This window comes from Ursus maritimus, unplaced genomic scaffold (genome assembly GCF_017311325.1).
Source record: "Ursus maritimus isolate PB19 unplaced genomic scaffold, ASM1731132v1 scaffold_2, whole genome shotgun sequence".
Taxonomy (NCBI): Eukaryota; Metazoa; Chordata; class Mammalia; order Carnivora; family Ursidae; genus Ursus; species Ursus maritimus.
Genome location: NW_024424452.1, coordinates 31610525 through 31681653, shown reverse-complemented (window position 1 = coordinate 31681653; position 71129 = coordinate 31610525). Strand labels below are relative to the sequence as shown.

General features: G+C 49.4%; 1 protein-coding gene and 1 long non-coding RNA gene across 2 annotated transcripts in view; both read left to right on the top strand.

Annotated features, from left to right (window-relative positions):
• CUNH16orf72 (chromosome unknown C16orf72 homolog) overlaps positions 1-3598 on the top strand; it is a 25722-nt gene extending 22124 nt beyond the window's left edge. Inside the window, exon 4 of the mRNA XM_040635339.1 lies at positions 1148-3598. Coding sequence (XP_040491273.1) covers positions 1148-1392 — 245 coding nt within the window. The 3' untranslated portion in view covers positions 1393-3598. The remainder of the gene's footprint in view (positions 1-1147) is intronic.
• A 25534-nt stretch (positions 3599-29132) lies between these two features.
• On the top strand, positions 29133-65991 carry LOC103668588. Its single transcript, XR_570096.2, has 4 exons — positions 29133-29230; positions 64994-65563; positions 65775-65821; positions 65966-65991. It is a non-coding gene; the product is annotated as an uncharacterized LOC103668588 (long non-coding RNA).
• Positions 65992-71129: the final 5138 nt, after the last annotated feature.

Here is a 71129-nt window from a genome sequence, read left to right as displayed (position 1 = left end):
AGTAGAGAATTTTTTCTCGACTTAATGTTCAAATTTAAATCACATTTACAGAGCATAAAAATAGAGCGGGCCCCTACCCAAACAAACCTGTAAGCTTATTTTAAAATCTAAGGTACAAGTTCTGTTCTTTGGGAACATGGGTTATACTAGATCCGATTCTGTAAATTTAGTCCAGCAATAACAAGACCCCTTGTGTGAGGCTAGAGTAACGTAAGGGGGTTGGAGTTCATAAGGCAAATCCACTGTCCGTGGTTTTCAAATTCAGCACTATGGTTAATGATTCCTGGCCTCGCTTCTGCCTGTCACAGGTTTATCCTGTACATTTCAGAGTGGAACATATGTTTGCCTCCTTAGCTATTCCAGAGTCTGAGGGTTGAGTGTCCAACGATAAGGGCTGGGTCTGTTCTGGATTTAATTCAGCCTTGAAAGCAGTAGGATTTTTTTTATACCATCCTTGTGTTCCCTCCTCTGAGGGATTATATACGGTAATAAGTTAGGCTGTCCAAAGGGGTATCTACCAAATACAGTCCAGACCTTGGGTGATCATACAGCTTGATCTGCCCAAGGGCAAAGTATGATGTCCCAGCATACTTTTTAATAGTGATCCCTTTTTTGGGCTTGAGAGTGCACTGTTGTGGATGATAAATGACGAAGTCAACTTACCTGGAGGGGTAGTTGGAACAAGCCCACTCAGGCCTGGAAATGATTGCTTGGTCTCCCCTGTGTGCACATAACACACACTGGAAGGATCTGTGGGGGGTAACTGGATAACCCAATTGTCCTGTTGGAAAGCAAGCACCTGCTGTCCTCAGCCATCAACTACAAGTAATACATAAACCGACTAGAGTAGAGGGGAGGGTTCTGTGATAGGTGTGTATGCCTAGCATGGTGCTTGCGACCTAAGATGCTTCCAGGATTTGGTAACGATCAATATTGCAAATACTGGTAGTATTACCAATAAAACATCTCCTACGTCCGAAGCCCAGCAATTGGTTTTTTCCGGAAGAAAACGTAACTGCTCCCTGGTGACCCCTTAAGAAAACAGGAAAGACGTCCTTTGACCCTATGAAACGTTGAACGTAAAGTGGGTTGCTTTCAAGAGGGTTACATAATCGAGCAACTCTAAAACCTCTTTTCTTCTTCCTAGGTCTTAGTGGTGCAATGGCTAGTATAAGCGTGCGTTCGAGTACCCCAGGCTCTCCTACACATGTAAGCAGTGGATCGAATGCTAGTCGAAGGAGAAATGGACTCCATGATGTCGATTTGAACACTTTCATATCAGAAGAAATGGCACTCCACTTGGACAATGGTGGAACTAGAAAGCGTACCTCAGCCCAGTGTGGCGATGTCATTACAGACTCACCAACCCATAAACGCAACAGAATGATCTAAACTGCAGACATTTTCACACCCACCATGCTGCTTGAAAGCCACTTGATCCTCAACATATACTATTATTGCAAAGGAAACATGAGGCCATCTTCCCTTGTTCACTGTTTCAGACAAGTGAATTCTATAGTGGTTGCCATAAAAGGAAGTTCTAGGTATTTACAGTAGATGCCTCTTGTAACTATGGCTTTCTTAAAACTATAATCCTAGCAGAGGACATCAGATATCGTGTAGTCATTAGCAAGATCATCATAGGCAAACATATATCCGTTCCAAGGCTAAAAGTGACCTTAACTGTATTTATTCTCAAAGGGAAAGGAAATATCAGATGTTTATTTGGTTATAGAATGCTTTTTTTTCCCCCCTCCCCCGCCCTTGGTCCATTTCTGCTGTGTTGAGTATTTTGCTTCAACAGTATTGCCAGGTTCCTAAAATGATCTCAAACCCACGATTTGGCTTCCTCGTCAGATCTGCAGGCTTCCATTTTTTGCAGCAGCACTCTATCACGCACCTGGGCTCTCCGGAGTCACGGTGTGCGACGTCTGATGATTGGACTGTGCCCCGTTTTTTAGTTTTCCAAGCAGTTTCTAATTCTGGTGATTGTGTGATGTAAAGAGGTGCTATGATGGTCATGCAATTAATACTTAATATTGAATCAATACACAGAACTTTATCGGATTCACTTTGTGTGTGTTAGCGCTCTAAAAGTAGCAATACTATTAAATTGCCCCCAGACTGACCCTGTAGGCTTAAAATACTCCCGTTTTAAGACAAGTACTACTTCCCACGCAGGGTACTGTTCCTTATGGTAAATGTAAACACGTAGACTGCATTCAAGGGGGACCTAAAGTAGAGAGGTCATGAACTTTGAGGATGGGCTTCCTTTTCGGTTCAGTATTAGCGAGAGGGAGATGGATGGTGGGGGAGGGTTGGTATTCCAGTCTTTCTTGTCCCGTAGTACATTTTTCATGAATGCCCTACTTTGTGTGCAGTTTCCACTGGAATGGCGGAAGGTAAAGGTCTTTTATCTGCTATAATAATGTGGTCACAACTTAAGTAGCAACACCCCGTTCTCCGGTCCCTCTCCCCCTAACAAGTGCAGTTTGGAATCTCATTCTGGAAGAGATGGAATCGCATGGAGGCTCTCTAGATGTTAGGTAGACCTAAGTAAAGGTTCCGAGTAGATCCTCTGTTGAGTCCCTATAAGACCTCTTGTAGCCACAATGTTTTAGAGCATGTTTGATTGTTTCCTCTTCATTTTTAATATCTTGAACTGAATGATAGTCTTTTTTAGATGAAGAACTGATGTCAGCCTGCCAGGTACTGTAACTTATTCTATCATATTATTATATTATATATCAAGTAGGACAGTGAAAATGTTTCCTTGCAAACTCGTAGTCCAGTATCAGTTAACTTCCTGTTTTTATCCTGAAAAGACCATTGCAAATCAGTGTAAGGGTTTTTCCAGTTAATTACTTACAGCACTTTGTTAAAAGTTTGCAGTTCCTTCAGCCATTTAATAATAATCTTTCTGTGAAGAAACTTTGCCGAGTTAACCATAATATTCATTGACTGGGTGGGAGGTGAATGGAATGTGTGAGCTGAAGTTCTGTACTCACAGATCTAGCCCTTATTTAAAAAAAAAAAAAAAAGTCAATTCCGTACTAAAACTAGGAACGAGAAGTGAGGTATTTCTAAATTTTTGCGAAAGTGGATCAGTTTTTGTTTGAATATAATAGCAGGAAGAATTACAGCAATCCGTCATTTTACCTGAAACAGACAAGCCTGTGTATTATGAATACTTCTAAGCTTCCCTTTGGAATATGCCCAGAAATGCATTTGGAGTTACCTTGTTTTTCTATCGTCCATTTAGATTCTGGAATGGGCGTTTGGTGGTGTGAAGCGTTGCCCACAAGTGGCCAGAACTCCTCTTCCTAAAGGAATTTGAGATTGAGGAACAGCTGTATAACCTCCCCCTTAAGCCTTGGTTCTAGTTCGTCCCTCTGAGTTGAATATAACATTTTTTTATTTTTGGTTGTTTTTGTTTTAGTTGGTGCTCTGACGCTTATTCTCAGTACCCTCTACTCTTGATTGTCAAATTTTGATAAAACATGTGCCATTTTCTTTGGTAAGAGAAAGCAGGTCTTAATGTCTGCCAGAACACGATTTATATGCCTTATTGGCTCCATTAAACTTTTTAAAAACTTTAGCACTCGTTACTTTTTTCCACTGCATTTAATCTCAAATGCTGTTTGTCAACTCCTCGTAACTCCTCCGCCTGTTCTGTCTCATGGCTCTCTTCCGCGCCCCCTGAGCACAAAATAACCCTAAGATCTAGGAGTAGAAAGGGACATGATTTCTTCTCATAGGAAGACTTAGTTCTGACTGCTAGATTTTTGAAGACTTTGATTGTGCCATTTTAGATGCAAACAAATCATGGAAGATTGCATATTGTGTGGTACTTTTTAAAATAACATTGATTTTCCCCCCCTCCCAGTCTCTTGAGAACAGTGTAGGCTGAATTTTAAAACTTAACAGTTTACTTTGGGGGAACAGAACCTCCCTTTATCTTTTAAGCTAGATTCTCGGATTCGTTTAGACATCATGACTCATTAGATCTGTTCCCGTCACCCTAACTTGGCATGAGTGGGTTGAGTTCATCCTTACACTGCAGTGTTCTGAGCATGGCTGAAGCATTAAAAACTTAATTATAATGTTTAGTATTTTATAGAGCAGAATTAATGGAAAGCATTTGGCTGAATCTAAAGACCCACAGTCAAATTCTTCAATGTGGTTTACCCAAATGGAGTAGTGGTGCACACCTTAAATCATGCAATGAATAAATAATTTAAAAAACCGAAAAACTATGGGGCTTGTCTGCAGTTTTGTTTTGGTCATCACATCTGAATTAACTTTTTTGATGTAATCAAGTTCAGGCTTTTAGAAGAGAACCAGCCTTCTTAATCCACCCCCACCCCCACCCCCACCCCCACCCCAGGGACTGTTGGAACACACTGAACTTTCCTAACTGTGTCTTTGGGCCGTAGGGGTTCCCTCCAGCCATGAAAGCGGGGCTGGCTTCTTCCTGTGAAGGTGCAAGACGCCAAGGGATGATTTGGAAGTGGAGGGAGCTGGGGACCTAGTTGGGAACACAGGCCGCAGAGTTAACTTTTAGAAGAGTATTGTGGACGAATCACAATTTTTGGCATGATTGTTTGAGGGGTATGGTGGCTGTGTTAGTATATTTACCTCCTTGCCTTTGATTCCATACTGTTGGTTAGAGCTGGCTGCTCCATGAGATGGATTACCCAGTGTCTGTGTACAGCGTGGGGGATCATCCAAGATATATTCCAGATTCTCGGGGTGTGTGTTGGGGGCGGGAGTGACTTGAAAGTTTCTGCCAGAGACGCCGTCGTTCCTTCTAACGTGACAAGAAACTGAAGGTTCATCCGTTTAATTTAGTTAAAGGCAGTTGTCGTGACCACATGTCCGTAGTATCTACTCCCCCTCCCTGAAAGCTGTTACCACTCTGTTCACATGACCTGACCTCACCACGGCCAGCTTGCAGACTCCTCGCCGCAGTGTTTCTGCGGGGTGTGACGTGGGACACCTGAGAGAGAGCAGCACGCCCACACCCCAGGCTGGCCGTCCCATCGCTGTGTTGCACTGATGGCGTGTGACGTGCCGAGATCCAGGGTTTAACTTCCTGCTACACACCTGTGCGTTCTCTGTGGAGGTCAGCAGACGGCAGCCTAGGTAGGACACGCAACAGGTTTGGAGGGTCCACCATGGATTGGGGGGTCCTTGGGAAAACGGGGAAGTCTCACTGATGCTGTTCTGCATTTCGGAGGACCTCTCTGTTGGCATTTGTATGGCATTAATGCTGTGAGGAAACACTTGAAACTCCCCAAAGTCCAGCCACACAGCTGCTTACAGTGTGTACGCACAGATCTTTTCTGCATCAGAATATATATGCTGATGATTTTATGACCGAATGGTACGCCCTTGTATGAATGGGCCTTTAGCTTCTCATAATTAGCGGTAGTGCAGTAGTGACCATTGTAGTTTCTTTAAGTTTCTGTAGGATCAGTATCTGCAGGTAAAAATAGTTCAAAGGAATTCATATTTAAAACATTAATGGGTCCTAGCAAGGGACCTTCTGCAAAGTACCGGATAATGAAAGCATCCACATGGTTCTCCCTACCTCTGAGCCAGTGTCGGGTTTCTGTACCATTTGCAGGCAGGGGTGATCTTACCATTTTCATTTGCTTTTTTACCCCCTTGTATGAAGGAAGAATCTTTGCTTGAAATCCTGTGGATTTGAATGCTGACTTCACCATTTAACTGGGTATGAGAACCTGGGTAAGTTTGCCTCCTTGGGCTGGTTTCATCATCTGTGAAATAGGCATAATGGAAGAAAAAAAATGATGTGAAGCTCAATGACCCCTATTCCCTGGGTGCATTTACGTCTCTGCACCTATAACCTGCCTCCCCGTCAGGGGAGCCCTTGAGCGCCCTGGGATGTGGCTGGTAATTTTTGCAACGGCACATTAAGCAAAACTGACACATGCATATTTGTAAAGAGAATTAAAATGGTAGACATTAACATAAGGCCCCTTATAATTTGTCCCTCCCAAGGGTAAAAACTGAATAGTTTTGGAGAGTAACCTTCCTGATATTTGTCTTTGATGTATGCAGCCATTAAAAACTAGGCAGGTTGATTGGTGGGTATTTAGGATTAGCGTTGGGTAATACACTTGGGGGGACGTTAAGTCACTACAGGAGATGAACGTAGAATCTTCAGTCTCGGAGGTGGACTGATTTCACCGTGTTCCGGTGCAGTTTAAAACCGGAGGGATAGGTATTAAACAACACGGTGAAGCTTTTGTGCTGTTAGGTGGTTAGTTTTCAGGGCAGAAGTTGTCCACATGTGAGTGTGACCCTATCTTCAGACAGACAGACTGCCTTCCCTGGGAGCTGCCACAGACCAGCGAGTACAGGAAGGCCTCGCTTTACTGGTTCTTCATCCTCAGGTGGGGGGGGGCCACACACCTTTTGAACCCAGGTTGAGGGGGTTGCTGTGTGTTACAAAGGCTTTTGGTGCAGACTTCTGTCACAGCACAAGTGTACCCGTCAGTGAGGGCTGTGGCTTTCCTTCGTTTTAGGTTGGGGTTATGCCGCTCTGAGCTGCAGAAGTGTTTAGGGCTCCCGATGGCTTACAGACCTGCCTCTGGGAGCTCAGGAGACTTAGGCTGGATTCAGCAATGGGCAGGCTCAGCAGGCTGAGAACAGTCTTGCAGCCTGATGAGAAAGAAGGCTCGGGTACTCGGGGCAGCCTGCCACCACCAGTTCTCCGGGCTGCTTTCGGCCACCTGGGCCAGTGGACTCCTCATCCGATGTCCTCCAGAAACCCACCAAGGTATGTGCCACGGTAACTTTGAGATTTGAGGGAAGAGTCTCAGACCGTTGATATTCCTTAGGGGTGGTGCTGCCAGGGCTGAGATACCTCGGCGGGGGGGGGGCAACACCAACCAGTGGCCCCTGAGTGCCATGGGAGGAGGCTGATGGCTTCCCTCATCTTTTCCGCCAAAGCCAGTCTTGTAACCACGGTGGCAGGGATGGTTTCAAGGTGTATCTAGGAATTGCTAACTACCAGGAAGTTCTGATTTGCTCTTCGAGGCTTGGGTTAACCTAAGCACATGGCACTGTTTGCTTGCACTTGTATTTGTTATATTGAGGCTTGTCTCTTGCCCATCGCAGTGTTTGTCAGACGTGCTGGACTGCGATCCACAGTAAGAAACACAGAGACAGACGCGTACGCACCGTATTGAGAGAGCTGAGCAGATCCTCTCTCTCTCTGTCTGTGCACGCCCCTCCACAGCTTCTTGCTGTCTCACTAGACAGATTGCTGCTTGTGGTCCTACTACAGCGATTTCACCACCAGATCGGAAACTCAGGCTCTCTGGGCATCTGTGGCTGGGCACCTTTCTGACCCGGACAGTTCTTGAACGAGCGAGTAGGTAAAAGGCAGCCTGAAATTTTCTGGGTTTTCATGAAAAGTCCCTAATTTTTCCTCTTGGGCTTTCATAGTGTGTCCAGAAGCAGGGTGTGTGGCAGTTAAGAGCTGGACCTCGGGGTCAGTGAGGTGGAGACGGCTCTGCCATGGGTCTTGCAGGGGAGGAAGGTGCCTGCCGTGGCAGCTGGTACATGGTGAGCACACACCTGTTAGCCACTAAGTGCGGTCACCGTCCTCTGTGTGCTTGGACAAAAATCCCTCATCAGGGTCTTAAGAGGGATCTCCCTGGGGTTCTACAGTAGCCTGCAGCCTCAGTATCCCCCATATCCTCTCTTCCTCAGATTGCATGGTTCGCAGGCTGCCTGCACATCCAGAGTCAGCCGTGCTCAGGCTGTACCCAAGGGAAACTAGATGGTTCTCTGTGGGGTGGGGTGCAGGCACCAGCAGTTTCCAGACTCCTCCAGCTGAGGAGCACTGTATGAGGGCCTAGGTGCATCCTGCAGGAAATGTATAAGGGAACATTGCTTTGGCCCTTTCCAGATTGTTTCCTGGGGAGGTGGCCAGTGGCATCGGACTCTACCGTCCCTGAGGCTGAGGGCAGCCGGTGCTGTCAGAGAACTCTGGCCCTCCCCTCGGGCTGCCTGCCCATCCACCTTCAGTCCCTCAGGCTTGGAGGAAATCTGGACTTGACCAGTGCGTTCCTCTAGGGCAGGGTGCTTTCCTGGGCTTGGCAGGAGGAAGTTGGCACCCACAAGCCTTCGGGGGTGGTGAATCACAGCTCACCAGGAGTGACCCAACAGGTGTGCCCCCAAGACGAGACTCCTGCATCTGCTTGGGAACATGTCACCTTGGTAGGGGTTTAACATCGATTCCTAGGCTCTCTACCCACATACACGGAACGCAAAGGTCTGGGGTGAGAACAGCGTATCTGTAAAAGAATAAAACAAAAATGGATCCTAAGTCTTGCCACCTGGTTACCTTTGTTTACATTTTATAGATGACATTGATAATAGGTGCATTTGGGGGGAGATCGGACAGGAAGGTCCCAAGTAAGGAGTCTTCCTCTCCTGAGCGGCCGCCTGGGTGCCCGCGTGTGCAGCTGGGCCTGGAGTCCTGTAGCCTGCAGCTGAGCAGGAGGCTGGGCTGTTGCACCATCTCCACCTGGAACCCTCTCCCAGGGACCTGTCACAAGGACCAGTCCCTGTCCCAGGATCGCAGGGTGGGGCACACCCACCACACCCCAGGTCCCCCTGCCTGGTCCGGAGGCACTCAGTACAAGGCTGTGTGTGTGCCCGCATATGTGTATATCTGAAGAATAGTACATGGAAGGGGTCCGATACTCTGCAGACCGCACTTGGGTTTCCCTTACCAGCTGGGCAAATGTGCACTTGTGCCCTGATTGTTGCTAGAACATCCACCCTTCTCTGCATTTACCAGGTGAGGAGCTGAGCCTTCAGTGGCTGGCTTTATGGCCCCTGCGCCATGCGGGGCCTGGAGCCTCGTGATTACGGTGTCACCCATCTTGGCAAGTCCTTGAGCCAACCTGCCTCGGTTTCCCCATCTGTAAAGAGGGTTGTGAGGATGAACCAAGGTAATGCCTAAAATGGGAGGGTCCCTGGCACCATGGCCATGAGATGGCGTGTTCTCTGTTTCTCCATCGGGGAGTTGAAGTGATCTCTCGAGGCTGGTAAGTGGTGGGTTGGAAGCTGCCTCCAGCGAGGGGAAAGCGCTCTGGGGGAGGAGTGGGGTGCGCTGAGGTCAGCGGACAGTTTAGGTGGGAGTGTCACCAGGAACGGTTTAGGTGACGCTCCTGGGTTCAGTCTGGACCCACCTCAAAGGGCAGGAACTGTCTGTTCCCCATGGTGCATGGCCTTGACCTCGACCTTAACACAGGAGCCGGTGGGCTCCCGCAGAGCTGCCTGGGACCTGACAGCCCAAAGAAATCTCATGTCAAGTCAGCTCCCTGGCGGGGCTGCCTCCCTCTGTCCACCGTGTGGGCGTCGCTCCAGCAGCGGAAGCCAGAGCGCCAACAGATGTCCCCAGCATGGATAACTGGCCAGTGGGGTCACCGGCCCAGTGATTGCAATCCTGCACGGCTCCCAGCCCAGCAGGCGGGGAGGCCCCATGAAGGCAGAAGCGGGGGGGGGGGGGGGGTCAGCTGTTTCCAGGCCCCCAGCACAGAGCTGACTGGCCCTTTCTGAGGCCGGGGAGGAAGGACTGAGCTGGGCCACAGGCGCTGGCAACCCCGCGGGCGTTCTCAGTGGGTGCCAGCAGCGAGGATTTCCCGTCCTAGGCGTGACCTGGCAGGGTCCAGTGTCCACCCCACTGGAACCTTCTCCCACAGAGGCCTAGGCCTCTTCCTCCTTTTAACATTTACTCGATTCAGGGGCTCTATCACACGCAGTTCTTGGATTTATGTCGGCCCCTGAGCTGCCCTTCTGCCCACTTTTTGAAAAGGCTGTCCCCTTATTTTTGGTTCATTTTCCACGTCCCCTTCTGGGAGAGCCTTTCTGACCCTCCACTCCTGTATTGTTCTCTCTGCTCATTGTTTCTCATTATGTCTTGGGGATTTTATTTACTGGTCTGCTTCTGTTTGGCGTCTGCCTTCCCTGGAGGCTGTGTGCTCATGGTAGTGGTTGGAAGGATGGGGCATCTCCACGGAAAGGGTCAGGGAGTGGCCAAGCCAGGATCCTAATCCAGATCTGTCTGGCTCTGTCCTGTAGAAGGCACCAGCGTGCTTGGGTTCAAATTCACAAGGACTGGGGAGTGTGGGATGGTAGGACTTGGGGCAGGTTCCCTTACGCGGAGCCTCAGTTCTCTCTTCTGTGAATTTGGAACGACAGATTGCCTTGCAGTGGTGTGAGCGTCTGTAAATCATTTAGCATGGTCTTGGTATGGGTTCCACAACCCTTGGTGTTGGGGGTCTGGCCAGTGACGGAAAGAGATGCCTGTGGGACCTGCCTGACCCTGGTCAACTCGGATGAACTTGGACTGAGTTTGAGACCTTCTGTCACACCAGAAGGCTTGCACACCAGCCAGCGATGCAAGCAGATGCTGAAATCTTGTCCCACTTCCTGCCCAGCAAAGCACCCCACAAAGGCCCGACCCCCACTGGGGGACCTGTGGTCGCCCTTGAGTGGCTCCCTAAGGCTGGGAGCCCTGCATTCTTCTGGGGTGACTCACTTCCTGTTTGGGCCTGGAATTTGGAAGACTGAGAAACAGCTCAGCAAGCTCCATGGAAACAGCTGGGCCCGCCTACCAGAGCCTTAAAGGGACAGTCATCCCAGGCCAGGGCTTGGGGGGGTGGGCCCTGGTGTTGGGTGGGGTGTTGATACAGTTAGGATTTGAACCCAGGGAGTCTGCTGCCAGATCCCACCGCCCTCCTCTCTTCCCCTAAGGAAACTCCCCACCGCACTAATGTGATTCCCAATCCAGTTGCTGGTCCAGTTTGGAAGGACCCGCACTGCCAACACCTCACTGTCTGATCTTGTCAAGCTCCCAGCCTGTCTTGTCCTTTGTTGCCAATGCAATCAAGCTGGGTAACCATATCCCAGGCTGATGGTGAAAACCCCACGAGATCCTGTTTGTTGAGGGGCGGCACACATACAGACGCTGATGGGGACAGATCAGTGAGTCTCTGGCAGTCCAGAGACAGTAGTGAGTTGCAGAGTGCACGTCTCCTTCAGGACACTCAAACTCATGTGTTCGGTCCAACTGAGCACCTGTGGATGAGGCTGATCTTGGCCTTCCTTGGGTCATGACCTCAGGAGAATGCCTGGGTAGTTGCTTTTCTAGGCTCCTTCAGAAACAGCTGTCTGGTTCTTTGGGCCTCACCTTGTCCACCTGTAAAATGGACCCACTCCCCAGTCCTGGCCTTGGCCCTGGGACAAGTTACAGTGGGCTGTAACTTGCAGATACTTGTTCTCAGGGTTTGGACCCTGCTCCCTCCTCCACCTCCCTCCTACTCCCAGGCTGTACCACATGGGGTGCTTGTGGTGTCCTTGGCCTGGCCGTCCTAGGTTTCCGTTGTGGCTGTAATTCTGCGGTTAGCCTGCGATAGGAGGTGTCCACAGACTCTGGCTTGTCAGTGTGCAGCTAGCCGGGAACAGGACAGACAGGAATGGACCCTGCCAATCCTGCAGGAATTTATATAATGGGCACAGGAGAGGGGCCAGGCATCCTCGCAGCCCCATTTCTCAACGGTCTCTTGTAAGGTTACGGCAACACCTGAGGCATGTGAGTTCCAGCTGCTTTTGCCAGTGGAGAAGCTACAGGTCAGAGAGGTTGAGTGACTTGTCTGGGAGATGCCCAGCCGTGACTCAGACATGGGATTGTGTTTCTCTAAAAAGTCTGGACTCTCTTCTCCTGTGTGGTTTTTCTTACCTGAAAAAGGCACAATCCTTATTTTCCCCGGAACTTGGGATCCAGTGGGCATCGTGACACTGGCATCATTTTTACATGTTTAACTTTGCTTTTTTATTGACTCCAGTTAAATGGTGATGTTTTGTGGTCTCAGCATAAAGAGAGAAAACCACTGCTTTTCCCACGCAGTCATGCTTTTTTTTCACTATACGAATGGAATTCTTGATCAGAGTGGCTGGTTTAAAATATTAGAAGCACACTATTTAAAGAAATAGACCACCGGACGACTAGACAAAGTAACACTGATACACATTCCCTGCTCGTAGACCTCCTGGATTTGAATTCTGGCTCCGCTGATGAGCTCTGTGACCTTGAGCAAACCTACTTAAGGCCCTCTGTGCCTCAGTTTCCTCATCTGTAAGATGTGGAGAATAATAGTTTCTATTTCAAGTTTTTAGGAGGCTTACATGAGTTTAATGAGTTAATATTTATAAACTCGTTAGGCTGGCGCTTGCTGTACAGTTAGACCTTGACACATGACAGAGCTAATAGCCTCCCTTGTCCCCCAAGCCCTGATCCTGGTTCTTTAGCAGAGACAACCTCTATTCTAATTTTGGTAGTCTTCTTTCTGGGCCGGGAGTCGAAAAACCTACAGCCCGAGGGCCAAATCCAGCCCACTGCCTGGTTTTGTAAAGTTTTCCTTAGACTCGTGTGTTCACATCATTGTCCCGGGCTGCCCTGGTGCTTCAACGGCAGAGCTGAAGCGTTGCGGCAGATGCCCTACAGTTCACAAAGCCATAAATATGGATTGTCTGCTCCTTTACAGGAAGCGTTGGCTGCCCTCTGCCCCTAGAGTACGTCCTGTGATTTAAAACAGTAGACGGGCTCATAGTGTAGGCATTTGTCTAGCCGTCCGCGTGTCTTCACGTTAAATCGAGAGCCTCCTTCCCCCTCTGTGCACGTGGCTGTGCCGTACCCTCCCACCCGTCTCTGAGCTTTCATTGTAGTCTGTTGCAAAAAGCACTGCAGTGCACATCTTTTGTGCCCATGTGGGAGATTTCTAGACATGAGCGGACATTCTGGGTCAAAAGCGTACATAACGTCTAAAAGTTTACAATCGCGGGCCGCCTGGCTGGTTCCTCGGAGGAATGTGCAACTCTTGGTTTCGGGGTTGTGAGTTTGAGCCGCACGTGGGGTGTAGCGATTACTTAAATAAATAAAAACTTAAAAATATATACATATAAGTTTATGATCGAGACTATATGGTTATCTTCCCAGAAGACCAGTTTTTACTACCTCCAGCTCTGTCTGCAAGTACCCATTTCCCCCTCTCCACCCCGGAGGGCCGATTCTTTCCAAATTATAGTTGGGATTCATAGTTGTAATAAAAAGCCCAAAGGGATTTTTGGAAACGGGTCGGAAGTATTTAAGTTCAGCCAAAAGAATTCACAGCTGTAAGAATAGCTACAGAAATTTTGAAATAAAAAATTAAAACAAAAAACAGTAATAAGTAAAAGCTAGGTTTTAGCACCAATGGTGAGACAGGATAGAACACTCCAGAAAATACCCTGGGTTATATAAGAACTTGGTTGTCCATCAGGAAATAGCACAAAGTGACAGGGAGGGGATGGATTGGTCAACAGGTAGCATCAGGAAAATTGACTATTTGGGGGGAAAAGTTTTGTTAGAGCATTACTTCATGCTCCCATATATGTTGACAGATTAGGAAAATACATGTGAATGTTTTGCTTTATAAGCGTAAAGGTACTGGGACAACATTTGTGTGTGTGTGTGTGTGTGTGACAATATTTTTAAAATAAAAGCTTGAGGGTGCCTGGGTAGCTCAGTCGGTTAAGCATCTGACTTCAGCTCAGGTCATGATCTATTGGTCTTGGGATCGAGCCCCACATAGGGCTCCCTGCTCAGCAGGGAGTCTGCTTGTCCCTCTGTGCCCCCCTCCCCTGCTCATGCTCTCTCTCAAATAAATAAAATCCTAAATAGTTTAAAATGTTGATTATAAGTATAAATATAAACATCACCAGTATAAACAAACTTGGAAAAGGGACCATGACAAGTATGACAAATTTAATATCTATATGTATATCTCTATATTTATCGACATACACGTGTGCACACGCATATACATGAGTAAGAAAGTAATATGCCTAAAAGGAAAAATGAACAAAAAATACCAACAGGGAGTTTTCAGAAGCAGAAATACAAATGACCAATCAACACATGAATCACAAATTCAACCTTTGTGAAATGCAGATTTGAAAAGGAGGTACTGTGTTGAATGCATTTTTGAGAAGATCGATGCTATTACCCAGCACCGGGAAGTCTGAGATGCTGTATCCTCAGCACACACTGCTCCTAACGGGACAGCCTTTCTGCCACGTGTTGAGAAATCAGTTGGCCACGTATATGAAGATCTTTTTTTTTTTTTTTTAAGATTTTATTTATTTATTTGACAGAGAGAGACAGCGAGAGGGAACACAAGCAGGGGGAGAGGGAGAAGCAGACCTCCTACTGAGCAGGGAGCCCGATGCAGGGCTCCATCCCAGGACCTGGGATCATGACCTGAGCCAAAGGCAGATGCTTAACAACTGAGCCACCCGGGTGTCCCTGTATATGAAGATATTTAAAGGCAGCCCTAGTTTCCTATCCTCTAATTCTGTTAAGTATTAATCCCAACGGGGGGATAATCGGAGTGTGGAAGGCCGTTCCTAACAATAGGAAGCGTAGTATTTGGAGTAACAAGACAACATGAACCTGATGATAGGGGACTGATCACACATCTCAGTTTCACTAGGTGGTTAAACCTTTACAAAGCACGCTCTTGACGATGTCTTAAGAACCAGGAGAATGCTCTTCACATAAATACGTACAGCATGGTCCTAATTTGACTGGAAGAGTGCCAGGCAGCAAGTTTCCAATAAGTGTGAGCTACTATCATTATTGAGGATCACAGGCCCTCAAAGGATCGTTCATCATTCGTTCATGTATTCGTTGCTCTGCTGACGTGCATGTGGACGTCTCACTAGTATGTGAGCCAGTTGGGGAGGGTTGTGGGGGCGGCGTCCCTGGCTTCCCTCTTCCTCCCCATTCGCCAGCTCCCTGGGCCTTCAGCTGGCTCTGTTTCTGGCTGGGCACTGCCATCTAGAGGCTCCTGGCCCACAGGGCAGCTGTCCCTTGCAGCCCCTCACTCGGACACTGGGTCCAGGTGCCGAACACCCTCTCTCACTGCACAGGCGCTACCTGGGAGAGCTGCTTGTTTTCTGGAAGCCTCTGAGGACATCAACGCTAGAAAGACCCTTCTAGCTCCCTTACGCCAAGATCTTTATATGGAGCAAGGAAGCCTTTGGGGCAAGTGTTTCCTAAAATGTGGTCCTTGAACCTGCAATTAGTGTCAGTAGGTGGGGAACTTTAATCATGAAGATCCAGAGCCCTGGATGGTGGAGTCATCTGCTGCTTGCAAACCCCCTGGGATGTGAGTGGGGCTGACTCATTCACCCACGACCCCTGGAGAAGGAGGAAACCCTGTTTTTTGCTAGTCTGCACACTCTTCTCTGCCACAGAGATACTGCACTTTTAAAATTTCTATTTGATAACATAAGCAGTGATTTGAGTGTAAAAGACTAGAATTCTAAATGTACTGTTTTTGTATAATTTCTCTCTTCCAAGCAACATAGAGGAGTTAATTACTAATACCTCATCAGTACCAGGTGCATGAGAAAAAGTATCACGAAACAGAAGAATCTATCCAGAGAGTATCACAATCAAGAGAATTGACTGTGACCTTTGTTAAGTTAGCAACTTCTAAGTTTCCTTATCTGTACAAGAAAATGAACAACAGTATCTTACCTGTGGCAAAAACTGCTCATTATCTCCCAAGATCCCTTCTCCCTCGATTTTTAGCTGGGGGTGTATGGCTGCACTGAATAATGACTACATTTCCCAGCCTCCCTGGCAGCTACAGCCGTATAGCGGTGCAGCATGTGACCAAATTCTGGCCAACGGGCCATGGTAAAAGTGGAATGAAAAACTTCTGGGAGGTGTTGCCTTTTTCTTCTTTACTGCTTCCCCTGAACTGGATTATAGGTGAAATGACTGGAGCTGGAGCAGCCCTCTGGAACATGAGGTCCTCTTAGGAATGGAGAATGGAGGGCATGCATAGAAGACCCCTTGTCTTCATAGAAGACAAAAGAAAGTCATTTCCCTGACACCATGGGGCTGCCATACAGGCCTGGACTGCTTCATCTCAGATTTTTGTATCACAGAAGTAAACGTATCTTATTTAGGTCACAGTCATTTTAGGTCTCTGTCACTTGTAAACTGAACTTAGTCTTAATAAATGCATAGATTTCTTGGGGGAGATTCAATGAGACATTGTATACAACTCCCCTATCACAATACCCGGCAAAGTGTAAACACTCAGGAAATGTAAACTCTTTATGAATACCTTCTGCACCGTTCAGGTAAAATAACCGTCCCTCCTCTCCAGTGAGAGCTCTAGAGAGGAGTGCTTCTGCAAAGAAAAAAACGACCAAGATTGTGTCGTTAACTTCTTTTTCGTTCCAAACAATTGCAAAAAAGAAAACAGCATCATCAGAAACAACTGATTCCACTAGAAATGATTTCATTCGAGCTCCTCTGGTCTGTTTACTAGTTGTAGCCCTGCCTTACAAATTTGCATAGTATTTTAATTGGGAGATAAGTCACACATTCTTTTAAATAGCTGTGTTTACAAACACATAGCTCAATTGTTCCACATTTGAAACGCAGCCTTTCAAAACAATTTAGTTCCATTCTTCTTGGCTTTCTCTGTTTTAAAACACAAGTGTGAATGTTTTCCAGGAGTCAGTGGGCCCCGTTCAACTTTGTGCCCTGTCAGCTGTGGATGGTTCATTCATCAACTATTTAATTCTACTGTGTCTAATTAATGTCGTTCTAAGGTCCTGTTTAACTCTCAGGTTATCTGATTTGGCAAAATGCTGCCAGTCTTCAGAACACAAACCTTGATTCCTAAGGAATTCCAGGGGTAAAACAAGGACAGCCAAATTGGAGAAGGAAATTTGTCACAAGGCTTATTATCAATGGATGAAAGGAAAGAGAAGAGAAAGATGAAGATGATCACTCTTGGGGCACCTGGGTGGCTCGGTCTGTTACGTGTCTGCCTTCGGCTCAGGTCCTGTTCTTGGGGTCCTGGGATCGAGTCCTGCATCAAGCTCTCTGCTCAGTGAGGAGTCTGCCTTTCCCTCTCCTTCTACCTCCTGCCCTGCCTGCTTGTGCTTTCTCTCTCACTCTGTCAAATAAATAAAATCTTAAAAAAAAAAAAAAAAAAGATGGTTACTCTTTTTTTAAGTGTTTTTATTTATTTAAGTAATCTCTATAGCCAACGTGGGGCTTGAACTCACAACCCCAAGATCAAGAGTCACACCTTCCACCGACTGAGCCAGACCTGCGCCCCTAATCTTCCCTCTTCTTGTTCTCTCTTTTTTTTTTTTTTTAAATGGAAGTGTGATTGTCTTCCCATATCCTAGTCCTTTCCAGGATCCATTACACTGACTTGATTTTTATATGTTATGAAATATCCCCATGATAAGTGTGGTTACCATCTGTCGCCACACAAAGTTGCTACAATATTGTTGACTGTATCCCCTGTGTTATACCTTAGACCCCCAAGACTTACTTTGTAACTGGACTTTTGTACCTCTTAATCCCCTTCACCTATTTCGCCCCCCTCCTACCCTCTCCCCGCATCTGGTTACCAACAGTTTTCCTATAGCTATGGGTCTGTTTCTGTTTTGCCTTGTTTGTTCGTTTTACGTCTTAGGTTCTGCATGTAGATGAAATCATCAGGGTGTTTGTCTTTCTGACTTGTTTCACTTAGCATAATATCCTCTAAGTCCATCCCTGTTCTCCCAAATGGCAAGATTTTCCTCTTCGTCTTGGTTTACACCTGTTTGTTTTTCTTTAGGCTAATCCATATCAGGGTTTCAGCTGCATTTCCCTGAAAGCCAGGTACGGAATCCTTTCAATCTCCGTAAGACATCCATCCATATTCACGAAGTGTTTTTGGTTGTTATAAAAGCATGCTTAGTATTTGGGCAAAAAATAAAATCTAATACGTCACAGTCCGCAAGGTGTGTGTGATCAGACACCTTGCCCTGTGTCTTGAGGGGAGGCCATGAGGACTGGGGGAGACCAGTGAATCAAGGAATGAGTGCCAGGAGAATTTCTGAGACAGAGTGCAGGACACATGCCATCGGGATTCCAGACTAGAACTGAAGTTCCCCTAGACATAGGACCTCATGTCGAGGATCAAGCGTCGAGTTGGCAGTTGGCCTTGAAAGGACCTGAGTGTGTTTGCAGTGAATGCTCTTGGTGACCCTCTGTCTCCTAGCTTTCCAGAGAACCCCACCTTTATTTGGTTACGCACTGTAATGGTTTGCTGAGGCCACTGCTGCAAAACACCATGAACTTCCTGGCTGAGACAACAGACGTTGATTCTCATGGATCTGGAGGCTGGAAGGACAGAATCAAGGTGGTGGCAGGACTGAGGGATGTGAGACCTGTCCCAGGCCTCTCTCCTCGCTTCCACAGCTTCATGGATCCTTGGCTGGTAGGTGGGTCGTGTCTCCTCTCTGAGCTTTCACATCATCTTCTCTCTGTGCACAGCTTTATGTCCAAATATCTCCTTTTTATAAAGACGCCAGTCTTACCAGATTAGGGCCTCATCTTAACCTGGTTCCCTCTGTTGATCAGATGTCCCCATATATGGTCACATTGCAAAGTCCGGAGAGTTAGGGTCTCGACATCTTTTTTGGTCTCAACCAGTTCAGCCCATCACATCCACCCTCTTCAAGGGAGCTCCCACAGTTGTGTGGCAGGCTAGGGCTACCCCCAGCTCTCTCTGGCTTTCCCCGTTCCACACGGTATCTCTCTAAAAGTTTGAGCTCAGCATTTATCCATGCAGGAGGGGAGCAATTGCACGTGATGTGTAGTGCAGGAATCCCTGAGGGATCTCTGAATGGGTCCAGATGGCCCGCATTCTGGGTGAGCAGGTCCAGGACAGGGAACCTGCCAAGGGTCCCCTGGACCCAGGGACAGAACAGGATTTGGAAGAAAGGCTTTGCCTGGGAGGCTGCACAGCCATGTGGTAGAGAAGGAAGACCTTGGGGACACCTGCCTTGCTTGGAATCCGGCTCTGGAACTCGTAGCTAAGTGACCCTGTCTTTAAATGGGGTCAATGATATTACTATCACAGAGAGTCGTTGTGAGGCTTCAAGACCGTTCCTTCATTCAGCACATATCTATCGGGGTCCTTTACTAGATACCCTAGAGTCTGTGTAGAGGTAGGCATTGAACAAGTTCAGGAGGGAATTATTTAGCAAGTTGGGAGGATGTAAGTGCTATAGGCAAAAAAAAAAAAAAAAAAAAAAAAAAAAAAAAAAGAATCGGGAAGAGAGAAAGTGGCAATTTTGTAAATGGACCTTCCAACAAAGACCTGAAGGGGAGGGAGGGAGTTGTGATAACAGAGGAAGTGCAAAGGCCCTGGGGCAGGAATGTGCCTGGTGGATCTGAGGGACAGCACAGAACCCAGTGTGGCTGGAACAGGGCAGGGAGTGGAAAGGATAAGGTGAAGGCGGAGAGGGACAGAGGCTGCCGGAAGGACCTTGGCCCTACAAAGAGGTCAAGTTTAGCCATTGGAAACATCACACACATTTTTGGGCACTGCTTTGCCTTGGGGACTATGCTGGGTGTTGGGGCCTTGGAGAACTCAGCCTTGTACTTGGGGCTGTTGGGGGTTTGCAAAGAGGCTTTCTGGGAAGTCCTTGGGGCCGCATCTGGGTTTGCTTAGTTTGTGACCAGGAACGGGCGCTCTGAAAACCGTTGGAAACAGAATAAATACACCCTTTCAAAATCCAGTGGCTTATTTATTAGAAATGACTTAAATTTTTTCCCCCTAGGGATGGCGGGTTACTTTTTCTCCTGCCCCCAGTGGTGGCTGAGCTTGGGTCACTTGCTTCTCCGGCAGTACTCCAGGCAAACACTGCCAGCCTTTGGGATGGGCACAGATAATATATTCTCTTGAAGTGCGTTTTTAAAGAAAGATTTTATTTACTTATTTATTTGAGAGAGAGAGCATGAGAGACAGAGCATGTGCAGGGTGAGGGGCAGAGGGAGAAGCAGACTCCCTGCTGAGCAGGGAGCCTGATCTGGAGATTCTGGGATAATGACTCAAGCCAAAGGCAGACTCTTCACTGACTGAGCCACCCAGGCACCCCACTGAAGTGCGTTTTTGTTATTATTCAAATCTTTAAAATGTTAGGCTGTTAAATTTGGAACTTGGCTTGGATGGGGTCACTGGACTGAGCTCTTCCCTGTCAACCCCCATGCCCCCCAGTTCTTTGCTGGTTTCGTTCTCTCCAGATGACGACAGTCCCTGTGTCTCTGGGTCCCTCCCTGTTTCTGCACCGTCTCCTTATCTCTGTCCTGACTCCAGCGTATTGACATTGGGTCTGGATGCTTCTGTGTTTGTGGTGTCCCTGCCCCCCCCATTAGATGCCAGGAGCATCTCCTCCCTAGTTGTGACAATACTACACCCTTCTAGACACTGCTGGCTGTCCCCCCGGGGGGACACGGTTGCCTTGAAAACCCCTGGACCTGAAGCAGATCACTTCACCTCTCTGTTTCCTCTTCTATAAAATAGGGAAAATACTGCCCAGTGGCATATGTGGCTTATATGACACCCAGAGTGGATCATTTTTAACACCCTTCACTTACTTTTTTTTTTTTTTTGACAGCTTTATTCAGATCCAATTCACATGCCATATACTTCACCCACTTGAATGTATAATTTGATGGTTTTGGTCATATTACATTACTCATTTAAATATTTCTCATAAAATACATATTACATAAAATGCACCATCTTGACCATCTTTAAGTGTGCAAATCAGTGTAAATTAATTACGTTACTGACAAGATGATCTGTGATAGTCTGTAGCAATCCCAAACACTTGATTTGTCCTTTCTTTTTACCATTAAAAATCTTTTTAAAATTTAAATTTCTAATTGAAGTACCGTTGACATATTATATTACTTTCAGATGCAAAACATAGAGATTTGACATTTATGTATATTATGAAATGCTTAGCATGACAAGTGTATTTGCCATCTGTCACCATGTAGTGTTATTACAATATTATTGACTACATTCTCTCTGCTGCACTTTTCATCCCTGTGACTCATTCATTTTACAGCTGGAAACTTGTCCCTCATCATCTCCTTCACCTATTTTGCCCAGCCCTGCCATTCCCCATCCCTCCTTCCTTTCTTTTAAAAACAAAGGATTAACAGCTCAAAGAGAAGCATCCATTTCAATTTTCAAGATGTTACTCAATCCACTAAACTGTTTCCTGTGTGAATTGGAATTTGCATTTACTGAACAAAAATAGCTCACCGCACAGAGCCCATCCTTTCACGGTCCCAAGTTGTAAACACAAAAACCCCCAAGTTCTGGGGCGCCTGGGTGGCTCAGTCGTTAAGCTTCTGCCTTCGGCTCAGGGGCTCAGGGCGTGATCCTGGAGTTCTGGGATCGAGCCCCACGTTGGGCTCCTCCGCTGGGAGCCTGCTTCTTCCTCTCTCACTCCCCCTGCTTGTGTTCCCTCTCTTGCTGGCTGTCTCTCTCTCTGTCAAATGAATTAAAAAAGAAAATCTTAAAAAAACAAAAAACAAAAAAACCCCCCAAGTTCTTATGTGGCAACAGGATGACAGAATGGGAGTAGCCCCCGCTCTGTGTGTTAACTCTGCCATTTGCACGCAGGGACCCGTTGGAGATGTGCACTGCACCCAGACAGAGCCCCGAGAATGCCCAGCCACCCGAAATTTTCTCTCCAAACAGACGCAGGAGCCAGGTCTGTTTGGTTGTGTAGCTGGGTGTTCTCAGAATTAACTTCTGGAGAATGCAGTGTTTATGAGAGGGTAAGTAATAAGAATGTGCGGATTTGAAGTGTATGTATACGTTACTACTACGCAATGGAGCACTGAGCAATGTATAGAATTGTGGAATCACTATGTGATACACCTGAAACTAATACAACGTGTATCAGTTATACCTCAGTAATACATTCCACCTCGCCCCCCCATCCCCAACAAAAACCCAGTGCCAACTGCAACAGGTGTTCAGAACTTAGACCAATGAGAGGTGTTTTGGGGGAAGAGGATGTCAGGGCTCGCCTGGTGAGGGTAAAGAGCAGTCCAGCTTGGAGGTGGTTTTATTCTTGCTTTTAAGTTCTGTGTAGACGATGCGGCCCCTTATTGCCTGCCCCAGGGTGGGCCACCCTACCCCTCACTGGGCTGTGGATTGAGGGTCAGCATTCATGTGTGGGACGCACCCAGCATGCAGTGCGCTGACCATGTGTAGTGTGAATTTGATTCACAACTGATGCCTCCGTCGGCGTCAGTACTGGCCGATGGCCTCTCCATATACAGGCTTTCCACCACCTGGTTAGCAGTTAATGCATTTCCCATCTTGGGTGTGGCCCCCATTCAAGCATAGGTCATTGTGTCCCGTCTGAAACCCTTCTCCAAGAGGACAGGAATATGGAATGTTCAAGAATTGGACTTCACGCTGGTGTTCTGTGTAATTTGCTGGGGAAGAAAGAGTAACCCACGTTGCTCTGAGCCTTTCTACTTTGGGGATATCAGTTGGAGCTCACGGAAGATCCCCTTTTTATTAAAATCCTCAAAGTAAATTCCAATGATGAAGTGTGCACATGCCACAGAGGGTAACGAAACAGCCAGGCATTTCAGGATGGGCTGGGCTGGCAGCGTGGGGGCTCTGTCCTAGAGTAACACCGGATGAGATCCTGACACCGTCCTCCCAGGCCACCGCTGGCCCCCCTTCCCTCCCCTGTCCCAGAGCCCCTGCTCTGGGCTACACCTGGTGTCGTGGATGCTCACACCCCACTTCAGGGACAAGGACACTGAGGTTAAGTGAGTGAGCAGATGTCTGGCCCCACACCAGATCGGTGCCACTAGAACTGGAGTGGGCCATCCAGGGGGCTGCATTGTGCAGGGAAGCCTGGGCGGGAGGCCCAAGCCCTGCAAGGGTTGTAGAGGTGCTCCCCCTAGCTCTCCCCGGGTGCCCAGGGCAGCTGGCTCAGACAGACGACCTTGAAAAGCCTCTCAGATGGACCACTATCCCCCTCTGCAGGGCCCAGAGTGGGGGCTGGGGGTCCTGGGGTGATATCTCACAGAGCATGGGGGGGCTTGTGCAGGGGGAGTCGCTACTGAAATATCATCCTTGGGTCCTGCCCCTGACAGCTTGCTTCTCTCCAATTACCGTGGTGACTGCAGTGATAAATTCTGGCCACCAAAGTCTGGGTGCCTGGCAGGCTGGGAGGATCCAGGGTGGCCACACTGGGCCCTGCTCCAGCCCTTGTCAGCCCTCCCTCCCCTTGGAGTGAACTCTGGGCCGTCTTCCCTCCTTGCAGTCCCTCCTGTCCCTGACTCTGCAGGACAGACAGAGGAGCCAGGTGCCCTAACGCTGTGTGCTGGGCTACATGGTGTCCCCCCACCCCCGCCTCATTTATATGCAGAAGTCCTAGCTCCCAGCAGCTCCTAATGTGGCTGTATTTGGAGATGGGGTTTTTAGAGAGGTAATTAAGTAACAGGAGTTCACTGTGGTGGGCCTTCATCCAGCATGACTGGTGTCCTTATAAGAAGAGGAAATTTGGACGTAGACGTGCTTAGAAGGAGAATGCCAAGGAAACACACTGATGTCCATCTACACGCCACAGAGAGAGACTGCAGAAGAAACCAGCCTGCGGGGATCTTGCCCCTGGACTTCCAGCCTCCAGGGGATATATCTCTGCCATTCAAGCTGCTGGGTCAGTGGCGGCTGGAGCCCGTTCACTCAGCTCCGGGACCCTGGAGCCATCTCAGAATGACGTAGCCCTCATCCGAGTGGTGATCCGCAAGCTTTATTTCCTTAACCGCACAGCTGAATTTTCCAGGGGGAACCTCCTCTATATATGTTTCAGGAAAGCAGGGTTGTTCTGGGGGTTGGATGCTGTGGGAGGGGCTGCCTGGTTCCTCTGTCTGGCGTCCTTATTCTCACATGACCTCTGGCGGCCCCCGGGGCACTTTTCTTGGGGAACACTTTAAACACCACTGCATGGGAGGGTTATACCCATTTTGCAGAAGAACCATCAATCTGGGACTGGCAGGAGTGAGCCCTGCAGAAAAACGTGAAATCCGTAACTTCCTTCCCTCTCGGTGTGACTCCTGGGCGTCACAGCTGCAGAGAATCAGTCCCTTCCAGAGCCAGGAGTTGCAGTCTAGAATGGAGCACTGCGTTTGCAGGCAGATGCCAGGGTTCGAGTCCCTCCTCATCACTCACCGGCTGAGAGCCGTGCGAACAAGTCACCCGAGCTCGATGAGCCACGTTTTCTCCTCTGTCAAATGGGAGGAGATGCTGAGATTGTGAGCCTGGAGGCGACCTGGGGGAGTAGAATCAACGTGAGTTTTGGAGTCAGACAGATCTGCGTTCGAACCCAGCTCTGCTGCCTCTTAGCTGTGTGGCCTTAGGTAAGTTGAGTGACCTCTCTGAGCTTGTTTCACAGGCCACGAAATAGTCTTTTGATTTTTAAAATTAAGCTTAAAATTTTAATTCCAGTACCGTTAACATACAGTGTGCTTAGTTTCAGATGTACAATATGGTGATTCGACAATTCTATACATTACTCCGTGCTCTCAGCATGGTAAGTATACTCTTTTGATTTTTAAAATAATTAAAAAATGTAAAAGTCGGGGCGCCTGGGTAGCGCAGTCGTTAAAGCGTCTGCCTTCGGCTCAGGGCGTGATCCCGGCGTACCGGGATCGAGTCCCACATCGGGCTCCTCTGCTATGAGCCTGCTTCTTCTTCTCCCACTCCCCCTGCTGTGTTCCCTCTCTCGCTGGCTGTCTCTCTGTCACATAAATAAATAAAATCTTTAAAAAAAAAAATGTAAAAGTCATATCTCCTTGTGGGTTGCTCAGAAACCCAGTGGGCTCGATGTGGCCCCTGGGCCGTAGTTTGCCGACCTGTGGGTTAGACTGAGTTTCTCCAAAGTACAATGTCTTTTATGTTCTCCATGCCTCACACGAGGGCAGACGCCTTGTAGCCCCAGCCAACGTCTGGTGAATGACTGGGACCGTCTTTCTACCTCTTAGAGGATTGTGGCTATTGGTTGGGAATATGTATGCGAACGGCAGGCATGTTGCAGGTACCGAAGATAATTCTGGAAAGACAGAAGCCCCTTCCAGGGGAATTTGCATCGTACCAGAGGAGTCAGGGAGATCTTGAAGTTCCTCCAATTCTGAAAGTACTTGCTTCTCCGTCATTCCCAACTCAGCCAGCAGGGGGCGCTGGGGGACCGCTTTCCTCTGCGTGTCTGGGCAGCCGGGAAGCTTCGTTGGCGGCGCCCCGCCAGGGAGGTCGGACATGCTGGGGATGGCCCAGATGACCTCCGAGTGTCTTTCCTGCCCACTGAATCTGGGCTCTTTTTGCAGAGGGAGGTACAGGGATGAGCTGCCCGGAGCTAGCCGCAGGTGCAGCCCCCTGGCCCTGGAAATGCAGTAAAATGACAGCCCATGCTGCAAGGGGCTGTCATCCTGGGGTTTCAGTGTTTCAGAATTCCAGCAAGCGCTCCCTCTGGTGTGTACGGATGTGTTCATGGAGGGATTAGTGGGGAAAAAATAAGACAGGGCTTTCTTTAATTACAGGCCGGCCCAGGAAGCACACGGCAAACAGCAGGCAGAAAGAAAATGGTCAGATGGGCCGGTGTGGGCACTGAGGACTCACCGATGATGCTCTCTTAGCCTTGCAAACCCCAAAGAAAGCCGAGAGGCAAAAATGTCTGAAAACCCGCAGCAGCTTCCTGCACTGTCTGGGCTGGTGCTGAATATGGTCTGCTCTGTGATTCTTCATGACCCTGGTTGCAAACTAGGGAGGAAAGATCGCAGATGGGTCCATGGTGTAGGGCAGTGTTTCCAAAGCATGGATCCCGATCATCAGCATCAACACCACTAGGAGACCCCACCCCTGGGACCCCTGCATTAGACACTGCAGTTGGGGGCCAGCAGCCGACCCCTGACAAGCCCTCCAGGTGAGTCTGAACCACGGGGGACCTGTAGCTGTTTTCAGCCTCGCCGCACACTGGAACACCTTGACTTTCAAGCCTTGATGGGGTGGAGATGGGGGTGGGGGTGGGAACCATACCCTAGACTAAATGCATCAGGCCCTCTGGGGTTGGGACCAGCACCTGAGGTTGGTTCCAAGATAACAAAGGTCAATCCCAATGGAATAGTGAAAAGTGGTTTTGGGGTCAGCCAGACTCAGGTTCAAATCCCAGCTTTCTCACTTGCTGGCTGTTTGACTCTGGGCAAGGCACGCCCCTTTCCTGGCCCACAGGAAGCTCATATTCTGGAGGATTGAGATTATCTTTCCTGCCCTGCAAAATTGTTTGAAGATTGAACAAAACATCTGGTGCTTAGAAGCACCTAGAACAATACTGGGTGCCCCAAGGGAGTTCAGCACATGATGGCTCCCTTTCTCTGCTCCTGTCTGTTGCCCTATGGGATTTTTCCAGAGCAGAGGCCGTATCATATTCTTCTTTGCATCTCCAGGGAATAATTAATCCCACTGCTGGGGGAGAGCTGGGGAAATGGATGTGCGACACTAGTAGCTGAGCTACTAGACTTCTTCCCTCATAGCCTGGCTGCGATGGGCTCCGTGACCTTTCTCTGTGTCGTCCTAAGGTCAGCCCTGATGTCTGTTTAAAGTACACTCAGTCCCCTTGACCTTTAGGAACCTATCTGGTACAAACGAAATGGCCAGAATGTTAAAATATGTGTGCAAAGATATTGTATTGGTGTGTTGTGTGCCGTGGCGATAACTGAAAACAACTTTACCAATAGGTGAATAATCACGATTCACAATCGTGATTGTGCAACATCACGAACCAGTAAAAAGAATTAGGCAGATCTCTATGCAGTGACCTAAGAGATGTACTATATATTGTTAAGTGATAAAGCAAATTGCAGATTCATGTCCGCGACGGGATTCCTTTTTCTCTTTTTCTTTTGAGGAAACAGAGCCTCCATATTATGTGTGTGCTCATTTGTATGTGTGGTGTGGGGGGGGGGCATAAACAAAAGCAAAGCATGAAAGAGTATACTCCAGGCTGTCGGTTACCTTGTAGGATTGCAGACCGGGCAGACTCATTCATGCATTTGTTCGTTCCTGTTTTCCCTCAATTAACATTTATTTAACGTCAACTACGTGTCAGGCACTGGAGCTCTGGGGATACGGCCTTGAACAAAATAGACCGAGTCCCTGCTTTCATGCAGCTGGAGTGACCAAATGTCCGGTGTCCCAGGACACTCCTCGGTCCTGGGTAAACCAGGATGGGGTGCGGTCCCCCATGGAGCTTGTGTTCTAGCCCAGGAAAGACAGGAGAACACCTGTTAGAGTCTGGCAGGTAGTTTGGTGGGAAACCAGCTGGTTTGGAGCTCTTCTGATTTGCTTACAGCGAGAATATCCCTCCTTTAAGTTTGGATCGGCTGTCAGGGATGGAGGGGTGCTCTGAGCCGTCTGAACGCCCCAAGGGTCATTGGTTTGCTCTCAGTTTTGCTGAGTAGGCAGCAGGACCTAATTTGTTAATTGAGAGTAGATGGCCAGCTGTCCTCGTATTTTGATTAACCTAATGGCCTTCCCAGCACGACTCGGGTTCAGCTGCAGACATCACTGCAACGTTTAATGAAATAATCTGGAGAGCCATTAGGAAGGCTCATCTTCCCAGATCACGGCCTGCAGCTGAGCCGGCCGCCGCCGCGCCCCCGCCGCGCCCCCACGTGCACTTGGGTTTGGGTTTTAAGGCACGACACTTAATCTTGTAGTCATGCTTGACGGCTTGCAGGCCTTTTCGGCTTTCACCCAATTTGCTCTGCGTGGGAAGTGCAGCCAGGAGACGAGGTCTCGCGAGCTCAGAGGCTCTGGCGGAGCTGCTGGTGTCCTGCCCCGTGCCCCCTGGCCCCAGCGGCCGCCGTCTGTGAGTACCTGTGACAACGGAGACTTTGTGCAGGGTTTTCCTCGCTGGCCTGAGCGTGGCTGGAAGTGTTGGGGGTATGTTGTGAGTTGAATTGTGTCCCCCACGAAAGATGTGGAAGCCCTAAGCCCCCCGGGGAAATAGGCACTTTGCAGATATCGAGTTTAGATGAGGTCACTGGCGTGAGCCCTAATTCGCTATGACCGTGTCCTTATAAAAGCGGGAGATCTGGACACAGAGATGGGATCACACCCCCAGACGCCAGGAGAGAGGCTTGGAGCAGATTCTCCTGCCCCCCGCCCCACCTCAGAAGGCCCCAGCCCTGCCCATACTTGGATCTGGGACTTCCAGCCTCCAGGCTCAGAGATAGTAAATGCTTGCTGTTGAAGCCCCCGCTCGTGGGAATTCGTTACAGTGGTCACGGGAGACTCGAAGGGGGAGTTGCCACACGCTCCTACCCTCACAAGACATCCTTCTAGCAGGGGTGGATGGGAGTTGGCGGATAAATACCCTGGAGGGTGCTCCGTCTCCCAGAGGGTGGCGGAGAGGTGCAGCCCCCCCCCCCGCGGCATGACCTGTGGACGAGCACAGCCTGCACAGACTGCCCTTCCTTCTTTTCTCTCCTCCCTGTGTTTCCGGGGATCACGTCCCAGCTGAGCGGCTTGCACTTGCATTTCCCTAGCAGAGCCTGCTTCCGAGACCGGCCCTAGCAATGGGATGCACGTGTGTGTATGCGCGCGCATGTGTGTGCGTGCATGCACCGTGTAGTGGAAGGACCCCAGTTTGCAGCCTTCGGTATGCAGGAAAAGTAATTCTGTGTTGAGAGCACTCCATGCCTCAGACATGTGAGGAGACAGCTGGCACTGGGCTGGGGGGCGGCCAGGTCTCAGGTTGGGGTGTGCCTACACAAATCCTCCACTGTCCCTACCCCTGTTCCCAGTTCTGTCTCTCCCGTGACCCAGGCCAGGACTGACATCCCTGGGTGTGATCATGGCTGAGAGACCGGGAGGCAGGAAAGAAGGACCTGCTCCCCTGGACACATGATGGGGCTCAGGGTCATCTGAATTTTGAAGACGATGTCACTACTCTTCAAATATATGAAAAACAATAACACAGAAACATTTGGAGTCAGAAGTGGAAGGTGCCCCTTCACCTTGTCTGTTGGTAATATTTCCTTTCTTTTTTTGTTTTTAAGATTTTATTTACTTGAGAGAGTAAGGAAGCACGAGCAGGCCGGAGGGGCAGAGGGAGAGGGAGAGGAAGAAGCAGGCTCTGCACTGAGCAGGGAGCCTGACGTGGAACTCCATCCCGGGACGCCGAGATCATCACCGACAGCAGACGCTCAACCAACTGAGTCACCCAGGTGCCCAATAATACTTCCTTTCTTGACTGTTACATGAATCTGCATAGAGATACAGTCACAGACACAGATACAAATGTAGCTGGATAAGCAATGGACATAGATACATATATGTGTGTGTGGAGACAGGTTTGGATAAAGACATGGACATATCTGTAGGTATAAATAGATACAGGTCGTGTATTTTTGAATATACATGTCATTGTGCTGTGTGTGTGGTCCGGTGCTTCTCCCTTACGCTGCCCAGGTGTCTTGAAGGTTTCCCAAAATAAGAACATCTGTATCCACCTGACTCTTTTCATCCAGTCCCCTGTTAATTGACAATCAGGTTGCTGCCGTTCCTTCTGCAGCTTTTCCCTATAATGCTGCAACAAACATATTTTAACAACCAGGTAGATCTTTTCGTATTCGTGCAAGGATTTCTGTAGAACAGATTCCTGGAAGTCGAATCCCTGAGTTCAAAGGTAAGCGCTTCTAAAATTTGGGGAGGTATTATTATCCAGTTGTCCTCCAAAAAGGTTGAACCAGTTTCTGCCCCCGGAGTAATTTCATTTGAATATTAAAAAGACCGGTGACCTCGTTTTGTGCTTTAAGCTGGTGAAGTGGGGTAGATCAGTGACATGTAAATGGGTCATTATGGATCAAGCAGGGCCCTACCAGCTCCACTCGGCAATGCTTTGTTGTTTCCACTGTGCACACTTGAAAGAGAAAATACGCTGCATTTCCTTCATAGGTTTTATAATTTAAAATTCCTCTGACATCATGGCCATGAAAAGCATGCTCTGGGTACTTGTGGGGTCCCAAGGAGTGGGAGACCTGTGGAGCAGAGTCCGTGCAAGCCCTTGTAGCCCCGTGGCTTGAAGCAGAGCTGCCCCAGCTGAGCACGAAAACAATCACTTAGTACTGTGTGTCTCTGGGAATGTTTGATACACAGTAGTAGCTGACTGATACAGAGCTTTCCCTTGTGCTCCCATCGACCATCTCTGTGTACCCCATGATCACTCTTCCTAAGAAACATTATCATGACCTGTTTAATTCTCTAAAATCTTTATCAGACTGCTCAGAATATGCAGAAATCCTGTTCACCTAAAATTCTATCTGGCACCCAGTAGGACTGTGTAAAGTACACTAGTCCCCCCTTATTCGTGGTTTTGCTTTCTGTGGTTTGGTTACCCGTGGTCGAATGCGGTCTGGAAGCAGATGTTTCTCCTCCTGACACATCACCCAAAGGTCGGCGGTAGCCTAGTGCTACGTCCCAGTACCTACATCATTCTCACCTCACCACCTCTCGCGAGGCTTTGTATCATCTCACGTCATCACAGGAAGAAGGGAGAGTACAGGACAATCATATTTTGAAATAGGCCATATTCAGGTGGCTTTTAGTACACTACATTGTTGTAACTATTTTATTTTGCTAGTAGGTATTGTGGTTCATCTCTGACTGCCCAATTCATAAATTACACTTTCTTGTAGGTATGTGTGTATAGGAAAAAACATACTCTATGTAAGATTCAGTGCTGTTTGCGCTTTTGGGCATCCGCTAGGGGTCTTGGAACGTACCCCCTGAGGATAAGGGGGTCCCCTGTACTTACTGGATGGAGAGATGAATGAATGAATGAGACTAAGGATAAATGAGCTTAGGTTCCCCCAATTCCTTGGCTGTCCTTGGATCCTTCCAATTACATTTTCTTCTTTCTTTTTGAAAAATTACCCTAATTTTGGCCAGAGTCGGTTTTTTATTATCCACCAAAATCAAGCATGCACAGAAGCCAAACCTTAACTAATACATACACACTCAGCACTTAGTCTACTAAGCACTCCACCCTCTACTTTGCTTTATTTCCCTTTGACAACAGTCTTGTGTGGTGTTATTCCTTCCCCTTCCCTGGGAAGCCCCGAGGATCAGACAGGCTATGACTTGCTCTCGTCCCCCGGCTGGCAGGTGGCCTGATGGAACCTTGCACCTGCATCTGTCCCTCCTGCTCCAGGGTTCTCCCGCAGCTGTCTCCCTTCCCAGGGGGTCGTGCCCCTCACCGAAATGACCCAGGGGTCCTTCTCGGAGAACATATGTATAGTGTTTGAGTCTGGCCCTCTCTCCAAGAACGTGTCTGTGTCCCCTGGGGTGCAGGAGAATAGAGTGTTACTTTTTTATGGCCAGGGAAACATTAATGAAAAATGAACCATCAGTGAAATTAATTTCAAAGATTTATGCATTCTCCATGACTAACAAGCCTGCACCTGTTCATTTGACACCCTTTAACAGCTCCCCACTCACCCCCCTTCCCAGCTTCTTAAAATTCTCTTTCCCTGAAGGCACCTGGTTGGTGCGTTGAGCAGTGAAATAAACGTACAGTGGGATAGAGACACGACTTGTTAATTAAAAAGGCTGCTCTGCCACTTCACAGTGAGGAGGAGACGAGCCAGGTTGAGCAGCTAGAGTTCCTGACGAGGAGACACTGGCTGGGTTGTTACGTGCTGTGGAGAAGGCTCTAGTACGATGGGACGAGAACACACATCCATTAGCTTTCCCCCTGAGCTCCCTCTGCCTGCCCACGTGGGGACAGCTGCCCTCTGTCACGGTCACGACGGGCACCCCGTTGGAGAAACGCGTAGTGAGAGGGTCACCTGTCCCCGTCTCCTCCCCGCCCCGAGTCGTTGCACCAGCATTTTTCTCACCCTGTGTCTTGTCATATTTCCTTGTGCACTTTGATGGATGGATGTCTCCAAGAGATTGACTCCATGGGTCCTTTCTGGTTGGCAGCTCTCAGAGGTCAGAAGCTTGCCTTGTAGACTTTGTAAAAAGCGACACAGAAATCCAGAATTTCGACCTGTGGCAACCGGGCTTTCTTTGGACGTGGCACCATGTCTGCACACTTCACCCTCAGTCACCTTCTTTCAGCAATATGGAAATGTTTCTAGAAATTTTTCACCTTCTAGCCTTTGTATGATCTTTGGCCTGAGGATGATTACCCATCTCCCTCCTTTAAAAAACAAAAACAACTTAAATCAAGAGACACCGTGTGTAAAATGTACACGTCTTAGTATGTAGCTGAGTGAATGTTTACATATGTATACACCTGTGCCCCCACAGCCCAGAGCAGGACAGCATATGGAATATTTCTGCCTTCCCCAGAAAGTTCCCTCAAGCATGTAATTGAAGGTGATAGAAATCAGAAGAGTGGTTCTTTCTGGGGAAGAAGGTATTGATGAAAGTTTCTGACACTTTTTGAAGGGCTGGTTCAATACGTCCAAAAAATCCTCAGAGACTTTTGTCATGGTCAGTTAGAGGTCATTGTCAGGGGGTAGGGTTTCTCTGATGCACACGGGTTTCTTCTGTGCCCATAGACCGTTCCCGTGGCAGCTGCCATCTCTCATGTGACCTAGGAATAACCGGGATAAGACAGAGCTGGTTGGGGGGCGCCTGGGTAGCGCAGTCGTTAAGCGTCTGCCTTCGGCTCAGGGCGTGATCCCAGCGATCTGGGATCGAGCCCCACATCGGGCTCCTCCACTGGGAGCCTGCTTCTTCCTCTCCCACTCCCCTGCTGTGTTCCCTCTCTCGCTGGCTGTCTCTCTATCACATAAATAAATAAAATCTTAAAAAAAAAAAAAAAGACAGAGCTGGTTGGAAGTAATTCTGGAAATGTTATCGCTGTGAAGTCAAGTCACTTTTCTGGGCGAGAGCCAAGTGAACTTCAAGTTTGCCTAAAGGGACACCTTTCGGCTTGAGTCTATATAAATCACAGAGCCTCCTCTCAAATTCAAAGACTATGACGACCACATTCTCCAGAGTCGGATTCTTAACCACACCGTGGTTAGCGTCGACTCCTGATGCTTCCTTCTCTCTTGAAGCTTCTGAAAGCAATCTCTTTTTTGTGATCTCAATCTTTTCATGCCAGAGGGGATTCTAGGTCTTTATTTTGGTGACTAAAGGCTGTATTTCAAGAAGGGCAGAGTTAGCAGGCATGTCCTAAAGTCACTAGTAAGACCAATAGAAGGCACCAAAGGGAAGTCTTTAGGCCCCGTGTCTGGGCATGCAGTCCAGTCGGCCTAAATCCCTAGCAGGGATGGAGTGTGGTTGAGAATTATGAACTATTGCTGCTGACCTGCAGGGTTAATTTAGAACGTTTTAGAATATTAGGCTTCTTTAATTTTAATACAGGTTGCAGCCCTTAGAAGTGTGAGGGAGTGAAACCTAACACAGCGCCCTCCACGAGATGCGTGGAGAGAAGGCACGGAAGGAAGCAGGCAGGAACGTGGGAAAGATCTGGGGTAGTCCCTTCTCTTTCTTTCCTCTGCAGTCTGGGAATGTGCTCACACGGGGGACTGTAAGCAGAGAAGGACTGAGAGCTCGTTGCTGGGTGGTTTTCCTCTGTAAGTACCCACATGCATAGACTCCTGTCTATAGCCCTCTGCCCCGGGTTTGGAGGCAGAACCTAGGATGTGGTGACCTCCAGAGACCTCTAGGAGCTGGGGGGCATCATCTCTGGTGTTGGCGGCCCTTGCTGGAGGAGCAGTAGCGTGTTCTCCACGGTGGGAGAAACCCCAGAGGGAAGAAGCACAGGCTTGGGAACCAGTCTGCACAAGTTTGAATCCTGGCCCCACCAAGGATGAGCTGTGCCACTGGGGTGCTCTCATTTTCTCCGTGCCTTATATTTTTCACCCACAGAATGGGACGATGATAATAACAGGACCTGTCTCACGGGGTTGTTGTGTGGCTGAAATAAGCTGATGTGTGACTGGGACATCGTGAAGACTGTAAATTTTTGCTCAGACTCAACGCAGACTCACTATCAAACCCAGATCCAACACTTAACAGCTGTATGACCTTGGGCAAGCCCCAGTTCAGAGGGAGCAGTCCTATAATCTCATAGGATCGTGGTAGCAATGGAAACAAGACCCACCACTAGTAAGGAATTCATAACAGGTACTCAAGAAATACTACTCCTCGTCATACACACGAGTGGGCTGCGTTCTAAAATTGTGTTGGAAGGCCATGTTTTGAACTAGAAAGGCCCTTTCCAATAGCAACCAGGCTCTAATGGACTGGTAGTGTCCCAAGATAGCCTGCTACATTCTGTTTTTAAGGTTGAGAACATTTCCGTTATGCAATATTTCAGATCTTCAGAAAAGCACAGGAAATAATATGACACCCGTGTACCCACCCTCTGGAGTTAACAGATGTCAACATTTTGTCATATTTGCTTCAGATCCCTCCTTTACAAGAGGAGAAAAAAATATTCTAGTTACAGCTAAGACAAGCTATTTAATCAAGAACATCGCTGAATTCTGGTGATGAGCGGTCCTTTGCGGGTCCAGGGGACGCTGTTACGAATAGATGAGTTCCCCGGCCTCCATGAGCTCGCAGAGCAGTGAACAGTGACTCTCCATTGAGACAGACAGTTGTCCCACCTTGGGACCAGTGATGCAGCTGTGGAATTGCCTAAGAGCTGTGGTGCTGGGGGGAGCGTCGGTGGTCAGAGAAGGTTTCCTGGACAAAGTGACATCACATTTGTACCTTGAAAAATTAAGTAGAATTTTTTGGGTGGATTAAGGGAGAAATGGGCTTTCCGGGTGGAGGGTACAGCATGCGCCATGTCAGGGAGACCAGAAGTCCTGACTTTTTGCACTGCGAGGTGTATCTGCTTCTTGTGGCTTCCGTAACAAATCAGCACACACTGAACAGCTTAAAAAACCCCAGAAATGTGCCGTCTCACAGTTCTGGAGGCCGGAAGTCCTAAGTCAACCAACTGAGCCACCCAGGCACCCGAAACTATGACCTCATCTTGATTCAACTAATCACAACTGCAATAACTCTGGGAGCTCGAGGATTTTTTCCCCCAGGGTGCTCCTCTCTGTACTGTGGGGGGTGTGTGCGCGTTTGTGTATGCCCGTGTGCACCTGCATGTAGGCGTGGATGGAAAGATGTATTTTATACATTTTGCTTCTGCTCTGCTCTCCATGTTGCCATTCTAGTTTGTAAGCACAGGGAGATATTTGTGGCTCTCCTAAGTTTCAAGAGCAGGCATTCTTGGTTTGGCTTTCCTCTGGTTTTTTGATTTTTTAAATTTTTAAAAAAGATTTTATTTATTCATTTGATAGAGAAAGAGAGGGAGAGAACGAGAGAACACAAGCAGGGGGAGCAGCAGAGGGAGAGGGAGAAGCAGGCTTCCCGCTGAGCAGGGAGCCCGATGTGGGGCTCGATCCCAGGACCCCGGGATCATGACCCGAGCCAAAGGCAGACGCTTCACAGACTGAGCCACCCAGGCGCCCCTGATTTTTTTTTTTTTTAAACAGATATTTCCTCTGTGGACTTTGTCAAACCAAGGAATCTAGTGGATTATGGGGCATGTCTGGGACTCAGTCCAGTTAATCCGGTATTTCCGGGCATCTGCTAGGGGCCACATGATTAAGCTGTGGCTGATGCCTTTGTGCCATTTTTAGGTGGTTGGTTGATGAACATTCCAGGTGTCAGAAAGACCTAATTCGTAAAAATGGGCTTGCGGTATGGTCTGAAAGCAGATGAATGCCAAGCGTGGGCAGATGGTTTCTGGAGCGTTTATGGGTCTGAGACAGTGCACATAAAAGACAGTTGAATTTTCGGGTGTTGAAGTGAGCGTCTGGAACTGTCAAAACCTGAGGATCGTCTGGGGAAGGCAGAATGCTCCATTACAAGGTGCCAGCTTACCCCCTCCTCTGTGCGGCACTTTGCAGTTGACAAAGACATTGATTTTGCACCTGTTGTCTCTGGGACCCGCAGTGTCTCTGTGATGTAAGCAGTTGCGTATTTTATGGTTCACTCCAGGGATGAGAAAACTGAGACCAGAGAGGTGATTCTGTGGAACGTTAGGACTTTTCTAGGTGATTACGTGGGGATGTTTGTATCTCCTCCCCCCTTTCACATCCTAATGGTGGGCCTGGGGCTCCTTCCAGGCGGGGAGGAGGTGTTGGCTGTGGTCTCAGGCTGGGGGCTCGCAGGGAGGACCCCTCTTTGTCACAGATTCGGGGCATCCCAGGGCTCCTCTCAGATGTCTCTTTCTTGCATGTATGCAAGAGTCAGCAGCCCCTGCCTCTGAGGCCCTTCACTTCCCTCCATGCCTCCTCACATCCCCTACTCCCCCCTTTCCTTAGTGGGGATCTGGGGGGGGTCATCCACCCCAACCCCTCCATGTGCCAGGCATAGTGCAGAGCATGTTATATCCATTTTAAACCTTACCCCATCCCCGACAGGAGGGGACTTTTCTATTTTGTAGATGGAAAGATTGGGACAGTGATAAAAGATGCCTGTACTTAACTGGATTAGAATCCATTTTGGTGCAGTAGGGGAACCAGGCTTACGGTTGGCTAGCTGGAATAGTTTCAGTGGGCTCTGGGGCATAGGGACTGCCCCCAGGTGTCTGGTACCCAGTCCCGGAGTGATTTGGGCCAGAGATGGTGGCCGGGAGGGAGTGTGAGCCTGAATAAAGAAGGTGGTTGGTGGATGGGGTCTGGACTGGCTGGTTTGCCTGTGGAATGTGTGCTTGAAGGCGACTCGTTTGCTACCTTTAGGAACCAGCTAACCCTGGGAGGGTCCATGCCTTCTGAATCAGCAAGGCTCCAAGATGTCAAAACATCAAAAATATAGAATTAAAAAAAAAAACATGATTAATACCAAGCCCTTCTTTTGAGTACAAGACCACATCCTTTCTCTTGCATCCATCCATCCTTGTCAGAGACAGGAGAGACTTCCTTGAGACCAAGAAGAAAGTAGCATCTTTTTTTTTTTTTTTTTTTTTGCCTATGAATAATTATTTCCACATTCCAGAGTGTCTGTGCTCTCTCACTTTCTGTCTGGTGTCCAACATGGCACCTCTCTTCACTGGGCCCAGACTGTATAGCTGTCGGGTCTCTGGTTAAAAAGCGTAGTGCACAGGCCAGGGGGCCATGACAATAGTAATGAACAGACAGAAGCGTATTCAAACCCTTGACTTGCTTGCTGCCTGTGTCTCTGGAGCCCAGGCTGGGAATACTGCAGTATTAACTCTTCCCGGCTGGCAGGCAGCAAGACTGTGGGAATCAGAGGCTTTCTCTGCCGGCTGCTTGGAGGTGAACTCCAGAGGCTCTGTCTGCCCTGCCGCGGTTCCCTGGGAACTTTCCCACGGAAGATTTGGCTGAGCACCAGAGAAAGGGCAGAGAGACCTAGATTTGAAATGGGAGCCTGTGTTGGGAGCCTCAGCACATTGCCGTCAGTCCTCATTCTGTGTGTGAGCCGCGGAGTAACAACGAGCATGATAGCTTACTCTTATGCAGCTCTTATCATGTGCTGAGCACTCTCCATGCATCATTTACTGAATTCTCACAGTGACTCTAGGCGGTAGGCATGATTATTGCCTCTGTTGTACAGAGGAGGAGACCAAGGTGTAGAGGGACGTAGGACATGTAAGTAGCAATTAACTGGTGGAGGTGTGATTAAAATTCAGGCAGGCAGTTGGGGGGGACCCAAGCTCTAAATGTCATTTAACAGATGAAGAGCCAAGACTGAAAGGTTAAGTAAGTGACTTATTATACGTGCTGTTGAAGTGAGCACAGCAAGTGACTTATTTCCTGAAGGTTCTTAGCCCTTAGAATCCCCCAGGGGTGATTTTGGGACATCTGGCAATGTCAGGAGAAATTGTGGTTGCCACCCAGGGTGGAGGATGAGGGATGCTATTGGGTGGAGGTCAGGGTGCCGCTAAGCGTCCTAGGTGTACAGGACAGTTTCCCACTGCAAAGAATGAGCCAGGCACAAATATTAAGAGTGCCAGGGTGGGTCACGTGCTTACAGCCAAGCTGGGACTTGCATTCTGGAACCCAGACCCCTAGCACGGGACTCATCATGTTACTCTGAGCGAAGGTGGTCGGTTGTTACCCTCTGCTTGTGCCAGTGCTGGTTATTGGCTGGTCATTGGCTCTCCACTCAGGAGAGAGCCTGTAACTCTCCCACAGGTACTCTCCTTCATCCCTTATGCTCCCAGTTCCTTGCTGGGGGTCTCTGTCACAGTGCTTATAACCTCGTCACAAACTCTCCCTTTGAGGGAGAGGCTGGATGATGATGGTGATGATATGGTGATGATGATGGTGATGCTGCTGCTGCTGATGGTGGTGATGATGGTAATGGTGGTGGTGATAGTGATGTTGATGGTGATGATGATGATGGTAATGATGGTGGTGGTGATGATCATGGTGGTGGTGGTCATGATGGTGGTGGTGATGATGGTGGTGGTGGTGATCGTGGTGGTGGTGGTGGTGATCGTGGTGGTGGTGATCGTGGTGGTGGTGGTGATCGTGGTGGTGGTGGTGATCGTGGTGGTGGTGGTGATCGTGGTGGTGGTGGTGATCGTGGTGGTGGTGGTGATCGTGGTGGTGGTGGTGATCGTGGTGGTGGTGGTGATCGTGGTGGTGGTGGTGATCGTGGTGGTGGTGGTGATCGTGGTGGTGGTGGTGATCGTGGTGGTGGTGGTGATCGTGGTGGTGGTGGTGATCGTGGTGGTGGTGGTGATCGTGGTGGTGGTGGTGATCGTGGTGGTGGTGGTGATCGTGGTGGTGGTGGTGATCGTGGTGGTGGTGGTGATCGTGGTGGTGGTGGTGATCGTGGTGGTGGTGGTGATCGTGGTGGTGGTGGTGGTGGTGGTGGTGATGATGATGGTGATGATGATGATGGTGATGATGATGATGGTGATGATGATGATGATGGTGATGATGATGGTAATGATGATGGTAATGATGGTGGTGGTGATCATGGTGGTGATGATGATGGTGATGATGATGATGGTGATGATGATGATGGTGATGATGATGATGATGGTGATGATGATGGTAATGATGATGGTAATGATGGTGGTGGTGATCATGGTGGTGATGATGATGGTGGTGGTGATGGTGGTGGTGATGATGATGGTGGTGGTGGTGATGATGATGCGTGGTGGTGATAGTGATGTTGATGGTGATGATGGTAATGGTGGTGGTGGTGATCATGGTGGTGGTGGTGATGATGGTGGTGGTGATGATGATTATGCTGGTGATGATAATGGTAATGATGATGGTGGTGGTGGTGATGGTGGTGGTGGTAATGGTGGTGGTGGTAATGGTGGTGATGATGATGCTATGATGAGTCTTCCTGGAAGTCGAGAGGGGGAGCATTTGAGGTGAGGATATAGATTGCAGATGGCTCTATCAAGGGAAAGCATAGCCCTCTGGGTTGTGGCTCAGGAGCTTTCCCCATATGTGATCTGTGTCCTTCTCTCACCTCAGACCAGTGAGACCTTACCTTTTACCTTAACTCAGGACTTTGTAGTCTGTCTTAAGCCAGTGGCAGCTGATGATAAAAGAGTACTTGGCACAGCCCAGGGGTTATGACCTGGAGAGCGACGTGTGTGAGTCTGGTTTAATTTTCTACCACATTAATATTAATAGGAGACAGTTGGCTCTGGGTGCAGTTGTGGGGGGGCACCCAAGGAACAAAGGCCGCTTATAGTTCAGGAAGTTGGGAGGACACAAGGAGCTTGGCTGGGACTCCACTTCCTCACTGCGGGCCTCAGGTTAACCCTGTGTGTACGATGGGGGGGCTGGTTTGGAAGATACTCCCCTCCCCCTGTCTGTTCTACTCTGACATTTTATATCAGTCCGGCCCCCCACCATCTACTATGTGGTCTTGGGGGATGAGTCATTATCAGGATGGAGGTTGGCTCCTTTTGGTGACAGGAACTCACCACCTTCTAGAATAGCCCCTTCTTTTGTAGCGCAGCTGTGAGCTTTGCCGTTGTTGACAATAATAGTAACAGTACTGTTTGTGGGATGCTGAGCACTTTGTGGCATGATTCCTCTTGGCCTCACAGCAGTGCCTTGTGGGAGGCATCATGAGGCCGAGAAAGTCAAGAAAGTGGCCCACGCTTGTGCTAGGAGGAAATAGCAGAGCCAGGACCTTCACCTCAGCTTGTTTGACTTCAAAGTCCTGGCATTTATCTAAATGAATTAACTGCAGGACACAGGTCCCCACATGGGTAACAGCTGGAGGGCAGGTAAGTCCCAGCATCCTTGGAGAATGGCATCGTCCCTGATGGGTGGCAGCAGAAGGATGGAGAAGGCAGGGCCTCAGTGCGATACTACTGAGTAACCCTGACTGAGCACCTGCTATGTGCCAGGTACTGTGCTAAGCACTCTATGCTCATTAGTACCATTTATTTCTCCAAGACCACCATGAGGCGGGTACCATTATTTATGCCCATCGTCTTGGCTGTCTGTGGCTGTGCTGATGAAAGTCACATGCTAAATGGCTTGAACAACACAAGTTTATTATCTTAGAGCTCTGGAGGTGAGAAGTCTCAAACATCTCACTGGACTAGAATCAAGGTGTCAGCAGGGCCGTGTTCCTTCTGGAGGCTCCAGGGGAGAATCTCTTTCTTCCCCTGCTTCTGGAGGCCACCTGCACTCCTTGGCCTGTAGCCCCTTCCTCCATCTTCAAAGCCAGCAGCATACCAGCCTCAAAGCTCTTTCATTTCTGACCTCAGCTTCTTTCTTCTCTGACTCTGAGCCTCCTGCTGCCTCCTAAGGACCCTGTGATTTCCCTGGGCCGTCGGGGAATCCAGGATACCCTCCCCATCTCAAGACCCTTAACTTAATCTTATCCATACAGTCTCTTTTGCCATCTGGGGTAATGTATTCACAGGTTCTGGGGATGAGGACATGGACACCTTGGGAGCCATGATTCTGTCTACCACACCCATTTTACAGGCGAGGAAACCCAGGCCCAGAGAGGTTAGGGGACTTGCTCAGAGCTGCACAGCCCATAGGCGGGGCTTGTAGGAGCCGGGGTTCTGACACAGGTGGTCTCATACCCAGCAATGTGTCCCCTACCTGGCATGTCACCACTGCTCCTGGGAAAGCTGTGTTCACAGAACGATACCTCCACCTGACCTTCCAAATGGGTGGGAAGAGGTGGATATTTCTGAATGGACACTCTGAAACTTGGCGGTATAATGGTGGCACCCCAGGACTGTTCATCTGGTTCATTCTGAAAATATTTACTGGGGCTCCTCCTGTCCAATAGACACAGGTCCCTGTTGCTGTGGCGTTTATAGTCTGGAGACGGGGACACTAGACCAAGAGCCAAGTAAATAAGGAAATCATCTCATCAGGCAGAGGTGATGAGTTTGGGGTGAGCACCTGGGTGACGGGTTGAGCCCTTCTGACGAGTGGGCTCTGTGAGGGGCCGGGGTGTGCCTTGCCTTCAGAAGCTCCCCGCCTACCCCACCCCCACCCTGCCGCCTGGCAGGGACCTGGGGGCCATTGCTGGGTCTTGACTCTTGTGAGCCACGTGGTTTTAGAAGCAGCAGGCACTTCTGACAGAGCCTAAGACTGATGCTCCCGTTTGTTTTGGAGAGAGCTGGAAGCTGCTGTGGTTTATAACTGTCAGCAGCTGCTGCTGTGTAGAATGGCTTTGCTGAGGCCACTGTTTCTGGGAAAAGGAGAAAAATGATGACATTTCCGATAGCCGCCTCCCCCTCTTCACCGAGGCCAGTGTTACGAACCCAGCGGCTGCCTCGAAGAGCTGGTACTTAATTACTTCTGACTTTGCAGATGATAAGAGAGAGAGGTTCAACATGAATGTGCATTGGGTCTGACCTCGTACAGAAATGTCTTCCTTTTCTAACAGGACCCTTTGGAAAAGGTTTGGGCTTTGGGGTCAAAGATACCTGAGTGTAAATCCTGGCTCTGAACAACTTCCGTGCCTCTCCGGGGCTCGGTGTTCTCCTCAACGGTGTAGGGAGGAGACTGCCCACCTCACATGGTGTGTGAAATGGCCAGTGTTGTGCTAGGGGAATACATGGGGGAGACAAAGTCTAATGCCAGAGACAGACAAAAAGAAGTGAATAAACATAGAAAACCAATGATTAAAAGGCACTCTTTGGGATAGCATGCACTGTGTTAGAGTCTGAGGGGGTGGGAACCTGCTCTTGCAAGGGAGGGTCAGGAGAGGTCTCTTTTATGAAGGGAGATTGGAGGTGAAACCTGGCTGTCATGGGAATACTGGGGAAAGGGAGACAGCACATGCAAAGGCCCTGGGGCTGGGAAGACATGAGCTTGTTCTAGTAACGGCTAAAAAGCAGTGAGTGAAGGAGACAGGACATAAGATGAGGCAGGAAAGGGAGGCAGGGAAGAGTCACACAGCGCCTTGTGGGATTTTAGAGTTTATTCTAAGTAGGAAGGCGTAGTACATTGAAGGGTTTAAGTGGGTGGAGTGTCTTGGCCAGAATTATGCTTTTATTTTATTTATTACTTTTTAAAAAAGATTTTTATTTATTTGACAGAGAGACACAGTGAGAGAGGGAACACAAGCAGAGGGAGTGAGAGAGGAAGAAGCAGACTTCCCGCTGAGCAGGGAGCCTGATGCGGGGCTCGATCCCAGGATCCTGGGATCATGACCTGAGCCGAAGGCAGATGCTTAACGATTGAGCCACCCAGGTGCTCCCAGAATTATGCTTTTAAAAGACCACTCTGGGGGCGCCTGGGTGGCAACAGCGGTTAAGCATCTGCCTTCGGCTCAGGGTGTGATCCCGGCGTTATGGGATCGAGCCCCACATCAGGCTCCTCTGCTATGAGCCTGCTTCTTCCTCTCCCAATCCCCCTGCTTGTGTTCCCTCTCTCACTGGCTGTCTTTATCTCTGTCGAATAAATAAATAAAATCTTTAAAAATAAAAAAATAAAAAAATAAAAGACCACTCTGGCTGCTGGGTATCTCATGGGTTGGAGGTGGGCAGTTGGGCACACGTCCTGTAGCCCAGGTGTGGGGTGTTGGTGGCTCGGGCTGGGCTGGAGGTGGACAGCAATGTTTCAGTTCAAGATGCAGGTATGTTTTAGATACAATCAGTAGGATTCAATGTCTGTTTGTGTACTGACTCTTTCCAATAACAGGCTGGTCTTGTTTTTATAATCCGCAGTCTTCAAAAGATACACGTCAGCCCTAAAAAAAATGCCAGTCTTCAGATCATGTCTCAGCAGCACTTTCTTTGTGACACAAATCACGGTTTCTCAGTCTTGGCACTCTTGTCATTTGGGTTTGGGTTCTTGTCTCTCGTGGGGACTGTCCTGGGCACTGTAGAAGGTTTAGCAGTGGCCCTGGCTGGGGTGGAGGCTGGATCCACAGCGGGCAAGCGAGGCTGGAGGCAGGGAGGCCCAGGTGTGGAGGAAGGAGCTCCCGCACCCCTGTGGTAGAGGCAGCTTGCCTGGGGGAATGGGGCTGCTCATTCATTCATTCCCTCATTCATTCCATGGCTCTTTACTGAGGATTGCTGTTCACCTGATGCTGTCCTAAGGCACCAGGCATGATGCTGTTTATAACCTAGTGGGATGAGACAGACGAACAAAACAAATATAGCAAAACAGCGACTGAACCATCGCGCACACCAGCCACCCCCAGAAATGCTGAGGCACGCTGGCAAGTTCTGTGAAGTAAATGAGGAGACGTGGAGGCGGACGGGAGTGAAGGGGACCGTCCTCCAGGTGGGGTAGCCAGGGGGCTCTCTGAGGTGGTAGCTTTCAAGCCAAGCCTATAGAAGGAGAAGGAGAAGGAGCTGCCCAGGGGATGGGTTATTCTACAGTGAAAGATCTCTCCAGCAAGAATGACTTGGGCTGCTCTAGAAGGAGTAGGGAGGCTGGAACTGGGGAGTGGAGGTGGGTGGGGACTTGTGGGCCAAGGCCAGGAAGTTGGTTTTTAGTCTAAGCACAAGGAGAAGCCGTTTGGAGAGTTTTAAGAGGAAGAGTGTTGTTGTCAGGTTTAGGAGTGGAAAGGTCTCTCTGGTGGTGCTGGGGGAGAAGGGACCATTCTCTAGGATGCCTGTAGGGACCTGGGGAGGTGGGGTCTGAGCCAGGGAGGAGGGCTTTGGTCTCCCATCAGGAGGGGTGGCCCCACCTTACCTTCCACGAGGCCGAAGGGCATCACCCTCAGACCCCAAAGCTGCTAGGAGATCAAACCTTCCCACCTCCAGGAAGTCAAAAGTAGGGGCTCAGACCCGGTGGGAGCCCCTGGAGACAGTACCCCCCCCCCATCTCCCAGCGGCAAAGTCACGTGGCGTCCTCTACCACCAACACATCTGCCTGCTGGAACCTTCCTTGCCGATTCTATTTCTGCTCCCCTTGGCAGCTCTGTGGAAATTAAAAGGCTATTTGCAGTGACTAATGTTGCTAATTCTGATCAAACAATTTAAAATTCATCCTTCGCCGAATCGGAGACCCGCTAGGGAACAGAATTAACACATCATTCGTGGCAATTTCTATGACGGTTGGTGGAAAACAAAAAAAGACATTAGAACTGGTCTTAATTCAAACCACTGCTCATTAAACTGCCTTCTCTATAATATCCCATCTTGATCCATATGATCGCTCCCCGTCTGCTCCCAGCTTAGTAACTGAGAGCAAGGACCGTGACAGGCGGGCTGCTGGCTCCAGACACTAGAAACTTGCCTGGAATCTGGTGGGGATGCAACCCCCCTCCACCCCACTCCTCTCCCTCTTCCTGCCCCAAGCCAGAGCCAGCTGCTTTTGAGCTATCCTGTCCTGAGACAGGATGTGTCTCCTGTGGCCAAAACTTAAAATTCAGGAAGCCAAGTATTAGAATTGAGCTTCCCTGTGTTCCCCAAACTTGAGTCCTTCACGTGCCACCTGTGCAACCATGACCATATCCATGTTCTTGTATTTCCTTGATTAAAGCCAACCCATTTAAAAATGTAATGAACATATGAATTTAATTTATACAAAATAATTTTATAACATAGATCATATATTAGTTTTTATAACAGATCTCCTATATTAATTCATATATTCATTGCATTTTAAACAGAGAACTTGAGAGCATTATTATAAATGGAAAGCCAATGTCACAAAAGAGAAATAAACACAAAGTGAAAAAATAGATACGATGTTTTAAAAACATTTGACAGTTGATTTTTTACCCCTTGGGCTATGTGTATATGTGTGTGTGTGTTAACATACACGTAAAACATGAGCAATTGAAGTGTAATTAAATACATATTTGCAAGCCTTTTGACCATTAGGTAAATACGAAAAAATAAAAAAATGAAGTGACAGTTAAAACATAAAAGCTTATATGTGAAACAACAAGAACAAAAATAAGTACAATGGGAAGAGAAACAAGGTCTTAGATTCTAGCTGGATACCTTTCCCAGTGAGGGACCCTTAGGGAAGCCAAGAGGAGGCAGAACACAGCCTCCTCTGGAGGATCAGGGAGGACTTCCTGGAGGAGGTGACCTATCATCCCAGCAGCTGTGTTTCTTTGGGGTCCTGAGGGAGGCCTTTCAGCCAGCAGAATCTTCAAAGATTTAATTGATTATTATTTTTTAATCTCAAATACCCATTACTGGCAGTTACCCAGTTCTGCCAGCCTTGGGCAGGTGTGTATGTAAACTGACATAGATTTTCTAAGCTCCACGATTATGATAATGTCTAGCCTTCTCGGTTTTGCCCTTCGCATCTCCATGGCAACCCACAAAACAAAAAAGGCAGGAGGAACCGATGTTTGATCTTATCTTGCCTGGGGCTTTGTCACATCCTTTGATATTCCCTGCGACCCAGCACCATCAGGAAGTTCAGCACTGTGTGTTGAATACCTGGGGTTACCTGGGATTTATTCCTTCCATGGTACTGATTCCTATCCAAGAGGTGCGGGGAATTAACTAGACATCGTAGAGCAATTAACTGGAAATCACAGGGAAGCCATGATGCAAATTGAGGCAGGTTGTATTTTCCAAAGATGCCTGCCACAGTGTCCCCTGGCCCACGCGAGTGCTAGAACCTTGCCAGCCCTGTCAAGAGTCTCTGTGCCCTCCTCGTGAACCTGGAACGGCCTGGTGGCTGTCTTGACCCACAGAGTACGGCAGAAGTGATGGTATACGACTGTGGGTCATAAAAATGCTCTGTGCATTCATCCGTGCCCGTGCTTGGAAACCAGCCACCATGCTGGGAGGAAGCCCAGCCATCGTATGGAGAGGCCCAGGTGAGGAGGAATGGATGTCCCCAGCTCCCAGCCCTGGCCCAGGTCCCAGCAGAGAGACAGCCCGTGCTTGCCAGTCAAGGGAGCCTGTCCCATTAATCTGCCTGCCCCAGTGGGTGCTGCACCTCACAGAGCTGAGCCGTTCCCACTGAACCCTACCCAGATGATGTAATTCTAAGTAAAAGAAAGAAATACTGTTGTTCGACGCCACTAAGTTCTGGAGTGGTTTGCAACTTGGCAATAGAGAATGCAAACCAGTGCGTGTCTCACAAGGGCTGTTGGCTTTGTGGAGGTACAAGACATGCTAGTTTTCTACCTGTCCACGTGCACTTCCAATTCTGTTTGGCTTTTTTTTTTTTTTAAAGATTTATTTATTTGAGAGAGAGCATGGATGGGTAGAGGGAGAGGGAGAAGCAGACTCTCCGCTGAGCATGAAGCCCAACTGGCGGGGGGGGGGGCTCCATCCCAGGACCCTGGGAACGTGACCTGAGCCAAACGCAGACACTTCACCGACTGAGCCTCCCAGGCGCCCCCAATTCTGTTTTTAAAATCAGACCTCCTCCTGATGCTCAGTGATAGTTCTCAACAGTGACAGCTAAGCAGAGGTTTGAAAAATGAGCTCAGCTAAAGAATGGGGAGCGACCTTGTGGGTGACAGGCTCTGCTGGGACAGAGGCACCAAGGGCAGGAGCACCGGAGCTGGAGGCAGTCGGGGGTTTCTGCAGGGTGAGGGGAGGGAACAGAGAAGCAGGGGGGGAGGATGCTCAGGTCGGCAGGGCCACAGCCTGGAGAACCTGCTGGGGATGATGGGGTCTTGGAACGTCACTTTGGTTCAGTGCGGCGAGGTCTGGAGCCCAGAGCCAAGCAAAATTCTTGAGACGTCTTCAGTGCACAATGGTGGTTTATTAAAGCGCGGGGACAGGACCCGTGGGCAGAAAGCTGCTGCCCCTGGGGTTGTGAGGGGTGGCTGAGTATATACTATGGGCTTGGGGGGAGGTAAGGAAAAAGGGAGGCTTCAAGAAAGAACTTTCGTATGCTAAGGATGACCTACAAGACACTGGAGGCCTGGCCATTTTCAGGTCAAGGTTGCTGACCCCTCTAGGAAGGCATTAACATAAGATAGCTGGGGCTTCGTGGAGGAACGTTACACTCTGCCAGCTTCAAGTATCTGTCCATGGGCTGCAGGTTATAAGGAGTTTTAATGGTATCTACATTTTCTTCTGGAAGCTGGGTTATTGATAGGAATGCTTTGTTCTTGTAGACTGCTAAGACATCTGTAAACTGAGGGAGACTCAGGTCTTGCAGGATTGTGATCTCTGCAAGTTAACAACTTGGTTTTCCTTTAGGGCAGCCAGGAGTGCCTAGGACTGTCACACACACATCCCATGGGGTGAGGGGGGGGAGGTTTGCTTGCAGGGTGTCAGCTTCTGCTTTGTCCTCAGCTTGCCTTCTGTGCCCTCATCAGGGATGCAGTTGATTCGAGGAACCGGTGACTTGCCCCCAGTCACACGGTAAACTCCCGTGGGTCTGGTTCCCAGTTCTGGGTCCTGTGCCCCCCAGCACAGAACCTGACCCACTGTTCTTGGTTGCAGTACAAACCGCCCTTGGGGGCAGTTCCCTTTAAGGCCCTGAAGGCTTGGAGTGAGAAAAGGAGGGAGGTCCTGCAGTGAGCGCCACAACTATGACCTTGAGCTCCAAGTTCAATTGTCGGCTTCCAGCTGTGGTGGCCAGCTGACACACAGCTAGTCCGGGTCTCAGTTTTCTCCTTTCAAGATGGGGGTGACGATGATAGCATGTACCTCACGGGACTGTTTTGCAGATGTCATGAATTCATTGACATCAAACATTTAGCACTTAGTAGGTGCTTAATAAATGCAGCTCTTTCAACTTTGGAGGTGGGGGTAGGAGACATTAGGTAGGGTGGACACAGTGAGTACAATCAAGCTTATAGATAAAAACCTGTGAATTGAGAAAATGATTTTCAGATCTCTCCGAGATGTCTTTTCATATTTTCGAGACGTTTCAGAGTTGAGATGAGGTGAACAATGGACTCTCCAGTAGGAAATGCAATCTCACGCTCACAAGAGACAGCCTGCCCTGTGGCAGGATGCTGTGCTTGATTATTTAATTGGGGTTACACAGTCTACGCAGCAGGGCCAAGACTTGCCTCTGGATCCCTGAGTGTCCCCAGGAGTGTGACCCCTGGGGAAATCTGTGCTTTTAGGCCCCTCTCTCAAAGGCTCCTTAATGGCCTTTCCATTGTCTCAGTTCTTTCTGCCTAAAAATGGAGGTGTGACTTGGAGTTCACACCCTGTGCAGAAGGGGAATGCTCCTTCACTGCCAGGAATAGAAACTAGGCCAGAAAAGTTTCTCTTACCTTCCAGGGGTTCTGCCATCACGGCAAGAATGACGGGAAGGGCTAGTAGGTGAGGAGGGGAGGAATGAATGAGTGAGAAGATGAGGTCATGAATGAATGGGTAAGCGGGTGAGTGAGTCAGCAACACCCATGAACCCCGGCTTTGCTGGTATTTTGCTTCAAGCCACCTCCCACTGTGGTCTGATTGGGTTTGAATATTCCCAAAAGCGGGGTGTGACGCAGGGGCTAGGGCACAGGTAGGTTGTTGGGGAAGTGACAGGGACAGGGTCTTAGAGCTGGTGAAAGGCTGCAGGCACGGGGCCATCTAGCTGGATTCTGGAAGAACTGCAGAACACAGCTTAGAACTGACTCACCAGAGGAGAGGGGTCAGGCGGGGATGTCTAGCCCCCTTCGTTCCCATCTCCCATCCGTAGAGGGTTGCCCCAGGTGTGGTCACTCTACCTCACGTCTGGGATGCATGGCTCTCCTTGGGCAGGGAGCAGAGCATCTCCGTGCACCCTCGAGGTAGGCTGTGGCTGGCAGCCCTCACAGCTTGGCTGATCCAGGTGGGCCCAGAGACAGTGGTGCAAGTCTCCATGAGCCCCAGCACGGGCATCTCTACTGCTGCCGTCTTATCTCCGCTCCGTGTCACCAGCTCCCTTCTCAATCCAGCAGCCTCATCATGGGATCATTCGATCATGGAAATCACACCCCCTTCTCTCTTGAGATAAAGGCAAAATTTCTTCAAAGAGCCTGCAAGGCCTCCCCTCTGCCTACCTCTCCTGCCTCAGGCTATGCCTGGCCTCTTCCTTGCTCCTGAAATTCGAACTATCCTGGACATTTTGCAAATCCATGCCCTTGCCATGCACACATCCTCAGGACCTTTGCATAGGCTCCTCCCTTTGTACCAAATGCTCTTTGGTCCAGTTCACTCCACTGTATCCTTGAGATCTCATTTCAAGCATCATTTCCTCAAGGAAGCCCCAGACCAGGTCTGATTCCCTTGTTACCTGCTCCGATCATACTTCTCCTTTCTAAGCCGAGTAATGGTTGGGATTTTAGTTTCATTCGTGTGATCCTTTGATTCACTCATGTCTCTCTTTGGGCCATGAGCCCCACGAAGGCGGGGAGTGTGTTTCTTTCTGCTTATTCCTGTCTCCCCAGTACACGTCCTGCGCCTGGCATACAGTAGACAGTCAATAAATGCCTGCTGAGTGAGTGTGCACAGCACTCCTCACTTACTCCTCCAGGTTTCTACTCTTGCCTGTTTGCCTGCAGGGCTCCAATCTGGCCATGCTTCTGGTCTTCCTTAGAAACAGCCTCATGGACAAGACGTGCTTCTTAAGCTCTCCTAAGAGTTTGCATGCGGGGCTTGCCACAGGGGGCCACGTGAAGAGCCCTGGTTATATAGTTAGAATTGTAGGTCCCCACGCTGTCACTCAGTGGCTGTGTGACACTGGGCAAGGGTCCAGCCCCTTTCCATGTGGGTTTCCTCATCTGTAAGACACGTGGGACTCCACTCGGGGCTGTTGATGCTGGAGCAGCCATCACAATGCCTGCACAGACCCTGCTGCCTCCCTTCCTGCCTCTTGCGCCATCGTGTTCCCAGGACCTTAGCCAGAGACAGGAGCGCAGAGGGTTGCTGGAGCTGGGGGAACGTGCTGGAGGATCTTAAGGGGGTTCTCTTTACACTCCCTCTCCCTGGCTATTGATTGCTGTAACACCTGCAATTTTTGCTTCTTAAAAAAAAAAAATCAATACTCCATTAGCTGACACCTTTCCTAGGCTGTCTAACGCAGGCCCCTGGGGGCGGGGGCGGGGACCCATCCCTGGGGCTGTAGGACCAGGACGGAGCCTTGGCTCTTTCAGAAGCAGCCACCTCTGGGGACACGAGGAGCTGATGGCTGCGTGGGACGTGGGATGTGTCATCCTGGCTGACCTCGGCCAGGAACTCTTGCCGCCATCAAGAAATAGCCATGGAAGGAAACCTTGGAAGGAATTCATTCATTCAACAAATATCGATTGCATTTCTACTCTGCAGGGAGTGGATTTGGTGTGAGACAGGTGTAGGCTTGGATCCTGGATCGTCTCTGCTCTCTGAGTACCCGTGGTGTCCCTGGCATGTGTCTGGCATACAGCAGGCTGCTGCCAGATTGGGTGCTGACAGATGGAATGCATTTCACAGAGACTGGCGAGACCCATCGCTTCTCTGAACCTCAGTCCTCCATCTCTGAAATGGGCCTAGGAGTAGCCTGTCCCCAGGGGTTATCAGGAGATGCTGCCCACGATGTGTGGAACACACGGGTCCCCTACAAGCGATGGCTTTGACCGGGGTGGGGACTCGAGATCTGTCGCAGAGAACTATTTCCATCTGGAAGTGCATTATACCCGCACCTCCTCACTTCTGCGGCCAGGAATCTAAATGGTTTCTTCTCTTCCCTAATTACATCTATTTGCTTTTCTCTGTCTTTTGTTACATAATCTGAGATATTAGACTCTTTGGCTGTGAAGGTTGAATTCTCTTCTAATTATATAAAAAAAAAGGCTCGCTCTTTCTTCTATTAGTTCTGATGGAAATTAGCGGCATGTGTCTCTCCCAGCTCCGGGGGTCAATCTAGGGCCTCCAGCGTCAGTGCTGAATGCAGGCGTTGGAGGGGGTGGGCAAGCGTCCCTCCACTGCTGGTGGCCAGTGTTGTGGTTAAAACTTGCATAGACCTGAGATCGAATCCGATCACAAGCCATGTGACCCAGGGCAGGCCGCCTCACCGTTCCAGGGTCACTTTTCCCAGATGTGAAAGGGGACTAATGATCCTTACTTGGGGGCATTCGGGTGTGTTTTCGTGCTGTTCTAAGATCTGGGAGGGTGAAGGTGGATTCTCTTAAGATTTTCCTTAAGATTTTATTTTTTAAGTCATCTCTGCACCTCCTGTGGGGCTTGAAACCTACAGCCCCGAGATCGACAGTTGTGTGCTCTGCCGACTGAGCCAGCCTGGTGCCCGGACGATGGGTTCTCTCAATATGACACCTCCTTTCCCCACCTGTCCCGTAATGCCACACCCCTGGGAGAAGCATGGCCCACCCTCCTGGACCTTCCCACGTCTCCCATGGAGCCTGCTGTTGGAATTGCCGGCAGACCAAACGAGCAACCAACGTTATTTTCCTAGATCCCCTCTCCTCAAGGTGTTCAGATGGATAGATCCGGGCGGTGATTTCTGGAGTTGACTCAGACCTGCAGGCTTTCTCACTTTCCCAAGGCCATGGTTTCTCCCTAGTGGCATCTTTTCTTCGCACTATCGCGATCGTCCCAGAAGAGAAGCCAGACTTTTAAGGACACATCAGAGGGACGGCTTACACGGCTCATTCCTCGCCTTTGGTCTCCCCACAAAACAGAAGGGAGGGAAGGCTTGCTGAAGCTGTCAGGGGAGGAGGACGGGCGGTGCGTGTGCTGGAAGGAGAGGTCTGACTGTTCCCACCCTCTACGTTGCGGCTCAGTTTCTCCACACATCAGTACTTCACCTGCAGTCCTATGGGGGGTTCCTGGCCCCCATGCTCCAAATCTTGAAAGAGAGAGGCAGGGCAGGAAGGAGATCTCAAGGGACCCCAGGTGGAGCCCGGGGGAGTTTTGCTGTCTTGGCTCTGGAGCCCTTCACCTCTAACGCCACGTCCACGGTCTGTGCAGAAGGAAGCTGACAGCTGGCTGTCAGGAGATCCCCACACGGCCTGCAAGTCTTCCCCATCGGCCAGGTCCCCCGAGTAGCCGGGAGGCAGAGGTGGGCAGGAATGGGCAGTGGGGCCTGGGGAGGGGAGGAGACCTATCCTTTCAAAACGTTTTGTCTGGTGCTTGACGGGTGTGTGCTGGGGAGAGGCTGAGGCCTCTGGAGGCCCTCAGTAGCCTCTCCTGGGTTCGAGCCCTGGGGAGCCTGTCTGCTCCAGGTCTCAACTCTGTCTGCAGCCTGCCTGGCTGGGGCTGGTGCCCGCCCCTGGGTTCAGAAGATGGGGTGTGCGTGTGCACGCGCATGTGTGTGCCTGCATGCCTGGGCCTGTGTGTGCACACGTAAAGGAGGGAGAGAATAGTGCACAGAGTGAGGGCGTGCACAGAATTAAGAGGGAAAGCAGGAAGGAGGAGAGAAGGCAGCAGAGAAGGAAGGTGAAGGGAAGGGAGAGAGGGAACTGGAAAAGATCGTCCCTTTCTCGGCTGCGTTCTTTCTCTGCGTCTTGCAGAGGGGAAGGGGACTGCCCTGGACTCTCTGTGGGCTACACATCTGGTCTTTCAGCGTCCACTGAAGGGAGCGCCGCTGGTGGACCTGGTCATTGCTATTCTGCTCAGGACTCAGGATGCTGCGGACCCAGGGGGAATCTTCTAGCCCACTGGGCCCAGAGCCACCAGCTGGGCAGCCCAGCAGCCCTGGCAATGACACTGACCTAGGAACAGCAGCAGCATCCTGCGCTTGGTTCTTGGGGTGCAGAGCGAGGGGAGGGGAGGCAGGGCTGAGAGGTGGGCACCATGCTCGAGAGCTGCACCGTCCGAGCCCAGCCCGACCTTTCCTGCAGCCACTGGAGAGGGGAAATGAGAGTCGAATGATGTCAGAGTCTTGATGGGGGTGAACTTCCCGCAGCCTGTTCTGGCCCTGGGCATAGCCATTAACCGTCCTGGCAGCATGGGGCCAACTGCTGCAGGAGAAATGCAGCTACCTTCCTCGCTCGCAGGTGTGGAGGGTCAGGAGGCTGCCCGGTGCTGTGGGGAGAGCAGGATGTGGTCCGGCAGAGCCGGAGTCAGCTTTCCAGCTCTGTATGTCCCATAACCGCCCCGAGTCCCCGTTTCCTCATTTATCTTGGGGGGATGATCACAGTAAAAATGCATTTGCTGGCATTTATGGAATACTTACTATTCCAGATGCTTTGGGGCATTAACTCTAATTTATCCTCCTAACAAGACTGTCTGGGTTTCTATTTCTGCAGGACTTAGTGGCGTGCTCCTTGTCCGTCCCACATCTGTGGGCTGTCTGGGCTCAGTGGGCGCTCCTGGCTTGGGGTCTGCCATGCAGATGTGGGGTCAGGAGCAGCCGGGCTGGAACCAGCTCTGGCTCCCATGGGGCAGGCTGGGCTGGATGTCCCAGGTGATTCTTTGCACCGTGGCACCGTGGTGCTCCTGGCCTCTCTCTCCATGGGCTCTCAGCGTCCCGGACGTCTCCCTGTGACCCTGTCACAGCATGGGGGTGTGTTCCTGTGACAAATCAGCACAGATGTATCAGCTTCAATAATAGCCCTTTATCAAGTCGCAGTTCTAGAGGCCAGAAGTTCGGGTAAGCCTGGCTCAGGGAGTCCTTCATTGACAGTCTCACAAGGCCAAAAATCAGGGTGTGGATGGGCTGTTCCTTTTGGAGCCTCTGAAAGTGAATCCACATCAAGTGCATGCGGGTCGCTGGCTGAATTCAGTAACGTAGGTTGGGTCCTTGTTTCCACCTGGGGCCTGGCTTTGGCTCCCGGAGGATGCCCACGCTCCCCTCCACGTGGCCCCTCCAGCAACGGCGAGTCCTTTTCATGCTCTGAATCTCCCCGACTTCTCTTTCTGCTGCATGTCTGTGCTTCTAGCCAGAGAAAGTTCTCTGCTTTAAGGGCTCACGTGATAGACGGGGCCCACCTGGATGGTCAGGATAATCTGAGCTGGAGGTCCATAACTTATCACATCCAGATGGGTAACATATTCACAGGGTCTGGGGATTAATCTCTGGACAACTTTGGGGGCCGTTCTGTGCCCCTCCTCCTCCAAAGAGGTCTCCACGTAGCTGCGTTTCTGGCATGGCAGTGGATTTGCAAGCTGCCAGGCCAGTGAAAGGCTTTATCTCTGGTCCATGGTCACTTCTGCCAGGTTCTATGGGGCAGGGCATCACAGGCCCCACCCCGATCGAGGAGGGCACAGGTAGACTCCACATCTCAATGGAGATTCTCACTGCAGGAGAGTATGCAAGGGGGAGAAATATTGTTGGGGCCATCTCTAGAATATAAACCTGGTGACATCACTCTTGCTCTTTCATATCTCCATTTAGAAATGGGGAAACGGAGGCCCAGAGAGGTTACATAACTGGCCTACAGTCCAACAACCTATAAATAACAGGTGGGATTTGGAGCAGGCAGTCTCAGTGCCCACACTCTACACCATCAGGCAGATAGGAATGCGTGCAAGGGTCTGAGCACAGGGCTGGCGCCTGGCAAATATGTGACCATTAGCTGGAGTGTCCCTTATGAGCATTTGTAGGCACCTTGAGTTTGGACTTCTGGTCTCCAGCACTGTGGGAGAGCAAGTTTCTGCTGTTTTAAGCTACCGCGTGGAGGTACTGTTGTTAGAGCAGCCCTGGGAGACCAACCAGTTCAGCTTGGTGAGAGGGCCTGTGCTTCCAGGTGGCAGGTGGAGAGGCTCAGGGCCGGCTGGGGTTTGCATAGGCAAGGCCTTCTCCAGGGCATATCTTTTGCTATCAGGAGAAGTGAGCTCTCCCTGCACAGGCAGCCTCCTCTGGTTTATTGGGTCCACAAGATCCCGGAGGCCAGAGCATCAAGAGGATGAACAAGCAAGTAGAGGATTCCACAAGGGAGGAAGGGTCCCACTCAACTTACCCAGGAGAAGACCCTGAGTCCAAGACAGGGTGGGACTTCTCCAGGGTAGCATCGCTTGTAAAGAAAGGTGCTGGGTCGCATCTCAGGCCACGTTAAAGTCCTTCCTGGGGCGCCTGGGTGGCTCAGTCATTAAGCGTCTGCCTTTGGCTCAGGGCATGATCCCAGCGTCCTGGGATCGAGCCCCACATCAGGCTTCTCCGCTGGGAGCCTGCTTCTTCCTCTCCCACTCCCCCTGCTTGTGTTCCCTCTCTCGCTGGCTGTCTCTATCTCTGTCAAATAAATAAATAAGATCTTTAAAAAAAAAAATCCACCTGATTAAAAATAAATAAATAAATAAATAAATACATAAATACATAAATAAATAGATAAATACATACAAGTCCTTCCTGCACGAATAAACACACGCATGAATGAGTGTTTGGATCCCTTGCCTGCGGAGAGTGTGCTCCTTGGTAGACGGTAGGATTAACTGGATGGATATGTGGGCCGCAGGGATCTCTGGTTCGGTTAGCAAATCTCACTGGCAGGGATTTCGGTGTCTGATTTTGGTTTTGTTTTGTTTGTTTTGCTAGCACGAGCTAGGCTGGGCCTGTAGGCAGTGAAAACTTTGGCTCTGTAACTTTTTCTACATATTTTGGTTCCTTGGACACCTTTTCCAAAATGTTGGTTGTTTCGTTACTGTCTGTGTGGAGTAATCATAATTATAAACGTAGATATTATCTCCTGAGCTTCTCTTACGTGCTAAGTGCTTCAGAAGAATCGTCTTGTCTAGTCTGTGTGTAGCACAGTGATCCCAGTAGTGATGACGGTAATATGCCCATAACAGTGGTACTGTTGCGGAAAAATAAGAATCAGACCGGCGAGAGACCAAGCGACACTCGGAGAAGTAGGAGGACTCAGATTTATTTTATGCCGGTGGACCCAGATGAGCTCGTGCTCCAACTTGTGGGCCCCGGGCAACGGGGTTACAGGGCCTTTATAGGGGCCTGCAGGCAGTCAGGCTCCAAGGGCTATGCCCACTGCTGGTAGGTGGGTTTGAACTGGGGGAGTGGGGGCTGCTTTAGGTGGGAACAGTAGTGCAGGGAGCCTGTGGCAGGAAGCCTGTTTACAGAAGCAGAAATGGCTGGTTATCTCTAGCTTATTGTTAGTAACTTTCCGTCTTCTGCGGCCTCCTAGCCTGGCCTGCTCTGGGCAGTTGTCCTCTTTAGTGTAACAGCAGTAATGGGGCACCTGGGTGGCACAGCGGTTAAGCGTCTGCCTTTGGCTCAGGGCGTGATCCCGGCGTTATGGGATCAAGCCCCACATCAGGCTCCTCCGCTATGAGCCTGCTTCTCCCTCTCCCACTCCCCCTGCTTGTGTTCCCTCTCTCTCTGGCTATCTGTCTCTCTGTCGAATAAATAAATAAAATCTTAAAAAAAAACAAAAAACAGGAGCAGTAATGACAATATTTATGGAGCATTAGTTGCTCGCCAGGCATGGTGCCCCGGCGTGCGCTCTCCTGTCCCATGCCCACATGGACGTTTGGGCGGAATCTCGGATTTCTTCCCATTGCTCTTGCCCTCCCCAGTGAGATGGCTGGAGTGTTTTACAGAAAAGAGAATGAGCCATCCTCCTGCCATCTCTCCCAGGGTGGGGGGGCTAGAGAGGGCCCCTCGCCCACCAGCCTCAGACTGGAAGGCATAAAGGAGGCCCCACTGGGTTTGGGGAGCAGCCCCTGCATAGTCCCTGCTCTGATCAGAGGGTGCCCCGGTCACCCATGGGCAGACTGCTCGCAATTTCTAATAAAAGCAAAGGGCCTTGATGCCTTAACTGCCATGTCCTCAGCCCTTGGGACTGGAGTGACCTCGGGGCTCTTGGGAGAGATGTCATGCTCTGTCTCCCTCATTCCTGGTGCCCCACCGGCTCCGCTGTCCCCCAAGGAGACAGCAGGCCCCAGGCTACCTCCCCTGCTGACGGCTTGGTGTTGGGGCGAGGGAGGAGGGTTACTCTCCTCCTTTACACTCTCCACCGATCCCATCCACGTTTATAGTGACATGCTCTTGTAGCAACACTAAATTTTGAAAAAAGAAACCTCTCGGGGCACCTGGGTGGCTCAGTCGTTAAGGGTCTGCCTTCGGCTCAGGTCATGATCCCAGGGTCCTGGGATCAAGCCCCCCCATCGGGCTCCCTGCTCAGCGGGAAGCCTGCTTCTCCCTCTCCCACTCCCCCTGCTTGTGTTCCCTCTCTCACTGTGTCTCTCTCTGTCAAATAAATAAAATCTTAAAAAAAAAAAAACAAAGGGTGAGAGAGTCCTGGGTGGGCTTTATTCCCTCCCTGCAGTCCTAGGAGATTGACAGAATCGGTGAAGACTCAGCAGCCTCTAATATGCTCCTGGGACAGACTTGCCAGGGACCAGCTCTGCTTAACGACTGATGATAATGACACCCGTTGGAGCCAAATGCATATCACCCCGTTGGTAGATTCCACTTGCAAGACCCGGTTCTCCTGCAGTCCCTTTGGTAGCAGGGCAGTTTGGTAGCTAAACTGTGCAACCTGGCCTTAGCCGAATCACCACCAACTAGAGTTATCCAGGTTCCTGGGGACACGTGCATCCCAGCCTCCTTTGGGCTTGCCTGGGAGCTAGTCAAGGGCCAAGGCCATGGCCTTTGGGAGAAGGGAATTGGGTTCCAGTGTTGGTTCTTCCATTTCCCAGCTGTGTGGCCTTGAGTAGGTGACTTCATCTCTCGGAGTCTCATCTTGCTCATCTGTAAAATGGGATCAATAACAGGAGGAGGGGTCAGTGAGATTAAGAAATTTATCCTCTTTGTTTCCTTGTTGAAAGGCCAATCAGGGCCACTGCATCTCTTGACCAAAGGCCACAGCTCCTGTCCAGATAGCCCTCTGCTCACACCTGTCCTTGTCTCCAGATTCTGGTAACTACTTCCTCCTCGCCCCATGATTATTGTTCAACAAATTGTCTTCGCATCCTTTTCCCTCCTTGCCCCTTAAGCTCTGGTTCCCTCCTACCTCCCTGCTCTCTCCTTGGGCTTACCATCATCCTTCTCTGCAGGGCCTTGGCTCTTGCCACCATGAGATAACCCTTCCTCCCAACCCGCTTTCTGAGGAATCAGCTGATAGCAGATTTAAGCAGGGGCTCTCCCCGGGGTCCACACATGGTGTAGGACTTTGCGTCTGTCTGCATTGTTCTAGGAGGAAGGCCCATAGCCTCTGTCTCACCCCCATTCTCAAACCGTAAAAATATTAAGAACCACTGGATCTGAGGTATCTGTCACTTCTCCCAGGATCATTAGATTTTTACAGATGACTTTGAATAGCCAAAAGAATGAATCTTTAATGGTGGCATTATTAATTCTTTAGTGGTGGAAACTCACGGATGGCAGGGCGTGGGGCAGCCTGGAGCCTGCTTAGTTGGCCCTACACGGGCCATGTTTGCCTGACCGCCGGGCTAACGCGGTTTAATGTATAGCGACCGATTTTATTATCCCAAAGTGGGAAAACAGAGTGTGAGAGCTTCATGTGGGATTCTAAAGAGACCAGATTTATTATTCTCTAAAACTTTTCTAGAGTGACAGACAGAGGACAATGCTAATAAAAAACAACATGCTCCATTGAATGAACCAGAGAACAGATAACAAAACAAATCTCGAAACCAGGGAGTTTGGCCGATGTGGGCTGGAGAATATTTAATTGGGGAAGAAATGGGTAGGGAAAGGAAAAGGAAAGTTTCTCCCTTTTTTTGCTGGGTGATCCAATCTCTACCTCTAGAAATTGGGAAGCAGAGTGCGCATACCCTCTGACATCAGGAGGAATGTCAGACCACATGACGTCCCCTTTTGGGGATGGAATTCTTTTTTTTTTTTTTTCCTGTCTCTTTCCCTTATCTCCTCCTTCCGCTCTCTCCTCTGTCTGTTTCTGTTTTTGTCTGTTGCAGAAAGCCCTGACAAGATGCTAGTTGTGGCGGGAGGCAATTTTACCAGCATTGTCTGGGATTTGCAACTTGCCATTTACCCCGACCTTGGGCAGGTGATATTAACCGAGCTGAGATTTAGTTTCTTTTGTGGGTGGAAGGGCTGTGGAACTTGCATGAAATGATACATCTAAAGCCATTAGATACTGTCTAAGAGCCACAGTCAATTAATAAATGTTAGCTCTCCTCCTTCCACCTTGTAACAAAATTAGCCAGCCCCTACTGCATCTAATTAATAAATGTGCATTTGAAAGATACTGACACAAGGAACAAGGAACTGCGTGTGTCTCTTTTTGCCGCTGAAAGGTGGGAACCTGGACACAAAGGGGCTGAAGTTCCCTGTTTATAAATGTTGGGGGGAAGGGAGGGTGGGATTGTGATTCTGGTTTTAAGGTGTGGAGTAGGCAGGGGAGGTTTTTGAAATGCAAATGTGCATTGTGTTGCCATGACAAAGATGTGGCAAGGAAATAGAAAATCATAGAACTTCAGAGGCAGAACAGACTTTCAAACAAAATACCTCTATTTTCTGAGCCCAGAGTGGGACAGAGGGTCGGAAGGGTGCAAGTGTTCTTATGGGGACAGCAGGACAAAGCCGTATTGTCTAGAGTTTGAGACGCTTTCTTTTAAACCTTTTAAGAGATCTGAAATTAAAATGCCTTTTGTGTGTATTTAATGTAGATTTTTTTTTTAAGTCTGGAAAGCTGTTAAAATACTGTGTATCTTACAGGCAATGGTATCTTAAAATCAAGCCAATATGGTTTTGAAATCAAAGCTGCCCGAATCAGTGATGAATCCAGAATGAGGCCTCCTTATCCTCTTCTGTGCTATAAAGAGGTAGACCAGTTGCCCACTCAGTGTCCTCCAAGTGCTTAGAGGGCAGAAGGTATTGGTGCCTTACTTGCCTTTCAGCGTCCATCTCTACATGCCTCCATCTTCCCTTGCTTGTACTCTGAGGGCCCTTGGGGCAATGACACAATCTGCACGTGCGTGGGAAGGCTGGAAGTGTTAGGGAGTTGTTACCCCTGAAAGCAGCCCCTTACCAACAAGGGCTGGGAGTGGGTGGTGATGAGGTTGCGGAATACAGGTGAGGTTCAGTGGGGTGGAGTCCAGAGCCGATGACCAAGAAAGAATTCTTGAGACGTCTTTGGTGCAAAATGGGGGTTTATTAAAGCACGGGGACAGGACCCGTGGGCAGAAAGAGCTGCCTCCCCGGGTTGTGAGGGGTGACTGATTATATACCATGGGGTTGGGGGAGGTAAGGAAAAAGGGAGGTTGAGAAAATACTTCCATATGTTAAAGAAGACTCACAGGATACCGGAGGCCTTGCCGTTGTCAGGTTAAGGTTGTTTACCCCTCTAGGAAGGCATTAACACGAAGATGGTTGGGAACTTCCTGGATTCCTAGAAGTATCTGTCTATGGTCTGCAGGCTATAAGACATTTAGTTGTATTTACATTCCCTTCTGGAAACTAGGTTAGTGATAGAAATGCTTGTTCTTGTAAACTGCTAAGACATTTGTAAACTGAGGGAGACTTAAGTCTTGCAGGATTGTGGTATCTATAGGTTAACTATTTCTTTGTCCTTTAGGGCAGCCAGGAGTGCCTGAGGAATGTCACATACACCCCACGGGGTGGGGGGTTGTGGGGTGTCAGTTTCTGTTTTGTCCTCAGCTTGCCTTCTGTTCCCTCATCAAGTGGGAAATACTGCCTCTTCGATGGGAAACGGAGGGGTGTTCAGCACTGTCTGCCCACAGTAACCAGTGGTATTGAGCTCTGCTTTGTATACAGGGCATCCTTCTGGATAATGCGTACTTGGTTGTCTGTCTCTCCCTCCCTGTCTGACTTTCCTCTCCATACACCTGCAATCCCTCCCAGATAAACTACTTGCACTAGAAAACCCGTGTGATAGTTCATGTTATGTGTCAACTTGACTGGGCCACCAGATGGCTGGAAAAACATGATTTCTCGGTGTGCCTGTGAGGGGGGTGCCCCGATGAGATTAGCATTTGACTTGGTAGACTGAGAAAAGCAGATGGCCCTCCTCCGTGTTGGGTGGGCATCATGCACTCCATTAAGGGCCCGCATAGAACAAAATGGCGAAGAAAGTAATTGCCTTACTGCTGAGCAGCACCATTGCTCGCTTGGCCTTGGTGTTCCTGGACCTTAAGCTTTCAGACCTGGAGTGGAATCTCCACCCTCAGCTATCTGACTCTGAGATCATCCAAGTACACTCCTGGCTTTCCTGGGTCTCTAGCTTGGACATGGCAGACACAGGGACTTCTCAGTCTCCATAATTGTATGGGCCAGTCCCTTAAAAATACACATATCCTACTGGTTCTTTTCTCTGGAGAACCCTGACATGAACACCTTGTCTCAGGGTCTGCTCCTGGGGAACCCAGTGGAGACAGCTGGCCATCTGTGATTTTGTGGAAGCATCTTGACCTCAGCAACAGGCACTGGGAACCTTTCTCGAGGGGTTCTTGGCAATACTGAAACAGCCGGGCAGCTGTAGAGAGTTAAAGATCTGCCTTTAAAGCTAGATGACTCCATTCAGATCCCAGAATTGCCTCTTACCACCTGGGTAAGCTTGGGCACCATCTTAATCCTGGTGAAACTCAGTTTCCTCATCTGTAAAATGAAGGGAGTAATGTCCTTTACCAGGCTAGAGCAGTGCTCAGAAACCATGTCCTTGTACGTGAAAGGACTTTGTGCATTGAAGAAGTGCATGCAGCATGAGCCTTACGATTGAGAGGCATTGTGACTTAGGAAAAGGACACAGACCTTGGGGTCAAACGCAGCTTTGTTCAGTCCCTGATTGGCTGCATCTCATCTGAATGCTCTTGGTCAAGTAACTTAACCACTTTGAGACCCACTTCCTCATCTGCTGAATAGACACGCTCAAGAGGGTCCTAAGGGTGTACTAGTTAGGGTACAAGGCTGTAACAAAAAGGCCCCCAAATGCAGTGGTTTTAAATATATAGAAGTCTATTTTGTCTCTCACACAAGAGTCAAGGTGAGTGCTTCAAGGCTGGTATCTCCAAGAAGTCATTCAGGGACCCAGATTCCTTCTAGTTTGTTACTCTGCTAATACCGGCATGGCCAAGTGGGCTCACCAGCAGTACACCTATGGAATGGGGACTAGCAATTCCTTTTAAGGAGGTGACATGGGAACTCATCATCTCTGTTTAGTTCCCATTGGCCAGAGTTAGTCACATGGTCACACCTAGTTGCAAGGGAGGCTGGGAAATCTCATCTCATATCTGAGCTCCAAAGCTATGTGTCTTGTTAAAATTTGGAGGGGGCTCCATTACCTCCTCGTTGTGAAGCTTAAACCAGACCTTGTCTGCCAAGAGCTGTCACATCATATATATAGCTTTAATGATCTCGTTATTCATCTTTATTCTTAGAGTGGTGGACAGGTGGTTCCAGAGCCTGAGGATAAATCGAGAAGGGGGCATCTGTAATAAGCTGGGATCCTTTCACAGACCCCTTTGCAGAGTCAGAGCCTCTCATTTCCCCGCCCCACTCCTGTGCTACCGTTCTGTGAGCATCCCGGCCCTGGTTCCATGGATCCCACCTTCGTGAGTGAACCTATGTTCAAGCCATGACTGGGCAGGGCGGTGGACTAACCTGGAGGAATTCAGCATGGGCTGGGACGGTCAAGCAGAAGACCTTACATCCGGCTCACCTGTCTAGCCCACCAGCATCAGTGAAATCCCACCTCAGGGGACACGCGTCTCTGGGCTGGCTGAGTGAGGGAGAAAGGAGAGGGATACAGTGACTAAGCAAGGAACCTGGGAATAAACTGAATTCTACTCCTTCCTTTGCCTTGAACCTGCTCAGTGGCGCTAAGCATACCTTTGTGTCTCCCTTGCCCCCATTTTCCACCTCTGACTCTGGTTTTTTAGGAGTCCAAGGCAGACCGACCAATGAGTATTTATTCACTTCTGCCTGGCTTTTTCCAGGTTTATTTGGGAAGCAAAATCCAAATTTGGGTTTGGTTTAACTTGAGGCTTAGGAATGAGGTCCATGTAGTCATTTATTCTAGTGGTGTTTATTGAGCACCTACTGTGTGCCGGGCTGAGCCATTGTAGACTCAAGTTGCTCCGGTAGAGGGTGGGGGAGAAACAAGCAGGCTTCCCATGCAGTCCCATGAGTGATGGACCGTGGGCTGTGGGAGTCAGGGCTGACCACGCCCAAAGACTTCAGGAGAGGGAGTGATTTGTATTAGTAATAGGAGGGGCGGGTGTTTGCTGAGTCTTTTCCATGTGCCAGGCTCTGTGCTAAGGGGATTGCAAGCAGTATCTTACAGGTCTTTCCTATAGCCCTAAGTGGTAGGTTCTCTTATTCACACCAGTTTACAGATGAGAAGGCTGAGGATCAGAGAGGTTAAGTAACTTGCCTCAAGTCACACAGCTTCTAAGAGGCACAGCTGGGTTTTGAAGCCAGGCCCGTTGTCAGCAAACTGCAGTTCCATAAGCCAAATCCTGGCCCATGGTTTGCTTTTGTAAACAAAGTTTTATTGGCACACAGACACGCCCATTCATTTACATATTTTCTGCAGCTGCTTTCCCTCTAGTGGCAGAGTTGGTTCTGCACAGAAAAAATTTCTTGAATCCTGCTTTGTTACATTGAGTTATTTAATTACCACGACAGTCAGATTATCGCCCCCCCCTTACACCAGGTGGGGAAACTGAGGCAGAGAGAGGCACTGTTGATTGTCTGAGGTCACCCAGCACAGTGACTGCAGCCTGGGCCGCGAGTTGTGCTGTGACTGTCCTGTCCTTCCAGTCCTCCCTGCAAGGGCTGCTCCTTCTGTTTAATTTTCACATTTCGTATAGCATGAGGAAGAGAAAAGGTACTTGTTAGAACTGGCTATGAGCAGATGTCAAAATATTTTCTGTAGCACCAGAAATGTGCATTGGGAAGGAAAATCTCGAGGACCGGAACTTTCAATATTTTTCTTTGTGGTGACCACACATCGGGGGGGAACTTTGGCAGCCTGCCCCAAATGGTCTGTCCGCGGAGACTGTGGGGCGGGCTGGAAAACGCCGTGAAAGATAGCACCGGACCCCTGGGGTTGCTGCAAGGGTTCACCGAGGTGACCCATGCAAAGAGCCCAGACTGACAACTCGGAGGGTCCACACATGCATTTGCTCCTTTGTGTCCTAGGGCTGTTCGCAAGGAGTGTTCTCAGTTCCAGGCGGCGTCAGATTGGTGTGGGCGGCTCTCCCTGAGGCCTCTCACCTGCAAACCCCTTCTCCCAGGCTGTGGGCCTCAGATCATTGTCAAGGTGTCCTCTGTGCAGGCCGCAGGTGCACGCTGCTGGTCCCCATTCCTGATAAATGTTCCTCCGCTCCCCCGCCTTCCCCTCCCCCAAGGGCTCCGGCTGTGTCTCCCTTAGCCCCAGGCTGCAGAAGGACGTGGCACGGAGGGGCCCACCTGCCTGTCTTGTTGCCGTTATTATTATTTTGCTACTATTATTTCTACTTGGCGCCTTGTATTGTTGAAAATCTGCACCTTTGGAAAAGGTTTATTCCACCCCCCACCGCCCCACGGGCAAACACCACACCTTGCGTAATTACAGGAACTTTAAAGAAACAAACCACAGTTCATTTCTGAAACTGTCCCCAGCTGAGTGAGAGCCTTGGAGAAGATAAAAGGGATGCCTCTTTTGAAGCGGGGTTCTTACCTTACATCCTTTAAAGTGATTACGTTATGGATCAAAGGAGGACAGATGGCGAGGAGGGAGGGCGCTTGCTCCCATCCCCTTGCAGACCGCACCATTATTAATTCACGTGTCTTTTGGCGCAGGCACTTAAGGCCCCGGGGAAATGACAGCCCCACTTTCAAGTGCCGAGCAGGGGCCAACTGAACGGGATGAATGAGCTAACGAGGGGACATGACTTTGCACGGGGCCTGGCATGCGGTAAGCGCTTCGTGACCACTGGCCACTATTCCTCATGCGGACTGAAAGCAATTCCCACCTGGGGGGACCGTGTGGGGTGCCTGCAATGCCTGGATCGGCAGCCCCCCCAGAAAGCTATGTTCCTCCCCAGAACAAGTGAATGGGACCTTGTTTGGAGAAAGGAGCTCTGCAGGTGTAATTAGATTAAGGATCTTGCGATGAGATCATTCTGGATTATCTGGTTGGTCCTGGCCCCAAATCCAATGAATGGTGGATTTGAGAGGGGAGAAGACACAGAGAGGAGGGGATACAAAGAGACCACCGTGCGATGATGGAGACGGAGATGGGACTGGGACATCAACACTCAGGCCGAGGAAGGGCCAAAGCTCGAAGCGGCCACCAGGCGCTAAGAGAGAAGCCTCAGAGGGAACCAGCCCTGCCGACACCTGGATTTGGGATGTCTCCTCTCCAGAACTGTGAGCGAATAAGTTTCTTCTGTTGTTTGAAGCTGCCCAGTCGATGGTCATTTGCTGCTGCGGCCACGGGAAGCTAATATGGTACTCAGGGTGGATGGTGTGCTTTTCCTTTCAAACAGACCTGTTTCCTGCTCGACCTGGGGTGCTTGGCTCCCAGGGTCACTCATAGTCACACAGGGAGTCACTTTATAAAAAAACATGTCCTTTACAGGGCTCTGGGCTGCCGTTTGCAGACTCCCAAGCTTGGTAATCTTGAAGGTATCGTGCACATCTGAGATGCTTTGGCTGAAGGGCGGAGTGGGACTAGGAAGGGGACGTCCGAAGACATTTCCTAATTGTCTCTTTCCTTTCCCGTCCCCGTGGACTCCAACTTGGGGACTCTGCTGCTGTTTCAGAGAGCAGCAGCGGCACCATCCAGCAGAATGACAGCACCAGCCGCAGACGTACCCTGCGTGTGCAATGTATTTATATTTTTTCGAAGATTTTATATATTTATTTGAGAGAGGGAGAGAGAGAACGAGCTGGGGGGGGGGCAGAGGGACAAGCAGACGCCCTGAGTGTGGAGGTCCCTGGGATTCCAGGACCCTGAGGTCATGACCTGAGCCGAAGTCAGATGCTTAACCGACTGAGCCGCCCAGGTGCCCCTGCACATGCAACTTAAAATTTTCAAGTGGCCACATTAAAAAAATGGAAAAAAACCCCAAACAAACCCAGGTGAGATCAATTTTTTTCTGTTATCAGTATTTATTCATTTTGGTTTTTCAGCGATGTCATGACCAGCTTTTCCAAGCAGATGCTAGGAGAGGTCATTGAACCTAAGTCTTGATCTTCGAAGAGAGTATTAAGAAAAACAAAATGAAAGAAGCCACCCCAAATAGGAAGACTGGGGTTTCTCAAAGTGGGGAGCGTGTGCCATTCTGGGGGCACGAAAGATCATTCCAGGCGGTCATCAGACCAGACATGAAAGAGCTGCAAATCCTGGGGCAGAAAATCCTTTTTCAGGGGCGCCTGGGTGGCACAGCGGTTGGGCGTCTGCCTTCGGCTCAGGGCGTGATCCCGGCGTTGTGGGATCGAGCCCCACATCAGGCTCCTCCCCTATGAGCCTGCTTCTTCCTCTCCCACTCCCCCTGCTTGTGTTCCCTCTCTCGCTGGCTGTCTCTCTGTCGAATAAATAAATAAAATCTTAAAAAAAAAAAAAATCCTTTTTCAGCTCCCTCCCATTGCCCTGATGGCTCCGAGCCCCTGTCTTGAACTCCTGCCAGTCTCCCATGTAAATAAGAGGGAGCAGGCCTCAAGCAGAGGTTATCCTTACAGCAGATTGTGGAAAATCGTGCCAATTTTCCCTTAATAGTGATATAAGATTTATTGGAAAAGTTATTTATTTCGGTAAGAAAAGCAATTTGGTTTGAAGGGTAGTATTAGGTAAATAATGATAGAGATTGTCCCAAATGCTGAAGGCGATGGAATATACTCGCGATGTCGGCTATACTGCCCCAGCTGGAAGTGCGCGTGCATGCGTGCGCACGCTGGAGTCACACAGCCTGTGAGTTTACTTTTCTAACCGTACAGGAAGTCCCTGGGATGCAGGTGTTTATGAACCAAGGTAAATCATTTTGAACAGCAAACAGCAGTGCAAAATTAAAATCCCTCAGCAATTAAAGGGCAAAGCTGTCACCTGTTATGAAACACCCACTGGAATTAATAAAGCAGCAAGAAGGTTATTTTAGAAAGGCATTGAAACTATACCAACAGCCCCAAACCTAAGCGAATTTTCTCTCCTCTTTGGGTGGGCGGAGGCCAGCCAGACGACCTTCCCTTGACTTTAAACCAAGCCAGAGAGGCCCCGCTTGTCCTTGGCAGCCACATCTGAAGAGGGCCGCGTGTAGCGATGAGACAGGTGCCTTGAATCCATTTTTTTTTTTTTAAAGATTTTATTTATTTGACAGACAGCCAGCGAGAGAGGGAACACAAGCAGGGGGAGTGGAAGAGGAAGAAGCAGGCTCCCAGCGGAGGAGCCTGATGTGGGGCTCGATCCCAGAATGCTGGGATCACACCCTGAGCCGAAGGCAGACGCTTAACGACTGAGCCACCCAGGCGCCCCCCTTGAATCCATTCGTAACTGGAGAATCAGAACGGAATTGGCGGTGCATAGGATGTTTACTGAAATCTCATCATTGTAGGCAGAGGGGTGGGAAAGCCATCGGGAAATCGATGCGTTAAAGCCTTGAAGAGCTGTGCCCCTTTCAGAAAGCGGGGGCCCTTGCACAAGACACAAGACAGACAGCCCAGACTCTGAAGGAGCATCCATGAATGGAAGGAAACTCAAGGCAGCCAGACCTTTCTTGGTTACGCAAAGGACAGGAGACATGACGACAAAGTGAAGTATATGAGCCTTGATTGGATTCTGGATTAATTAATTAAAAAGAACAGTCCTGGGGGTGCTGGGGAGATTTTCATGTGGGCTGCCTGTAAGTATTATCTGATTAAATCTCGTGGGTGTGCGAACGGTACTGTTGCACACTGGTGACGTTGGTGAACATGTTTGCTCTTGAGAAATATACGCTGAGGTATGTAGGGATGAAGTGTCATGTTGCTACCAGTTATTTTCAAATAATTCCGCAAAAAAAAAAAAAAAAAAACCACGGATAGAGATAAGCAAATGTGGCAGAGTGTTAACGACTGATAAATCTAGATGAATCTCGGTGTTTAGGATTCTATTATTATTTGAACTTTTCTATGGGATGATAGATTTTCATAAAAAAGAGGGGGGAATAATTTTCCAACTGCATGAACGGGCTGCAGGGAGATGGGGGTCAGACTCGTTGCTTTGTGTTTTTCCTTGCTTCTCTGGAAATGTGCATTTGGTAGGTTAAGTGTATCCACCGAACTCCCGAGAGGTTCCGGTTTCAGTGAGTGGTTTCTTTTTAAGAAAACCGTCTGTGCAAACAAGGCTCCTAGGGAAATGGATTCTCTTCTGGGCTTTAGAGGCATTAACAGACCACAGAAGCTCCCTTTGCAGTGGGACTTTCTTCTCTGCTGGATCCAGGACAAGAGGGTTCTGCTCTCTCTGCCTCCCAGGTGTCTCAGGCTTATGGCATCTCCCTCTTGTACCGGGGCAGTGATTCCGAGTGTCTAAGCTGGGTTGGCAAATAAACGGCACGCCCGCTCATGCTTCTACTCCTGTCTCCCTGGAAGACATCACTAATCAATCCTAACTCAATGCTCCAGCCAGTCACCACTAATCAATCGTGGAGAAATAGTCACTTGACATTCTGGACAATCCCCCCCCCCCCACCCAAGTTTTCAAGTAAAACAGGTATAAATTCGAGTTACTCTAAACCTCTTACAAATGATGTCCTGGTCCTCATGGTCACTCATCCCTCTTCACAGCCATCTATGAACATCATAAAACAGGACATTATCTTGCCTACAATCACTTTTAAATATCTGGGGACTGCTGCTGAGCTGATGGGTGCTGTGTTCCCTCTGCTACGGCACCTCTTGCCTATTTTTCTGACGTTGGAATTTCTCCTAGCTGATCCACTGGGACCCTTTGGTGCCACACTTGAAAATAAGCTCATTGAAGCATATTTTACATACTGTATAATTCATCCATTTCAAGTGTATAACTCAGTGATTTTTTTTTTTTTTTTTTTTTAGTGAGTTCACCAAGCTGTGAAGCTGTTGCCACAGTCCTCATGTCCATTAATTGAGGCCCTCAGACTCGGACTTGGGACTCACACCATCAGCTCCCCTGGTTCTCAGGCCTTTGGGTTTGGACTGGAACCATGCCACCGGCTTTCCTGGGCCTCTCCCTGATAGATGGAAGATGGTGGGACCTCTCAGCTCTAAAATCATGGGAGCCAGTCCCGCGTAAGAAACCTCTTCCTATATACTTACATATTTCCCATTGGTCTCTGGGGAACCCCGACCCACACAGAGGTCACACTGGAGGACTGATCATTTCCTTTCCAGCCCACAGATGTGCTCCGGGCCTGCTTCTCCACATTACATGGCTGGAGTCTGCAGAAGGGCCTGGGGCCGGCCTGGTCAGCTGCTGGTGTTCAGAAAAGCCTCCTTTTTGCTTGTTTTTCTGTGGCTAACCCTGGGAGCAGAATGCGCAGGCGATGCTCTGGCAGATGGAGAGGAAGAAATGCCGGTGCAGAGAAATACCTGGAGGAATGGTCCATGGAAGGGACTCAGGGTCCTCTTATCCGAAGCAAACACTGTGGAATTACAGTGTCTTGGAGCTGGAGGAGACGAGGGGCAGACTGCAGAAACTCGACAGATCACCTTGGAACATTCATTAAGCCCCTGCTGTGTGCTGTGTGATATTGCTTTCTCGCTCTGGGGAGCCTTCTTTCGGTATCCAAGGCCGGATCACCTCTCTAGCATCCCTGAAGGATGGTCTTCCTTCCTTAACTTGATCACCTCCAGAGATGGGGTGCTCACTGGCTCACTTGGGTCTGGGGAGCTGAGATGATGCGCTCCAGCTTAAATGTCACCACGTGCGGAAAATGATGCCTGTATTTCGATGAGAAGCACAAGGAAAAGAATGTGTCTTTTTCACTTACCTTTTCCAAATGCCAGGTTCCTATTAGAGGTGAGTATGCAGATGGCAGGATTTGGATCTGTTTCCTCTGGCTGGGTTATTTTTTTCTTCCATCGGTATTGGTAGTTTCCAGAATAGTTTTTTTTTTTTTTTTTTTTTTTTTTTTTTTTTTTTAAGTTTGCTGCTGTTCTTGATAATTTTCAACTCCCACCTTCTTAGAACACTTGCTTCTCTTGGTTTCGGTGTCCATTCACTCTCTTGGCTTTTTCTCCTGTTCACTGACAGCTGCTTTATAATTCCCTTTTTCTACTTCTCCTCCTCTGCCCCAGACACAGAATCAGACATTTCTGCATTGACCCCTGGTTTCTCCTGGCAGAAAGCAGTACTTAGAGCCCACAGTCGGGGTGGTAGGGGGTGCTTTTTTTGGTGATAAAATACATCTTGAGTTTATATGACACTTTATTTTTATTTTTATTTTTTTTAAAGATTTTATTTATTTATTTTACAGAGAGAGAGACAGCCAGCGAGAGAGGGAACACAAGCAGGGGGAGTAGGAGAGGAAGAAGCAGGCTCCCAGCGGAGGAGCCTGATGTGGGGCTTGATCCCAGAACTCCCGGATCATGCCCTGAGCCGAAGCCAGACGCTTAATGACTGAGCCACCCAGGCGCCCTGACACTTTGTTTTTTTTTCAAAAAAAATTTTTTAGTGATTTATTTAGAGAGCACGAGTGGGGGGGGGAGGGGCAGAGGGAGGGAGAGAGAGAACCTCAAGCAGACTCCCCACTAAGCACAGAGCCCAACGTGGGGCTTGATCCCATGACCCTGAGATCATGACCTGAGCCAAAACCAAGAGGCAGATGCTTAACCAACTGAGCCACCCAGGTGCCCCAATACCGAGACTTTCAATGTCAACTCAGGACTAGCAGGTTTTTTCTTAACCTCCCCAATCTTACGTCGTGCCTTTTTTCTTCCACACCCAAGTTCCGGATTTCCTAGGAAGCCTACGTAATTATTT